Source organism: Triticum aestivum, chromosome 4B, assembly GCF_018294505.1.
Source record: "Triticum aestivum cultivar Chinese Spring chromosome 4B, IWGSC CS RefSeq v2.1, whole genome shotgun sequence".
In the NCBI taxonomy this organism is placed as follows: domain Eukaryota; kingdom Viridiplantae; phylum Streptophyta; class Magnoliopsida; order Poales; family Poaceae; genus Triticum; species Triticum aestivum.
The window spans coordinates 398,378,873-398,450,961 of record NC_057804.1 but is presented as its reverse complement, the minus strand read 5'-3'; the positions used below and the strand labels follow the sequence as shown (position 1 = coordinate 398,450,961).

Below are 72,089 nucleotides of genomic sequence, written 5' to 3'. Positions count from 1 at the left end.
TTATATCGTAGACTTGAATTGAATAAGTTGACACCTACTGAAATATCTTTGCAAATGGCCGATAAATCAACTGCTATACCTGTAGGTATTTGTGAGGATGTGCCTGTTGTGGTTGCAAATGTCACTATCTTAACGGACTTTATTATTCTTGATATTCCCGAGGACGATAGTATGTCTATTATCCTTGGTAGACCTTTTCTTAATACTGCAGGGGCTGCTATTGATTGCAACAAAGGCAATGTCACTTTTCATGTTAATGCTAATGAGCATATGGTACACTTTCCGAGGAAACAATCTCAAGTTCGTAGCATCAATTCTATTGAAAAGGTTCCAACTATCATTTTTGGAGGTTTTGAATTTCCTCTCCCTACTGTCAAGAAAAAGTATGATATTCTTATTGTTGGGGATTTTCATATCCCCGTTGGGGTAACTTAGTGTTATTCGAAATTTCTCCGGTTCCGTGTTATTCGGAATGAGTTTGTTAACAAGACTTGATCAACCTTGTTAGTGGATTCATTTTGATGATCATGAGATGGATGAAACTAGAAGGCACAACCTTCTGTACCCTCCTTTTACTTTCTATTATTTAGAATAAATAAAGCAAAAATAGTATTATCTATCTGTTTTCTGAATTATCCGTGCATTAAAAAATAGTCTGAAAATAAAAGTGCTCCAAATGCCCTGCATATTTAGTATGATTTTTTCTGGAATATTTGAGGATTTTTGGCACTGAAAACACTACAGGAGGGGCAAGCACCAGGCCACGAGAGAGGAGGGCGCGCCCCCTATCTCGTGGGCCCCTGGTGGCCCCCTCCACTTATGCCAACACCCACACATTTCATCTTCTACCCAAAAAATCCCCTTCCAGCTCAAGCATGAGTTCTAGCTCGTTTTGCTGCGATTTTCGATCTCTTAGCTCAAAGCTCCATTCGCAAAACTGCTTTGGGGGATTGTTGCTTAGTATGCGACTCCTCCATTGGTCCAATTAGTTTTTGTTCTAGTGCTTTATTCATTGCAAAATTTTGCTGCATAGGTGACCATGTTCTCGAGCTTGCATGTTAAATTTTTAAGGTCCCAAGCAATTCCAATGCATGATATAGGCTCTAGGCACTTGTAGGAGTAGTTGCTATCAATCTTGTTTAGTTTTATTCACTTTTATTTTGAAGTTACTAAAATTTCAGAAATTTTCAGAAAATGTTAAGGAGGCTTTTTAAAGGCTCTTCTAGCCAAAGCTCTCAGGAAAAACAAGCCATAGAGAAGGAAAAAGCCAAGTATAATCTTCCTCGCTTAGCGGAAGTACGGTCGTGCGAATGGCCATGTGAGAATTTCTTGAAAGAAGCCGGAATTCATGAAGACTTTTATGCTTTAATCGAGACTGCAGGCCTCACCGGTTTCATGAACGACCGAATCGATCAGTATCTCTTACTCACCAATACTTTCGTGCAAAACTTTTATTATTATCCTAAGAAATCACCGCTTGCAGTATCATTTCATTTATATGATGAATTCAAAAAAATGTCTTTACGTCATTTTTGCTCGGTATGTAGGATACCTTATGAGGGAGAATTAGATGAACCCCATCGTGAAGATGTGGGTGGCTTTGTTAATACTATTGCTGTAGAGGAGCCAAAGAAGGGCTCCGAGGCAAAGGTCTCTAGCATACACTTTCCTGTTTTACGCTACTTTGCCTTATTTTCTAGTAGATGCTTGATTGGTCGTGGAAATAGTGGAAATTTGAGCGTTCCCTATATTATTCTTCTTCAACATGCTTTGCTAGGAGACAATACTTTTAGTATGGGTGCCGTCGTTGCTAAACGGTTAGCCCTGAATCGTACAAAAGGCCCCATATTTGGAGGTATCTATGTTGCACGTCTTGCTAAACATTTTCAGATACCTATTAGGCACCATGAGGAGGAGACAAAATACCTCCTCACATTTTAGATTACAAGAGCATGGTAGCACACAAGTTTATTGTTGACAACGAAGAGAAGATGCTCTTGTATAGACTTAGATTCGATAAGAAACACTTTGAGTTTATTATTTTGCCCGCGCCTCTATTGTTTGATTTGCTTGCAGAAAACCGTCTTGTCACGCCGGAAGCGGTGAACAATCACCGAGCTCAAGCTTTTACTCTAGAACCTGAACCTGAGCTGGACCCTTATCGTGCATCATCTGTCCAGTGGGATCCGGAGATGACCAGCCAGTGGTATCCTGATTACACCTCCCATTATACCGGGGAGAGTAGCGGCGGTCCTTGGTACTAGACCAACTTAGGCCAAAAGCCTAAGCTTGGGGGAGTACGTATTTCTCACCGACTTTACATTCATGTTCACACACTAGTCGTCGGTGCTCATACTCTTTCATTGTATTATCCATGCTAGTTTAAATTTCTTTTTCTAGTTTTCTTCTTATGTGTTTGAAAAACCTTAAGAAAAACCAAAAAAAATTATTTAGTTTAATTTCCTTGCTTTTAGTAGGAATTAAAATGAAAACTCAAAAAGATTTCTCGTTCTTCTTTTACTTGTTGGGAGCCTTCCCGTGTAAATAGTTTTCTTTTCTTTTCTTTCCTTTGGGGGTCGAGAAGACTATATTGAAAATGCTTAGTGGCTCTTATATGCATGATTGTTTATTTTACTTAGAGCCTATATTACTTTGTCTTCTCTCTTGAGTTGAATGCTTGCAGATTCCAACTTAGTCCAATGCACGTACACTCTTATTATTATACACATCGTTCGGTCGTGCAAGTGAAGGGCAATAATGACGATATATGATGGACTTATTGGGATGAGAAAAGCTGGTATGAACTTGACCTCTCTTGTTTTTGTAAATATGATGAGTTCATCGTTCTCGAGTCAGCTATTATGAAGTAAACATATTTGCAATGACATTTAGAGATTATAGTTGCTTGTGCCATGCTTGATTAGCTATGAGTTATAATGGTTTACCTTGCGTGCCAACATGCTATTAGAGTGATTATGATGTGGTATGATGGGATGGTATCCTCCTTTGAATAAATTGAGTGACTCAACTTGGCACATGTTCACACATGTAGTTGAATCAAATCAACATAGCCTTCATGATATTTATGTTCATGGTGGATTATATCCTACTCATGCTTGTACTCGGTGTGAATTAATTTTAATGCATGTTTACGACTGTTGTCGCTCTCTCAGTTGGTCGCTTCCTAGTCTTTTGCTAGCCTTCACCTGTACTAAGTGGGAATACTGCTTGTGCATCCAAACTCCTTAAACCCCAAAGTTGTTCCATATGAGTCCACTATACCTTCCTATATGCGGTATTTACCTGCCATTCCAAGTAAATTTGTATTTGCCAAACTCCAAACCTTCAAATGAAACTCTGTTTTGTATGCTCGAGCAGCTCATGCTTCAACTAGGGCTGCCTATATCTTCCATGCTAGGTGGGTTATTCTCAAGAGGAGTGGACTCCGCTCCTCATTCACGAGAAAGGGCCGGTAAACGGGATGCCCAGTCCCATGATCCAAAAAGATCAAAGCAAATCAAAATAATTAAACAAAACTCCCCCAGGGCTGTCGTAAGTTGGAGGCACTCATTGTTTTGAGAAAGCCATGGATTGATGCTTGTTGGTGGTTGGAGGAGTATAAACCTTTACCATTCTATTTGGGAACTGCCTATAATGCATGAAGTATGGAAGATACAACCATCTCATAGTTGTTGCGTTGACAGCGAAAGTGCCGCTCAAAATATTATTCAATCTCTATTTTAAAATCGAGCTCTGGCACCTCTACAAATCCCTACTTCCCTTTGCGAAGGGCTTATCTATTTACTTTTATGTTGAGTCATCACCCTTCTTATTAAAAGCACCCGCTAGAGAGCACACTGTCATTTGCATTCATTATTATTGGTTTATATTGGGTATGACTTGACTGGATCTCTTTTACCATGAATTACAATGTTTAGTCAGTCCTTGATCTTTAAAGGTGCTCTGTATTTATGTTTTGCGGTCTCAGAAAGGGCTAGCGAGATACCATTTTGTTATATCATGTTATGATTATTTTGAGAAAGTGTTGTCATCCGAGTTTTATTATTATGGCTCGCTAGCTGATTATGTTATTGATATGAGTAATTGTGAGACCTGTGTGTTATTGTGAGTATGGTTAGTTCATAATATTTTCTGAAACTTGAATGTTGGCTTTTCATGTTACAACAACAAGAGCAAACAGAGTTTGTAAAAGTTTTTCTTTATCACTTTCAGTGTATCAACTGAATTGCTTGAGGACAAGCAAAGGTTTAAGCTTGGGGGAGTTGATACGTCTCCAACGTATCTACTTTTCCAAACACTTTTGCCCTTGTTTTGGACTCTAGCTTGCATGATTTGAATGAAACTAACCCGGACTGACACTGTTTTCAGCAGAACTACCATGATGTTGTTTTATGTGTAGAAAAGAAATGTTCTCGAAATGTCCTGGAAATCCATGGAGACACTTTTTGGAATTAATAAGAATTTTTGGGGAAAGAATTAATGCCAGGGGGCCCACAACCTGTCCACGAGAAAGGGGGGCGCGCCCCCCCTAGGGCGCGGCCTCCTATCTCGTGGCCCCCCTGGACCTCCTCCGACCTCAACTCCAACTCCATATATTTCGTCTCGGGGAGAAAAAATCAGAGAGAAAGTTTCATCGCGTTTTACGACACGGAGCCGCCGCCAAGCCCTAATCTCTCTCGGGAGGGCTGATCTGGAGTCCGTTCGGGGCTCCGGAGAGGGGGATTCATCGCTGTCGTCAACATCAACCATCCCCCATCACCAATTTCATGATGCTCACCGCCGTGCGTGAGTAATTCCATCGTAGGCTTGCTGGACGGTGATGGGTTGGATGAGATTTACCATGTAATCAAGTTAGTTTTATTAGGGTTTGATCCCTAGTATCCACTATGTTCTAAGATTGATGTTGCTATGACTTTGCTATGCTTAATGCTTGTCACTAGGGCCCGAGTGCCATGATTTCAGATCCGAACCTATTATTTTTTCATGAATATATGTGTGTTCTTGATCATATCTTGCAAGTCTATAGTCACCTATTATGTGTTATGATCCGACAACCCCGAAGTGACAATAATTGGGATACTTCTCGGTGATGACCGTAGTTTGAGGAGTTCATGTATTCACTATGTGCTAATGCTTTGTTCCAGTTCTCTATTAAAAGGAGGCCTTAATATCCCTTAGTTTCCGTAAGGACCCCGCTTCAACGGGAGGGTAGGACAAAAGATGTCATGCAAGTTCTTTTCCATAAGCACGTATGACTATTTACGGAATACATGCCTACATTACATTGATGAATTGGAGCTAGTTCTATATCACCCTATGTTATAACTATTGCATGAGGAATCGCATCCGGCATAATTATCCATCACTGATCCATTGCCTACGAGCTTTTCATATATTGTTCTTCGCTTATTTACTTTTCCGTTGCTATTGTTAAAACTATTACAAAAACCCAAAAACATTTATCTTTACTTTTGCTACCGTTACCTTTATTATCATACCACTTTTGCTACTAAACACTTTGCTGCAGATACTAAGTTATCCAGGTGTGGTTGAATTGACAACTCAACTGCTAATACTCAAGAATATTCTTTGGCTCCCCTTGTGTCGAATCAATAAATTTGGGTTGAATACTCTACCTTGAAAGTTGTTGCGATCCCCTATACTTGTGAGTTATCACGCCCCCTTCCCCAAGCACCCCCCGCCCCCTCGGGCCTTTAAATGACACCACCGCCGACCCCCACCACCACCACCCCGAGCCGCGCCGCCAGCCCCGCCGCTCACCGCTTGCCGTCGCCGCTACCGAGTTCCACCGCTGCCCGCAGCGCCCCGCCTCGCCGGAGACGCTGCCCGCCGGTCCCGATCCGATCCGCCGCCGTTTTTTTCGGTTTTTAGGTAAAAAAACCTCGGTTTTTTTAAAACCCTAGTTCATATTTTTAGATTAGAATGGTTCGGTTTTTCCGGTTTAGTTTAATAGCAGAAGTTCGTCCATACATTCGTTTTAACGAACAGTGTTCACTTGTTAGCCGCAGACAGCGAAAGTACGTTCGTTAGTCTGTTCGTCAGTTTTTCTTTTTCCAGGGTTTTTCCGCGATTATTTTCGGTCACGATTTCTGCCCTGATTTTCGTTTTAGTTTATCTTTTCGCTCATTTATCGGAATCAGGCGATTAAAGCGCCCAGATATTCGTCTCGAAGCCCTCTTTATGTTAAACAACTTGAACAAGGTTTTGGTAATGTAAAATTTGACTTTAGTCCAGATTAGTAAATGGATCTTGTTTCTTTCGCAGTTTGAGTTTCGTTGCTTCATTTGATTTGATTCTTTTTGCAAACCGGAGTTCTTAAGTTGAACTTTCTGGTTAGATCTTTTATTTGAAGTGTTACCCATGCTTCTAGTTGAGTTCTGATGTATGTATTTGTTTGTTTGCGATAGAGTACCCGGAGTGCGAAGCGTGCTACTACGAGTCTCTAGGTTTCACGGATCATCAACAAGGCAAGTAACACTCTGATCATACCTCTTTACTACCCAATTTTATTGCATTAGATCAACCCTCAAACAATTGCATGGTTATGATCTGATTAATATGCGGGTCTTTGGAAGTAGTTGATGAGGTAGAACCTATTGCCCTGTTTATTATCAAACCTTTGGGAGTTACTTCTACGTTATGCTTATATTGCTATGCTATGCTCGTAGACGTGGTTTGGGTGAGTGAATCCATGACAGATGTGAGTATTGCTAATTAATGGCTAACTTAAGGTGGCTACTTTAATACACATCTGGGTGGATTGCTTGAGGCACCCTGGAGTACCCAGTGGTTGTCAGGGCACCTGGAGAATCCAGTGTTGTCCTTGGATATCCCGGAGTACCCGTGTGATTATCCTATGGTCCGCCACCCAGGCTCAAAGGGATCATAAAATTATTCATGCTAGAAGCTTCCATGTGCAGCCACAAGCTATTATGGGCTCTAGCATAGTTGAGTATGTTGCATGACCTCTTTCAGTGGTGGGCTAGCAGATGTAGGGGAAAGTAGGTGTAACTGTCCACCCGGAGTAAAGAGTTATTGTTTCAGAAAGACAATGTCTCGAATCTCCAACCATGGATGTATTCGAGTCTTGTGGGGAAAAGTGAGCAAACCTCTGTAGAGTGTACAAACTAATCATGGTTAGCCGTGTCCCCGGTTATGGACGTTATGAGTATGTGGCTCTTGGATTATCATGTTGATCTCGTCACTCTAAATTTAATTTGTTGGGTTAATGATGATGATTAATTGGGATTGAGTTGGAGGAACCTTCTCAATGTTTAACAACCACCATGATAATTAAATAAAATTTATTCCTTTGTTGTAGGCAAAAATTGGCTTTATGCAAAACTGTAACCATAGAGCTTTCCACCAGCCATATATGCATGTAGTGATAGCAATTATTCTGTTCATTACTCTATGTGTTACATTGCCAGCATATTCCATGTGCTGACCCGTTTCGGGCTGCAATGTTTCATGTTGCAGACTTTCCAGACAACGAGTAAGGTGCCATAGGTCATTGTCTTTCACTCAGCTATGCCGTTGGAGTTGATGGACTCACTTTATCTTCCAAGCCTTCCGCTGTTATCAATTTTAGATGGACTTAAGCCATATTATTGTAATAAGTTATCTTTTGAGATATTCGATGTAATAAGTGTGTGATTGCTACTCTGTTATAAATCCTCGAGTACTGTGTGTGTCAGCATTACCGATCCGGGGATGACACTGATGCATAGAGATTAGACTGTTTGAAGTCTTGTCGCTACAAGATCAAAAGCACGAGATGATGATGGCCATATCATGTCACATATTTTTATTGCATGTGATGTTTATCTTTTATGCATCTTATTTTGCTTAGTACGGCGGTAGCATTATAAGATGAACCCTTCACTAAATTTCAAGGTAAAAGTGTTTTCCCTGAGTATGCATCATTGCTACAGTTCGTCATGTTGAGAAACCACATGATGATCGGGTGTGATAGACTCTATGTTCACATATAATGGGTGCAAGACAGTTTTTGAAAGGATCGATATGGTTGACTAGAGGGGGGGGGGTGAATAGGCAACTCACAATTTTTAAGCTTTTCTTTACCAAATTAAACTTTGCAACAAAATAGGTTGTCTAGATGTGCAACTAGGTGAGCAACCTATATGATGCAAAATACAACTAGCACACAAGGAAGCAAGGATGTAACAACAAGTAGGCTTGCAAAAGTAAAGGGGTAAGATAACCAAGAGTGGAGCCGGTGGAGACGAGGATGTGTTACCGAAGTTCCTTCCTTTTAAGGGGAAGTACGTCTCCGTTGGAGCGGTGTGGAGGCACAATGCTCCCCAAGAAGCCACTAGGGCCACCGTAATCTCCTCACGCCCTCACACAATGCGAGATGCCGTGATTCCACTATTGGAGCCCTTGAAGGCGGCAACCGGACCTTTACAAACAAGGTTGGCAATCTCCACAACAATCGGAGGCTCGCAACGAAACCACGAAGCTTCACATCAATGGAATATGGCCTCGAGGTGACCTCAACCGTCTAGGGTGCTCAAGCACCAAGAGTAACGAAATCCACACAAGAAAGTATGGGGGAAGTAAATATCCTTTGGTGGAAGTGTAGATCTAGGTCTCCTCCTTCAAACCCTAGCACATCAACAAGTTTGAGTGGCTAGAGAGAGAGATCGGGCAAGAGAGCTTGAGAGCATCAATGGTGGAGTGAGAGAGGTAAGAGGTAGGGCGTGGTAGGTGGAGGAACCACCTTATATAGCAACCCACTAAAATCCAACCGTTACTGTGTTTTCAGTACTGCAGCGGTACAACCGCTCCTTGTCCCAGTACAACCGGGACTCACGATGCAACTGCAGAACCCTACCAGGCGGTACAACCGGGCCATCGGGCGGTAGTACCGGTCATTAGCAAATAACCAGACCAACTGCTCAGCTACCGCACAACTACCGCACCTAAACAGAACGGAGTCACCCTTGAGGGCGGTAGTTGGGCGGTGCAGGGCCGGTGCAACCGCCTGGTCTTGATCGCTTGAGCGGCTAAGGAACGAGCGGAAGAACCGCTCGAACCTCCGGTTGTACCGGTTGAAAAGGATCAACCGGACCAACCGGGCCACCACCACCCAGCCACCGCATCAGGATAGAACCCTGACCGATACATGGGCGGTACATGGCCAGAACAACTGCTGCTGGACTATGCAGAGTCAGATGGCGGTACCACCGCCCGGAGGCAGCGGTACCACTGCTCGACATCAGCAGAGTAGCGTCAAGATCCAGCGGTACAACCGCTGGGAACACATAGCAAGGATTAGATGAGGAGGGAGGCACTCTCTCGACTAGAAAAGGAGGAAAGGAAGAGAACGAGAATGGACTCCCCTATTCTATCCACAGATGATACCCTCTAGAGAGTACGGGATCCCTACGACCAAAGAGATAAAAGCGTAGAGGATCCCTTCTTCAAATGATTCCTTCGAGAGAGAACCACTAACCGATGAACGCCTAATCATTGAGAACCTGAAATAATTAGCACAGGATTAGACCAACAAATGGTTGTCATCATCATCCAAAACATAAGATAGGGAAATGCCCTTACAATCTCCCCCTTTTTGGTGGATGATGACAACAACACGATATAAGATAGAAGACTATAGAATCTAGACGGAGCTCCCCCTAGATGTGAGCCCCAGGTAGAGACTCCCCCTATATTCTATAGGCTAGACATATAACAAGAAGGTAGCCAACACAAAGAAACAGAGCAATACTACCACAGAAGACCAACAAGCATAAAACCACACGAAACAAACGATAACGACCAAAGTTCAACTGGAGACAACAGACAAGTTCGAAACGAGACACACACTACGCAACCACCCATGCAACTCCCGAGTCCTATCACACTCTCTCCCCCTTTGGCATTAGGACACCAAAAAGGAAGAGAGCGAAGCTATCGCCCTGGGCTCAGTCGTCCTCCTCTGACTCCTCGGTAGCATCAAGGTCTTCATCATTGTCAGAATCTTCACCATCATCAGAAACTTCATCATCGTCCCGATCTGAGTCCTCCATGATATCATCAGCAGCAGTAACGGTGGTGGAGGGCTGAGGAGGGGCTTCATCATCAGTCTAGGTGCCGTGGGAGGATATCCAACGCTCCTCCGGTGTGATGCACTTCTCAGAGCCACTCTGAAATGTCATGCTTAGGTGCCTCATCAAAGCAATCTGGCAACGCCGCGCAAGCTTCTCATTGACATGTGCCTCATACATCCTCTTTTGGATGTCAGACTGGAGGCAGAAGGTCTTCTTTACCTTGGCAACGAGCTTGTCCACCCACGAGGGCTTGGCCCCTGGTTCCAACTCAAAGTCCTCATCATCAGAAGTGGCATAGACATCCTCAGGAGCATTAGCCGGGAAACGTGGCTCAGCGTGCTTCTTCTTCTTAAGGAGCTTGACTTCATGATTGGTAAGATTGTCAGGAGAGGTGAGGGGCTCTCCAGGACGGCGAACCCCCCACACTGAGTTCAGAAAGCACATGACAAATGGAGCATAAATGGGGACCTTCCTGTAGATGACCATGTTGTACATCTCGTGCCACAGCCAGTTTGACACATCAAACGTCTCCCCAGATCCAACCTTGGTCTTCATAGCAACCATCAAGTCAACAAGATAGCCATGGATTTCATCTTGATTCCCCACTTTGGGCAGAAGCACATTGCAAAAAACACGATGCATGATGTCATAGACCTTCACCAAATCCTTAGATTCACCAATAATACCACGGCCCCGAATGTACAGAGGGGCAAGCTTCTCCTTGGGCATGGGGTCAGGATGATCATGGGGGCGAATGCCACCCCTTCCTTCCAGACCGGTATCATCGTACCCAATAGCATTGCAGAAGGTCCTCCAGGGAACTTGAAAGAGCTCATCACGACACATGAAAGTGAGGGTGCGCGCGTCATCTTCTCCAAAGTGAACGGTGGCATAGAACTGATGGATTAGTTGAACATCAAAGTCACAGTTGACGGACATGAGCTTGACAAGATCAAACTCCTCACAGAAAGCCAAAGCCTCACCAAAATACTCCAGGTTGTTCCGCCAATGATCAAGATCGATGGTCCACTGCTTGGCATATCTGTTCTTGTTGTGCTCAAAGAGTTCATGAACAATTCGTACTTGCATGTCATTCCGAAACTGAATAGTGGTCCAACGAGGATCTACGGGAACCACATAAGGATTCTCTGAGCGGAAGGCTTCCCAATCCTTGGCTTTCCAACGGTGGAGTGGCATTATCACACGTTGTTTGACAGCGGCAGACTTTTCACGGCGAGTGGGCTTGGTGGGGATCACAACTTCATCTTCAGAGTCAGCCGGGCGCGGAGCCCGTCGAACCCTCTTCTCGGTCTTGCGAGGAGCAGGGCGAGAACTGGAGCCACCTGAACACAAACACGAAGGGGACACACGAAACCAACAGGAATGAGAGGAAAGCACACGAAAAATGCAACACAAAGAAACCAGAACAGTGCTGTGGTTCATATCTACCGGTTGAACTGGACCCCCCACCGGTAGTACCGCCCCATCGGTTGTACCGCCCGACTGGGCGGTAGAACCACTGACAGTGGCACTACCAGGGTAGTTAGATCTGTTCAAGACGTGCAAATCACTCAAGCAATATTCGGAGTTCTATGTACTGCACAGACACAAGAAGAACGACGGTCTCTCCCAACCAAAGAACAACCACAACACTAGGAGGATAAGGTAATGCCCTAGAACACGAAGAAAACCTAGAACAAAGAACGAAGAACAAGGACATTACCACCATCCATGGGAGAAGACCGGAAGACTTCCACGGAGAGAATCCACGGAGAATCCTCGGGACCGAAGCGCGGGGCGCACTCCGGGACGAGGCAGAGGTGACCGGCGGCTAGGGCAAGGAGGAGGCGACTGGGGACGAAGGAAAAAAAAGAAAACCCTTCGCCCCGTCGGAAATAAAAGGCCCGTAGCCGCGCGGCGGTAGAACCGCTCCTACGACCGGTTGTACCGCAAGTCAGGTGACCGGAAGTACCGCCCGAAATGGGCGGTACAACCTCCCAAGCACCGAAGGCAACCCAACTGGGGCAGCACAACCAGGTATGAGCGGTAGAACCGCCCGTGACACCGGTTGTACCGCCCGACCACCAAAGCCCAGACAAAAAGAAACAAGACAAACGGGACAACACAAAAGAAAGGGAAACACGAAGGGAAAACAAAAGCAACCACACACAAGCTGAGCGAGCTCAGTCCTCTCTCTTAAGAGAGGGCGATGGCCGAAGCCACCTATGTTTGAGTCAAGTGGTATGGCACCGCGAAGAATTATCCTTGGGCCCATGACCAACACTCGTCTTTGAAGCACAAATGCCATCAACAATGGCTAATGTGAAAGAGGTGATCGATTTATGCATGATGGGGGGAGGGAGAGTTCATTGATAGAACAACACTCCCCCTATGTCTATGCCTACACCTAAACTAGACAACACGTCGAGTGTGGTGAGGGTGTATGGGTTCAAGTCACATTGCTCAAATCAATGATATTTAGCTCATGCCTTAACTCGCGAAATCTTGCTTCATCCAAGGGCTTCGTGAAAATATCTGCAAGGTTATCATGAGTGTTGACATACTTGAGCTCGATCTCTCCTCGCCTAATGTGATCCCGGATGAAGTGATACCGAATCTCAATGTGCTTCGTCTTGAAGTGTTGTACCGGGTTGAGAGAAATCTTGATGGCACTTTCATTATCACACCAAAGAGGCACTTTGTCACAAATGACACCGTACTCCTTTAAAGTTTGCCTCATCCATAGGAGTTGAGCACAACAACTACCAGCCGCCACATACTCCGCTTCGGTGGACGAGAGGGACACACAACTTTGCTTCTTGGAAGACCAACTTACCAAAGAGCAACCAAGGAATTGGCACCCTCCGGAAGTGGACTTCCTATCCACTTTGTCCCCCTCCCAATCGGAATCCGTGAAACCTTCAAGCTTGAAATTTGCTCCTCTTGGGTACCATAAGCCAAAGTTTGGGGTATGAGCCAAATATCGAAAGATTCGCTTGACCGCCACATAGTGACTTTCCTTTGGTGCGGCTTGAAACCGAGCACACATCCCCACACTCAACATGATATCCGGTCTAGATGCACAAAGGTAAAGCAAGGAGCCAATCATGGAGCGATATACCTTTTGATCCACCGCTTTACCATTGGGATCAATGTCAAGTTGGCACTTGGTAGGCATTGGAGTAGAAGCCGGCTTGACATCACTTAGCTTGAATCTTTTAAGCATGTCTTGAGTGTATTTGGCTTGGTTGATGAAGGTTCCTTCTCTTCGTTGTTTGATGTCAAAACCAAGGAAGAACTTCAACTCTCCCATTGAAGACATCTTGAACTTGGAGGTCATGAGAGCGGCAAATTCCTCATTGAAAGCTTTGTTAGGAGAACCAAAGATAATATCATCAACATATAGTTGGCATACAAACAACTCCCCTTTGACCTTCTTAGTAAAAAGAGTGGGATCGATTTGTCCTACTTCAAAGCCACGATCTTGTAGTAACTCGGTAAGGTGGTCATACCACACACGTGGGGCTTGTTTAAGGCCATAGAGTGCCTTATCGAGTTGATACACATGATCCGGGAAGTAGGGGTCCTCGAACCCGGGGGGTTGCTTGACATAGACCAACTCATTAATGGGACCATTAATAAAAGCACTTTTCACATCCATTTGTTGCAACTTAAAGTTGTGATGGGAAGCATATGCAATCAACAAATGAATGGATTCAAGACGAGCAACGGGAGCAAAGGTTTCACCGTAGTCGATACCCTCGACTTGGGAGTAGCCTTGTGCTACCAATCTTGCCTTGTTGCGAATGATGTTCCCATGAGCATCTTGCTTGTTCTTGAAGATCCACTTTGTTCCAATGACATTGTGGTTCCCCGATGGCCTTGGCACCAATCTCCACAGTTTGTTGTACTCGAAGTTGTTGAGTTCTTCATGCATGGCATTGAGCCATTCCGAGTCTTTGAGCGCCTCATAGACCTTTTGGGGTTCAACACAAGAGACAAACGCGTGATGTTCACAATAGTTTGCTAATTGTCTACGAGTGCTTACCCCCTTTCTTAGGCTTCCAAAAACATTTTCCATGAGATGGCCTTGAGTGGTGAGCTTGGAAGCAATCTTCGCGGCACGACGCTCTAATTCCTCCTCGGATGTGGAGGGAGGGTTGACTTGATCATCTTGAGCGCCGTCTTGAGCTTGTTCTTGATCTTGAGCTTGCTCGAGGGGGAGAACTTGACCTTGGGCATCATTTAGAGGTTCACCACCATCTTGAGGTTGATCTTGCCCTTGGTCTTGTTCACAAGATTGAGGGCCTTCACTTTGTTCTTCGGAAGCGTGTGGGTCTTGATGAGGTGATGGCTCTACTTGAGTAGAGCATTGTCCTTCTCCTTCGGCCACAAGGGGTTCCTCAATGGGTAGGATTTGACCAATACCCATTCTTCTTATGGCTTGGGGAGGAATTTCATCACCTACATCACAAGTACCACGTTGCTCCACTTGGGAGCCGTTATTTTCGTCAAACTCCATGTTACACGTTTCCTCAATGAGTCCGTTGGACTTGTTGAGAACACGGTAAGCATGAGAGTTTGTAGCATAACCAACAAATATGCCCTCATGAGCTCTAGCTTCAAATTTAGACAAACGAACACCTTTCTTGAGAATGAAACACTTACACCCGAACACCCGGAAGTACTTGAGATTGGGCTTGTTCCCGGTGAGTATCTCATACGGAGTCTTGTTCAAGCCTTTGTGGAGATAGAGCCGATTGGATGCATGACAGGCTGTGTTGATGGCTTCGGCCCAAAAGTTGTATGGAGACTTGAAATCCGCCATCATGGTCCTTGCCGCATCCATCAACGTCCGGTTCTTCCTCTCCGCAACACCATTTTGTTGAGGGGTATATGGTGCGGAATATTGGTGCTTGATCCCTTCATCACTAAGAAACTCATCCAAGGTGTAGTTCTTGAACTCGGTGCCGTTGTCACTTCTTATTGTCAAGATCTTTGCATTATGTTGACATTGAGCTTCATTTGCAAAGTCGATGATGGTTTGTTGAGTCTCACTCTTCCTCTTGAAGAAGTATACCCAAGTGTATCTTGAATAATCGTCCACCATCACCAAGCAATACTTTCTCCCTCCAAGACTATCAAAAGATGGAGGCCCGAAGAGATCCATGTGAAGGAGCTCCAAGGGTCTCTTCGAGTAGATGATGGTTGAAGGAGGGTGAGCCTTTTCATGAAGCTTTCCTTCGATACAAGCACTGCAAGCATGATCTTTGGCAAAACTAACATTTGTTAGTCCATGAACATGGTCCCCCTTGAGAAGACTTTGCAAAGATCTCATATTGACGTGGGCTAAACGGCGATGCCAAAGCCATCCCACATCAACTTTAGCCATTAGGCATGTCGCGGTCTTAGTGGGTTGCTCCGAGAAGTTAACCACCTAGAGACCGTTCTCGACATGCCCAACAAAGGCTACTTTAAGAGTCTTGCTCCACAAGAGGGCCACGGTATCAATATCAAAGAAGGTGGCAAAACCCAAGAGTGCGAGTTGACGAATGGAAAGTAAATTGAATGCAAGGGACTCAACAAGCATGACTTTCTCGATCGTTAGATCATGAGAAATGACAACCTTGCCAAGACCCAATACCTTAGAATGTGAGGCATCACCCCATTCGACATTGGTGGGCATAGATGGGATATTGTGCACGTCCACCACCAAGTCCTTGCTCCCGGTCATATGATTTGTTGCTCCACTGTCGAGCAACCATGATCCTCCACCGGAAGCAAACACCTTGTTGGTGGCCTTAGCCATGAGGCACTCAGTGATGTTCTCGTTAGGTGCATCGAATAGAGACACCCGAGGAGTTGAGACAATGGCAACGGATGCCATGTCCATTGTTTCACCATCTTCATCATCATCGTCATCCTCACGGTATTCTTCTTGAACCACCAACCCGCGAGAAGGAGTCTTCTTGGTGAAGTTGTTCTTGTTGGGGAAGGACTTGGCTTTGTCTTTTCAAATGAACTTGCCACCATTGTCTTCCCGCTTCTTGTATGGACAGTCCGCAATGAAATGACTGACATTGCCACAGTTGAAACAAGTTCTAACTCGTTGCTTCCCTTTGAGGCCACTTGAGTTGTTCTTGTTGAAGTTGGGTCTTGTAGTCTTCTTACTCCAAAACTGTCTTGAGGCAAGAGCCATGTGCTCATGATAATCATACTTTGTGTCCTCAGGGTTGCTCTCCTCATCTTCCTCTTCTTCTTCTTCTTCCACACTCACCTTGGCCTTCAAGGCGAGATTGGGCTTCTTTGCCCTTTGGGAACGGAGCACCGCATTGTCGGCGGTCTTATCCAAGATGTTCATTGCAATGAACTCATCCAACACTTCACCAGAGGTCATGGAGTGGAAGTCCGGTCTTTGGCGGATGACGGAGGACATGACCTTGTTGTAGGGCATCATGGCCTTGAGGAACTTGCGCTTGATCCAATTGTCATCCGTGTCTTTACTCCCATGATCTCGGAGTGCGACCGCAAGTTTGGTCACTCTTCGAAAGAGCTCACGAGGTTCTTCATCCTCTTTCATTGCAAACTCATCGGCTTCATCTTGCACCACTTCATAGTTGGAGCGTTGAATGCTAGCACTTCCTCTATACATACGCTCGACACACTTCCATGCTTCTTTAGCCATGACATGAGGTCGAAGATGAGGGAGATCTTCGGGAAGGATAGCATCTTGGATGATGAAGAGAGCACTCTCATTGAATTGGTTGTCCACTTCTTCTCGAGGGGTGAAGTTGCTTGGATCATGAGGATAGAAACCTTCTTCAATAATTCTCCAAAGGTTAGTATTCACATGTTTTAAATGACGCTTGAAGCGATAGACCCAAGAATCAAAATCTTCATTTTTCACATATTTAGGAGGAGGACCGGCATGATTCAAATGCGTAGAGGGGATCGGTCCTTTATACACCGGGGGTTCCACATGGGCAAAGATGCCGGTGCCATTTCTACCACTAGTAGACGGACTCTTTTCACTATTAGCTTCCCCCTTGTCGGGGTTAGCATCCATCACCTTGTTAGTTGGATCACCCACTTTCATCGACAAGGTAGATAGTTTGAGTCCCTCTAGGAATTCAGTAAACATGCTTTTAACCTCGGCCGTCATGGAGGTTTTCAATGTGTCTAAAGCCACATTGAATTCCTCACGAGAGACCGAGGTTCCCCCTTCGGCCGACGACGAGATGGGATTCACACCGGAGTGTTCCTCCGCACCGTCGTTGACATTAACCATACTCTTCGGACGGCAAAGTCCTTAATAAAGAGACGAGGCTCTGATACCAATTGAAAGGATCGATATGGTTGACTAGAGGGGGGGGGGGGTGAATAGGCAACTCACAATTTTTAAGCTTTTCTTTACCAAATTAAACTTTGCAACAAAATAGGTTGTCTAGATGTGCAACTAGGTGAGCAACCTATATGATGCAAAATACAACTAGCACACAAGCAAGCAAGGATGTAACAACAAGTAGGCTTGCAAAAGTAAAGGGGTAAGATAACCAAGAGTGGAGCCGGTGGAGACGAGGATGTGTTACCGAAGTTCCTTCCTTTTAAGGGGAAGTACGTCTCCGTTGGAGCGGTGTGGAGGCACAATGCTCCCCAAGAAGCCACTAGGGCCACCGTAATCTCCTCACGCCCTCACACAATGCGAGATGCCGTGATTCCACTATTGGAGCCCTTGAAGGCGGCAACCGGACCTTTACAAACAAGGTTGGGGCAATCTCCACAACAATCAGAGGCTCCCAACGAAACCACGAAGCTTCACCACAATGGAATATGGCCTCGAGGTGACCTCAACCGTCTAGGGTGCTCAAGCACCAAGAGTAACGAAATCCACACAAGAAAGTATGGGGGAAGTAAATATCCTTTGGTGGAAGTGTAGATCTAGGTCTCCTCCTTCAAACCCTAGCACATCAACAAGATTGAGTGGCTAGAGAGAGAGATCGGGCAAGAGAGCTTGAGAGCATTAATGGTGGAGTGAGAGAGGTAAGAGGTAGGGCGTGGTAGGTGGAGGAACCACCTTATATAGCAACCCACTAAAGTCCAACCGTTACTATGTTTTCAGTACTGCAGCGGTACAACCGCTCCTTGTCCCGGTACAACCGGGACTCACGATGCAACTGCAAAACCCTACCAGGCGGTACAACCGGGCCATTGGGCGGTAGTACCGGTCATTAGCAAATAACCGGACCAACCGCTCAGCTACCGCACAACTACCGCACCTAAACAGAACGGAGTCACCCTTGAGGGCGGTAGTTGGGCGGTGCAGGGCCGGTGCAACCGCCTGGTCTTGATCGCTTGAGCGGCTAAGGAACGAGCGGAAGAACCGCTCGAACCTCCGGTTGTACCGGTTGAAAAGGATCAACCGGACCAACCGGGCCACCACCGCCCAGCCACCGCATCAGGACAGAACCCTGACCGGTACATGGGCGGTACATGGCCGAAACAACCGCTACTGGACTATGCAGAGTCAGATGGCGGTACCACCGCCCGGAGGCAGCGGTACCACCGCTCGACATCAGCAGAGTAGCGTCAAGATCCAGCGGTACAACCGCTCGGACGAGCGGTACAACCGCTGGGAACACACAGCAAGGATTAGATGAGGAGGGAGGCACTCTCTCGACTAGAAAAGGAGGAAAGGAAGAGAACGAGAATGGACTCCCCTATTCTATCCACAGATGATACCCTCTAGAGAGTACGGGATCCCTACGACCAAAGAGATAAAAGCGTAGAGGATCCCTTCTTCAAATGATTCCTTCGAGAGAGAACCACTAACCGATGAACGCCTAATCATTGAGAACCTGAAATAATTAGCACAGGATTAGACCAACAAATGGTTGTCATCATCATCCAAAACATAAGATAGGGAAATGCCCTTACAGTTTTGCATATGCGGAATACTTGGGTTAAACTTGACGAGCACTAGCATGTACATACATGGCCTTGGAACACCGGAGACCGAAAGGTTGAAGGTGAATCATATAATAGATATGATCGACATAGAGATGTTCACCATTGATGACTACCCCGTCTCACGCGATGATCGAACATGAGTTAGTTGATTTGGATCGCGTATCACTTAGATGACTTGAGGGATGTCTATTTAAGTTGGAGTTCTTAAGTAATTTGATTAATTGAACTTAATTTATCATGAACTTAATTAGTCCTGATAGTATTTGCATATCTATGTTGTAGATCAATGGCCCATGCTACCGTTCCCCTAAATTTTAATGCATTCCTAGAGAAAGCTATGTTCAAAGATGATGGTAGCAACTACACGGACTGGGTCTGCAACTTGAGGATTATCCTCATTGTTGCACAGAAGAATTATGTGCTCGATGCACCGCTAGGTGAAAGGCCTGCTGCAGGAGCAGATGCTGATGTTTTGAACGTTTGGCAAGCTCGATCTGATGACTACTCGATAGTTCAGTGTGCCATGCTTTACGACTTAGAACTGGGACTTCAAAGACGTTTTGAGCATCATGGAGCATATGAGATGTTCCAGGAGTTGAAGTTCATATTTCAAGCAAATGCCCGGGTTGAGAGATATGAAGTTTGCAACAAGTTCTATATCTGCAAGATGGAGGAGAACAGTTCTATCAGTGAACACATATTCAAAATATCTCGGTATTACAATCACTTGACTCAGCTGGGAGTTGATCTTCCAGTTGATTATGTTATTGACAGAGTTCTTCAATAACTTCCACCAAGCTACAAAGGCTTCGTGATGAACTATAATATGCAAGGGATGAACAAAACAATTTCCGAGCTCTTTGCGATGCTAAAATTGGCGAAGGTAGAAATCAAGAAAGAGCATCAAGTGTTGATGATTAAAAAGACCGCTAGTTTCAAGAAAAAGGGCAAGGGAAAGAAAGGGGACTTTAAGAAGAATGGCAAGCAAGTTACCGCTCCCATGAAGAAGCCCAAAGCTGGACCCAAGCCTGAACCTGAGTGCCTCTACTGCAAAGGAAATGGTCACTGGAAGCGGAACTGCCCAAAATACTTGGCGGATAAGAAGGATGGCAAAGTGAACAAATGTATATATGATATACATGTTAGTAGCCCCTAGGTATTTGATACCAGTTCAGTTGGTAAGATTACTAACTCGAAACAGGAGTTGCAGAATAAACATAGACTAGTTAAGGGCGAGGTGATGATGTGTGTTGGAAGTGATTCAAAGGTTGATACGATCACCATCACACACTCCCTCTACCTTCGGGATTAGTGTTGAACCTAAATAAATGTTATTTGGTGTTCGCATTGAGCATGAATATGATTTGATCATGTTTATTGCAATATGGTTATTCATTTAAGTCAGAGAATAATTGTTGTTCTGTTTACATGAATAAAACCTTATATGGTCATACACCCAATGTGAATGGTTTATTGAATCTCGATCGTAGTGATAGACATATTCATAAAATTGATGCCAAAAGATGCAAAGTTCATAATGATAGTGCAACATACTTGTGACACTGTCGTTTAGGTCATATTGGTGTAAAACGCATGAAGAAACTCCATGCAGATGGAATTTTGGAATCACTTGATCATGAATCATTTGATGCTTTCGAACCATGCCTCATAGGCAAGATGACTAAAACTCCGTTCTCCAGAACAATGGAGCGAGCTAATGACTTATTGGAAATAATACATACCGATGTATGAAGTCTGATGAGTGTTGAGGCACGCGATGGGTACCGTTATTTTTTGACCTTCACAGAAGATTTGAGTAGGTATGGGTATATCTACATTATGAAACACAAATCTGAAACATTTGAAAAGTTCAAAGAATTTCAAAGTGAAGTGGAGAATCATCGTAAGAAGAAAATAAAGTTTCTATGATATGATCGCGGAGGCGAATATTTGAGTTACGAGTTTGGCCTTCATTTAAAACAACGTGGAATTGTTTCACAACTCACGCCACCTGGAACACCACAACGTAATGGTGTGTCCGAACGTCGTAACCGTACTTTGTTAGAAATGGTGTGATCTATGATGTCTCTTACCAATTTACCACTATCGTTTTGGGGTTATGCATTAGAGACAGCCGCATTCACATTAAATAGGGCACCATATAAATCCATTGAGACGACACCGTATGAACAGTGGTTTGGCAAGAAACCTAAGCTGTTGTTTCTTAAAGATTGGGGACGCGGTGCTTATGTCAAAAGGCTTCAGCCTGATAAGATCGAACCTAAATCGGAGAAGTGCATCTACATAGGATACCCTAAAGAAACTATTGGGTACACCTTCTACCACAAATCCAAAGGCAAGATCTTTGTTGCTAAGAATGGGTCCTTTCTAGAGAAGGAGTTTCTCTCGAAAGAAGTGAGTGGGAGGAAAGTAGAACTTGATGAGGTAATTGTACCTTCCCTCGAATTGGAGAGTAGCACAGAGAAATCCGTTCCCGTGATGCCTACACCAACTAGAGAGGAAGCTAATGATGATGATCATGAAACTTTAGATCAAGTTACTACTTGATACATCTCCAACGTATCTATAATTTTTGATTGTTCCATGCTATTATATTATCTGTTTTGGATGTTTTATATGCATTAATATGCTATTTTATATTATTTTTTGGACTAACCTATTAACCTAGAGCCTAGTGCCAGTTCCTCTTTCCCCCCTGTTTTTGAGTTTCGTAGAAAAGGTATAACAAACGGAGTCCAAACGGAATGAAACCTTGCGATGATTTTTCTTGGACCATAAGACAACTAGGAGACTTGGAGATGAAGTCAGAGGAGCCACGAGGCGGCCACAAGGACGGAGAGCGCGCCCCCTACCCTTGTGGCCCCCCTGTGACCCTCCTGACCTAATTCTTTCGCATATATATTCCCATATATCCCCAAACCAATAGAGGCATCCACGAAAACACTTTTCTGCCACCGCAACCTTCTGTACCCGTGAGATCCCATCTAGGGACCTTTTCCGGTGTCCTGTCGGAGGGGGATTCGATCGCGGAGGGCTTCTACATTAACTCTATTGCCCTTCCAATGAAGCGTGAGTAGTTTACCACAGACCTATGGGTCCACAGCTAGTAGCTAGATGGCCTTTTCTCTCTCTTTGATTCTCAATACCATGTTCTCCTCGATGTTCTTGGGGATCTATTTGATGTAATACTTTTTTGCGGTGTGTTTGCCGAGATCCGATGAATTGTGGATTTATGATCAACTTATCTATGCATATTATTTGAACATCTCTGAATTCTTATATGCATGATTTGATATCTTTGTGCCAACTAGATTGGTTTATCTTGCAATGGGAGAAGTGCTTAGCTTTCGGTTCAGTCTTGCGGTGTCCTTTCGCAGTGACAGTAGGGGCAGCAAGGCACGTATTGTATTGTTGCCATCGAGGATAATAAGATGGGGTTTTCATCATATTGCTTGATTTAATTCCTCTACATCATGTCATCTTACTTAATGCATTACTCCATTCTTTATGAACTTAATACTCTAGATGAACTTAATACTCTAGATGCATGCTGGATAGCAGTTGATGTGTGGAGTAATAGGAGTAGATGCATAATCGTTTTGGTCTACTTGACAGGGACGTGATGCCTATATTCATGATCATTGAGTTAGATATCATCATAACTTTGCGCTTTTATATCAATTGCTCGGCAGTAATTTGTTCACCCACCATATTATTTGCTATCTTTAGAGAAGCCTCTAGTGAAACTATGGCCCCCGGGACTATTTTCCATCATATAAGTTTTCGATCTACCATATTAGTTTCCAATCTACTATTCTTGCAATCTTTTAATTTTCGATCTATAAACCAAAAATATTTACTTTATCGTCTATCTATCTCTATCAGATCTCACTTTTGCAAGTAACCGTGAAGGGATTGACAACCCCTTTATCGTGTTGGGTGCAAGTTTGTTTGATTGTTTGTGCAGGTATTCGGTGATTTGTGCGTTATCTCCTACTGGGTTGATACCTTGGTTCTCAAACTGAGGGAAATACTTATCTCTACTTTGCTGCATCACCCTTTTCTCTTCAAGGAAAAAACCAACACAAGCTCAAGAAGTAGCACTACTGGACTTTGTAGGTCAACCAGAACACGTTACACACCAGAGTGGTACGGTAATCATGTCCTGGAAGTCATGTGATTAGACCATGGCGGACCTACAAACTATGAAGAAGGTGTGATGAGCCCAGATTCTGACAGATGGCTTGAGGCCATGAAATCTAAGATACGATCCATTTATAAGAACAAAGTGTGGACTTGCCCGATGACCGGCAAGACATAGAGACTAAATGGATCTTCAAGAAGAAGACTGACGTTGATGGTAATGTTACTGTCTACAAAGATCGACTTGTCGCAAAAGGTTTTCGACAAGTTCAAGGAGTTGACTATGATGAGACTTTCTCACCCATAGTGATGCTTAAGTCCGTGCAAATCATGTTAGCAATTGCCACATTTTATGATTATGAAAGCTGGCAAATGGATGTCAAAACTGCATTCCTTAATGGATATCTCAAAGAAGAGTTGTATATGATGCAACCGGAAGGTTTTGTTGCTCCTAAAGGTGCTAACAAAGTGTGCAAGCTCCAGCGATCCATCTATGGACTGTTGCAAGCATCTTGGAGTTGGAATATACGCTTTGATGAGGTGATCAAAGCATATGGTTTTATACAAACTTACGGTGAAGCCTGTATTTACAATAAAGTGAGTGGGAGCTCTATAGCATTTCTGATGTTATATGTGGATGACATATTGTTGATTGGAAATGATATAGAATTTCTGAATAGCATAAAAGGATACTTGAAAAAGAGTTTTTTCAATGAAAGACCTTGGTGAAGCTACTTATATATTGAGCATCAAGATCTATATGGATAAATTGAAATGCTTAATAGGGCTTTCACAAAGCACATACCTCGACAAAGTTTTTGAAAAAGGTTCAAAAATGGGTCAGGCCAAGAAAGGGTTCTTGTCTGTGTTGCAAGGTGTGAAGTTGAGTAAGACCCAAAGCCCGACCACGGCAGAAGATAGAGAGAGAATGAAAGTCATTCCCTATGCCTCAGCCATAGGTTCTATAAAGTATTTCATGTTGTATACCAGACCTATTATGTGCCTTGCCAATGAGTTTGGCAAAGGGGTACAATAGTGATCCATGAGTAGATCACTAGATAGCGGCCAAAATTATCCTTAGAGGAATAAAGAAATATTTCTCGGTTATGGAGGTGATAAAGAGTTCATCATAAAGAGTTACATGGATGCAAGCTTTTACACCGATCCAGATGACTCTGTGTCTCAATCTAGATACGTATTGAAACTGGGAACAATTAGCTAGAGTAGCTCCATGCAGAACATTTTAGACATAGAAATTTGCGAAAAATATACAGATCTGAATGTGGCAGACCCGTTGACTAAACCTCTCTCGCAAGCAAAACATGATCACACATTAGTACTCTCTGGGTGTTAATCACATAGCGATATGAACTAGATTATTGACTCTAGTGAACTCTTTGGGTATTGGTCACATGGCGACGTGAACTATGGGTGTTAATCACATGACGATGTGAACTAGATTATTAACTCTAGTGCAAGTGGGAGACTGAAGGAAATATGTCCTGGAGGCAATAATAAAGTTGTTATTTTATATTTCCTTATTCACGATAAAGGTTTATTATTCATGCTAGAATTGTATTGATCAGAAACTTAAATACATGTGTGAATACATAAACAAATACCGTGTCCCTTGTGACTAGCTCGTTGATCGAAGATGGTTAAGGTTACCTAAGCATGGACATGTGTTGTCATTTGATAACGGGTTTACACCATTAGGAGAATGATGTGATGGACAAGACCCACTCGTTAGCTTAGCATAATGATCGTTCAGTTTTATTGCTATTGCTTTCTTCATGTCAAATACATATTCCTTCGACTATGAGATTATGCAACTCCCGGATACCGGAGGAGGCCTTGTGTGCTATCAAATGTCACAACGTAACTGGGTGATTATAAAGATGCTCTACAAGTATCTCCAAAGGTGTTTGTTGAGTTGGCATAGATCAAGATTAGGATTTGTCTCTCCGAGTATCGGAGAGGTATCTCTGGGCCCTCTCGGTAATATACATCATAAGCTTGCAAGCAAACGACTAAGGAGTTAGTCACGAGATGATGTATTATGGAACGAGTAAAGAGACTTGCCGGTAACGGGATTGAACTAGGTATGAAGATACCGACGGTCGAATCTCGGGCAAGTAACATACCGATGGACAAAGGGAATTACGTATGTTCTCAGAACGGTTTGACCAATAAAGATCTTCGTAGAATATGTAGGAGCCAATATGAGCATCCAGGTTCCGCTATTGGTTACTGACCGGAGAGGTGTCTCGGTGATGTCTACATAGTTCTCGAACCCGTAGGGTCCGCACGCTTAACGTTCGATGACGATATAATATTATATGAGTTATGTGATTTGGTGACCGAATGTTGTTTGGAGTCCTGGATGAGATCACGGATATGATGAGGAGTCTCGAAATGGTCGAGAGGTAAAGATTGATATATAGGACGATGGTATTCGGACACCGGAAGTGTTCCGGAGGGTACCGGGTACATATCGGGTCATCGGAAGGGATTCCCACTAGTGCAGAATCGGGCTTTAGCGCCTGTTCGTAAGGGCCTTTAGTGCCGGTTCTACAACCGGCACTAAAGAGTGGAGACTAAAGCCCCCCCCCTTTACTACCGGTTCGGCACGAACCGACGCTAAAGTGCCACCACGTGGCACGAGCCAGGCCCGGGTGCTGGTAGACCATTAGTACCGGTTGGTGTTGGGGGGGGGTTATTTTTTTATTTTCCATTAATTTTGGGTTTTCCATTTAATTCTTTTTTGTTTGCTGGTATTTTACGATACTACATATTGTACACGTTATGCATATATATAAATAGATTTTCTCGTAGAACCGCATATATATATATATATATATATATAAATAAATAAATATATATCATCGAATGTCTCACAACCAACACCATTAATTATTCACACATACACATGTATATATATATATATACAATTTCTCCTACATGTTGCCTTGGTGCCTTTGGAGCACGATGACAAGTGGTTCATGGGGGCGGTAGCGGGTAATAGTATTCTCCTTTGGGATCTATGACCTTGTCGAGCAAAAATCCCGCTATTTCCTCTTGAAGTGCTAGTATGCACTCCGTTGGTAGGAGTTGCTCCCGCACCTCTCTGAACTGTTAAGAAGGAGATCAATATGCATGTCTATTAGTTGTGTGACTAGATATCGATAATGGTGTAAAAATTTGTGAATAGTGTTCTGACAAACGTACCTAGTCCTGTCTTTGAGATCTGCTCCTTTCGGACGCCATCATGCGAATGTTCTCGCAAATGTAGTATGCACACAGATCATTCCCCGACACCTACTTTAGGGCCTTTACGAGAAAGGAATTGAATCAGATAATGATTAATCAAGCATGATAATTAATTAATGGTATTGAAACAAGAATTAAAGAGATGGTAGCTAGCTAGCTAGCTAGTACTACTTAATTAATTACTTACCTTTGGTTGATACCAAAACAACTTTTTTGCCCATTTGCCTGGAGTCACCTTGATGAACTTTGCCCAAACCCTGCCCGCCGGCAAAGAAAATTAATAAAAGGGTTATTAAATAGTTCATATCAGGAAATGACGAACTAAATAGGCCGAGATATAGTTAATAATGATTGAAATTACCTGTTGACTATCCCCTTCAAGATGGTGTAGTCACTTTCTTTTTTAAGTAGTGAGTCCAGTATTTCAACTTTTCCTTTGTCAACTTTAATGTCTAACAAGATCTAGTGGAAACTGCATGCGCACACGTTTGCATGTCTTAATTAAGCGGGCATGTGCATAACACTAATCAACTACCGTAAACCCTATACACTTAATTATTAACATCTAGCTAGCTAGTAAGCAAAAACAGAATTTGTAGTACAAGACAGTGTGACTCACAAGAAGTTGTAAGGAAGTAGTATATCTTCATTGGTATTGAGGCGCTTGAAGAACTCTAGCATGCTTTCCTCTAAACTTGCTTGGCAACTTGGAATATTCCATGTGTACTCATTAATGGTATGTGGGTCAATGAACCCAATGCCATAGCGTCCAGATTTTTTTCACTTCATACATCTTCATCCTGCATATAATACCACAAAAAAGAATATAGTGAGGATAATTACATGTAATGATTGATCGAAATGATCACTACAGCTAGCTTGAGACTTAAGTTACAGAAAGAAATCACTTACAGACAATAGCAACTGACGAGAGATTTGTCAAGTGCGTCTTGATTGTATAACTGAAATAGTTCTGAATATTCAACGGACACAACTTTCTCATGGAAGTAATGCTCCTCCTTGACATTCACCATGAGGGACTCTCGATTGGAAATCTTGGTAATGTTCATGTACCATTGATGCAATTCATACATTCTTGTTGGGAGGTTCTTGACCTTGTCTGGCTCGACCAAAGGTTGGCCCCGGACATATTTCCGTTTTATTGACTCCTCTCTAAGCGGAGACATGGGCTAGATTTCGAGGAGTTGTCCAACAGTGATCTTGAGCATTTTAGCCTGCATTATATGCTCCTCGGTTATTACCACATCGCCTAGCTGGGGAACATTAACGGTTTTCCCACAATAATATTGGGTGCGCGTACTCTCATGTGTTGTTGGCACAATAAGCGGGGGGATCAATTGCGCCGCCTGTTCTCCCAGCTAGGGAACGGTTTTCCCGCATTTTTTGATAGCTGCTTGTTGTCTCAAGCTCGAGCTCGCTTCCTTCTTTAGTCATGCTTGATGTAGCTTCCTGAGTTGGCGCTCATAGTCTGAGTCAACATGCTTGGGAGCTGGTTTTCTTGCCATATGAATAAAGTGGTCCATCACTTTCTCAGGCACTTTCTCCCTTGGCGGCGATGCCGGTTTCGGTCCAAAATGGGTGTCCACTTGGGCCCGCACTATGGCTGCGTTTCGCTCCTCGGTCATGTCGTAAGGCCTTTGAGGAAGAGGAGCGAGGCTTGGACCATATTTATATCGCTGGTCTCCGCCTGTACTTCCTGTACTACCTCGACTCGTACTGCTACGCACCATAGCTGCAGCGTGTCTCTTCTGTGATCGCTGAGACGGCTGACGTGGCTGAGTTGGAGCAGGAGGAGTGGCCTGACGCTGTGCCGGACTTGAAGCAGGAGGTGTGGCCTGACACTATGTCGGACTTGAAATAGGAGGAGTGGTCTGACGCTGTGCCGGACTTGAAGCAGGAGTCTGCTCACGCGTTCGTGGACTTGGAGGAGGTGGTGGACTTCGAGGAGGAGTCGGCTCACGCGTTCGTGGACTTGGAGGAGCGGGAGTCTGCTGACTCGGTGGCAGACTTCGAGGAGGAGTCGGCAGACGCGGTGTCTATGGACTTCGAAAGATGATGCAATCCTTTCTCCATAGGATGATACGATGTATGGCCTCTCCCAGTGTGCGCTCGTCGTCACCTCCAGGAATGTCAAGCTGTAGCCCCGAATATGAGTCCACCACTTCATCAACGAAGGCACGAGCATAGCCCACTGGAATCGGGGTGCAATGGAAGGTTGCTTCAGGGGTAATTGTAAAAGCAACGACACCTTAATGGATATGTTCTTCATTTTGGAGTGTAGCTCACAGTTAGTGTTCTATATGATGTCATCCACAGGGTATGTATCCAGCATGTGTCGCCCGGCGCGGAACCAACGCTGCTTCTCGGCATGGATGGGACGGTGCTATCCAATGCTGGACGATCATCCGCTTGCTGCTGCTGCTGCTGAGACCCCCTTTCCTGGTTAAGTGAGTCGATCTGCTGCTGCTGGAATTTGAGTGCCAAGTTTGCGTGCCTTGCTTCTAGGCCTTGAAGGAGTTCTGCGTCCTGCTTCCTCTGCTCCTCCTCCAGCTTCCTCTTCTTCTCCTCCTCCATCTTCTTTCTTGCACGGGTCCTGTAGTCGTCGTTCCATTCCGAAAAGCCCTCATACCAGGGAATAACGCCCTTGCCTTGTGTTCTACCCGGGTGTTCAGGATTTCCCAGGGCGCGCGTAAGCTCGTCGTTCTCTCTGTTGGGCGTGAACACCCCCTTTCGAGCATCTTCTATTGCGTCAAGTAACTTTTGTTTGGCTCCTTTTAGACTTGCCTTCTTCGAAACCAGGCCTGTCTTCGGGTCCAACGCCCCCCATGCGCATAGAACCAAGTTCTGCACCTGGGGGCCCAGCTCCTAGTAACCGGAGTGACCCCTGCATCCTCCATCTCTTGCTCAGACTTATCCCACTTAGGCATTGCCACCGCGTAGCCACCTGGACCCAGCCTATGGAACTGCGTCTTTTTTGCGGCATTGGCCTTGTTTTTTCTCGACCGTTCCTTAGATAATTCCGATTCCTTGAATTTCACGAAAGCGGGCCAGTGTTCTCTTTGCTTCTCCGGTGTTCCCTTGAATTCTGGTGTCTTCCTTTCTGCAGCGAGGTAGTTGACCCATACAGTTTTCTTGTGGGTGTTGAATGCAATTGCCATCTTCTTAAGAACAACGTCCTTGACTTTCTACACATCTGGATCAGTGAAATAATCTGGTAGGGTGAAATGTTCCATCAGAGATTCCCAAAGCTTTTGTTTTGCTCTGTCCTCGACCCAAGTAACATCTGGACGTTTAGTTTTTGGCTCTTTCCATTCTTGAATGGAGATCGGGAGTTGGTGCTTCACAAGAACTCCGCACTGACGAGTCCACTTGTTCGCAATGTTCTTAGGCGTGAGGGGTTCGCCATTAGCTTTGATGGAGTCTATGTTGTACTTTACATCCTCCTTCAACTTTTTTCCCGAGCCTCGCTTTGTCCCGTTGTCTGTAGAAGCAGATTTGCTTGATCCGGAGGGCTGAAAGAAGAAAGATTGATTCATTAATATATCTTCAAATAAAAAACATTTGATGATCACCAGATGCCTTCTTATATAAATATACCTCGCCAGTAGTCTTTGTTATTTCAAGATGAACATTGTCTGTGTCATCATAAACATTGTCTGCGTCATCATAATCATAATCATAGTTCATGACTTCATCAGCTCGGTCATCGAGATCGAATATCTTATCATCACCCTCCCGGTATTGTTCATATATTGGGAGCCGTCATCTGCTTCATTCAGATCATCTAGCCTGCGAGGGCTGCGTATGATCTCGAACAATTCCTCTTCTCTCTCTCTGCCGGTATTGTCCACCATAGCTTTTACTTAACTAATACAGAAGAAATATAAAACAATTTAGTATTCAAATTACAATGCATGGATGCAATCAATAAGGAAAAACTGAATCATATAGTACATAATATGCATCGTCTCGATTAATATATAATCTCGAATATATCGTCTCGAATAATATATATAATCTCGAATACATCGTCTCGAATATTATATATCGAATACATCACTGGCTAGGTACCTAATAAAGATTGAATACTATAGAAGAATCTAGGCCACTCGCGGTTCCTGGGGCGTGGGCGGTGGACACCCAAAGAGAAGGAACCATCACAGGATCATATCTCCAGTAATCTGCCCAAAGAACATGCCAAGTATTGGAGAACCTGACGTCCATAGCAGCCATGTAGCGATGGACGTGCTCGTCCTCCTCCCTAACACGGCGATGCACCACCTCCGGCGGGGCCGGTTCCCTCTGCACCAAATGTGGCCCACGTGAACGCTACCAAAGGAGATCAGGGTCGACGATGGGACCCGAGGCCGGGTTCCTCACCAAGCGGCGCGCCCCTCCAGGTAGCACCTCCTTTGCCAGCCCGGCGAAGCCTAGTCCCGGACATGGGTCAGCCGGACTTCATCGTGAAAGGGTTGACAGCGAGTGATGACCCGCAAGTATACGGGATAGTTGTAGCCTCTTTCGATAAGTAAGAGTGTCGAACCCAACGAGGAGCTAAAGGTAGAACAAATACTCTCTCAAGTCCTATTGGCCACTGATACGACTCTACGCACGCTTGACGTTCGCTTTACCTAGAACAAGTATAAAACTAGAAGTACTTTGTAGGTGTTGTTGGATATGTTTGCAAGATAATAAAGAGCACGTAAATATAAACTAGGAGCTGTTTAGATAAAGATGCAATAAAATAAGTATTAGTAGAGAGTTTTTTGTTACGAGAAAGTTATTTGTCCAAGGCAATCGATAACTAGACCGGTAATCACTATTGCAATTCTATTTGAGGGAGAGGCATAAGCTAACATACTTTCTCTTCTTGGATCATATGCACTTATGATTGGAACTCTAGCAAGCATCCTCAACTACTAAAGATTCATTAAGGTAAAACCCAACCATAGCATTAAAGGATCAAGTCCCCTTTATCCCATACGCAACAATCCCCTTACTCGGGTTTGTGTTTCAGTCACTCACGCAACCCACTATAAGCGAATCATGAACGCATTGCAACACCCTACAGCGGGAATCCCTCACGCTTGCGCGACATGGAGAGCACCATAGGACATCACCAATAATAAAATATGCAACTCAAACCAATCACGATCATCAATTAACCCATAGGACAAAACGGATATACTCAAACATCATAAGGTAGCCATACATCATTGGGAAATAATATATAGCGTTAAGCACCATGTTTAAGTAGAGATTACAGCGGGTAAGAGAGGGGTTACACCGCTGCATAGAGGGGGGAAGAGTTGGTGATGAAGGCGGTGAAGTTGTTGGTGAAGATCGCGGTGATGATGATGGCCCCCGGTGGAGTTCCGGCGCCACCGGAAGCAAGGGGGAGAGGCCCCCCCTTCTTATTCTTCTTCCTTGACCTTCTCCCTAGATGGGAGAAGGGTTTCCCCTCTGGTCCTTGGCTCCCATGGCGTGGGAGGGGCGAGAGCCCCTCCGAGATTGGATCTATCTCTCTGTCTCTCTCTGTTTATGCGTTCTAGAATTCTGCCCTGGCACCGTTTCTTTTATATCCGGAGATCCGTAACTCCGATTGGATTGAAACCTTCGCCCAGATCTTTTTCCAAAAATTAGCTTTCTTGCGGCCAAAGAAGGGCATCAACCGCCTTACGAGGGGCCCAGGAGGGTGGGGGGCGCGCCCACCTGGAGTGGGCGTGGGCCCCTGTCTCGTGGCCACCTCGTGCACCGTCTCGCGTTGATTTTACTTCCCAAAAATCACAAATATTCCAAAATAATTCTTCGTCCGTTTTTATCCCGTTTGGACTCCGTTTGATATGGGGTTTTTGCGAAACATAAAACATGCAACATACAGGAACTGACACTGGGCACTGGATCAATATGTTAGTCCTAAAAAATAGTATAAAAAGTTGCCAAAAGTATATGAAAGTTGTAGAATATTGGCATGGAACAATAAAAAATTATAGATATGACGGAGACGTATCAGCGAGGATGTGGGCCGGGCATCGTCGAGAACAAATACTATATGCCCGCAAAAAGTAACATTTTTTAACTGATTGGATTGTGATAACTAAAATTCTATACGCAAATTCTAATAATTTGACATTAATCTAATTCATCTAACTAAAACTAATTCTAAAATTTCTAACATTTCTATATATATAACTAACATTTCTATAACATTTCTAATATTTCTATAACTAAAAAACTGAAAAATTGCTAGCATTTCTATAAATATTTCTATAACTAAAAAACAGAAAAAATTTATAACATTTCTATATAACTAACATTTTTATAAAATTTTTAATATTTCTATAACTAAAAAACAGAAAAATTTCTATAAATAAAATTTATAACTAAAAAACTACTGTGTGTGTGTGTGGACATGGCGGCCGGGACAGGAGCTCACCGGGTAGGTGTGGCGACGGGGGACGGCGACGGGGACGGAGACGGGCGGTGACGATGGGGAAGGGGACGGGGCGGCAACGACGGGACGACGGGGCGGGGCGCGGTGACGGGGACGACGGGGACGGGGACGGCGACGGGGATGGTGACAAGGGGTGGCGGCGACGGGGCAGAGGAGAAAGAAGCAGAGGGAGAGATGAGAAACTGAATTTATTTGAAGTGCTTTCTTATATAAAACACCCCTTTAGTACCGGTTGGAGCCATCAACCGGTACTAAAGGTCTATTTTGGCCAGGCCAAGCGGCGGGAAGCGCCCCCCCCTTTAGTACCGGGTGGTGGCACCAACCAGTACTAAAGACCCACCCTTTAGTACCGGTTGGAGCCACGACCTGGTACTAAAGGGTGTGCGTTGCCAGGCGAGGGGCGCAGAAGTTTAGTCCCACCTCGCTAGTTGAGGAGCGCCAAGACCAGTTTATAAACCCCAGCGCGGGCACTGCATTGAGCTCCTCTCAAAAGCAGACCTTCTGGGCCTACCTCTCCTACTCTGCCTGTGGGCCTACTGGGCTTGCCGGCCTGCATCCTGGCCCAACTACAGGTTGGGTTTCTAGTCGTATGCAGGCCGCTCTGGCCTTGTAGGTGGGCTTTTTTATTTTCTTATTTTTTTTGCTTTATTTTTTTTTTGCTTTATTTATTTTTGAGTTGTTTTTTTGCTGTATTTAGAGTTTCTTTGTGAATATTTTTGCTTTAGGTACAAAAAATTACAAACTTTATGTTAGTGCTGGTAGTTTTCAAATTTGAATAGTTTAAATTTTGAATTATTTGAAATTTGTGTGAATCACTAGTTCGTGAATAACTTAACTTTGAAAATAGATGTTTTAGTGATTCCTTTTTCTTATGTTTAATATTAGTGTGATTCCTTTGTAACAGATGAGTTTTCGTCCGAAACCCTGATACTTCGAAAGAGATTGTCCATTTTGTACACGAAGTGCATCCAGTTTTTGCGGTAACCCTCTCTACTTTTTTGCACATGCTATGTGGGTGAAATTATGATACCATGCAAACTTTCAACCTTTTCTGAGTTCATTTGAAATGCTTTTCAATTTCAGGGTCATTTAGCTGAAAAAATCAGTAAATGCATGAAAGAATTTGTTTGCACATAAAATTTCTCCGCGTTTCAAATGCCAAAACACATAACTACCCTAACTATTACAGAGATTCCCTCCTGGGTGTGAAACAGAGAAGAAAGTGATGATAGTGAAGCCGATCACATCCCAGATCTTTGGGTGTGAAACTTTTTCTTCGCGTGTGTCCCTTTGCGCCGTAGCCATGGAAAATCTTCATCATTTAACTGGATGATCGGGTCAATATTCACTGTGAATGGAGCAATTTCATCAAACTTTTCATAATCTTCTGACATGTCTGTCTTGTCATCCACTCCCATGATGTTTCTTTTCCCTGAAAGAACTATGTGGCGCTTTGGCTCATCGTATGATCCATTCGCTTCCTTATCTTTTCTTTTTCTCTGCCTGGTAGACATGTCTTTCACATAAAAAACCTACGCCACATCATTGGCTAGGACGAATGGTTCGTCTGCATACGCAAGATTGTTGAGATCCACTGTTGTCATTCTGTATTGCGGGTCTTCCGTTACCCCGCCTCGTGTCATATTGACCCATTTGCATCGAAACAAAGGGACCTTCAAACCACCTCCATAGTTAAGTTCCCATATGTCTTCTATGTAACCGTAATATGTTTCCTTTCCCGTGTTGGTTGTGCATCAAAGTGGACACCACTGTTTTGGTTGGTGCTCTTCTTATCTTGGGAAATCATGTAAAATGTATTCCCATTTATCTCGTACCCTTTGAAAGTCATTATATTCGAAGATGGTAACTGGGACAGCGAGTACATGTCATCTTCAATATCGCTATCATGCATGGCACGTTTCTGCAACCAACTGGAGAAAGTCCTCGTTTGTTCACGTGTAATCCAGTTGTCAGACTGCTCTGGGTGTTTGGAGTGTAGAAAATTCTTGTGTTCCTCCATATACAGAGCCACCAAGGCATAATTTTGTAGAAATGTGTAGTGTGCTTCAGTGAGAGAATGCTCGTCCATACATATTATTTGATCCCCTCCTAGCATGCATTTTCTCATCCAGTCTGCCCTTATGCCGCGATTCAGGAACAGCAATCGGCTTAAGGTCAGGAATAAAGTCAATACAAAACTCAATGACCTCCTCATTTTCATGGCCCTTCGAGATGCTTCCTTCTGGCCTAGCACGGTTATGAACATATTTCTTAAAGACTCCCATGAACCTCTCATAGGGGAACATATTGTATAGAAATACAGGACCCAAAACATTAATCTCTTTGCAAAGGTGAACTAGGACGTGCGTCATGATGTTGAAGAAGGATGGTGGGAACACCAACTCGAAACTGACAAGACATTGCACCAAATCATTCTGTAACCTTGGTATGATTTCTAGATCGATTACCTTCTGAGAGATTGCATTGAGGAATGCACATAGCTTCACAATGGCTAATCGAACGTTTTTCGGTAGAAGCCCCCTCAATGCAACCGGAAGCAGTTGCGTCATAATCACGTGGCAGTCATGAGACTTTAGGTTCTGGAACTTTTTCTCTGCCATATTTATTATTCCCTTTATATTTGATGAGAAGCCAGACGGTACCTTCATACTGAGCAGACATTCAAAGAAGATTTCCTTCTCTTCTTTGGTAAGAGCTTAGCTGGCCTGACCCTGATGTATGCCGTCTTTTCCGTGCATACGTTGCTGGTCCTCCTGTGCCTCTGGTGTATCTTTTGTCTTCCCATACACTCCCAAGAAGCCAATCAGGGTCACGCAAAGATTCTTCGTCACGTGCATCACGTCGATTGCGGAGCGGACCTATAGGTCTTTCCAATATGGCAGGTCCCAAAATATAGATTTCTTCTTCCACATGGGTGCGCGTCTGTCAGCGTCCTTCGGAACAGGTTGTCCGCCAGGACCCTTTCCAAAGATTACCTTCAAATCCTTGACCATATCATGTACATCAGCACCAGTACGGTGGCGAGGCTTCGTCCGGTGATCCACCTCACCTTTGAAATGCTTGCCTTTCTTTCTTACGGGATGCCTGCTCAGAAGAAATCGATGATGTCCCAGGCACACATTCTTCCTACAACTATCCAAATATATACTGTCAGTATCATCCAAATAGTGCGTGCATCCGCGGTATCCCTTGTTTGTCTGTCATGAAAGGTTACTGAGAGCAGGCCAATCATTGATGGTCACGAACGGCAACGCCTTTAGGTCAAATTCTTCCTGTTTGTGCTCATCCCACGCACGTACACCTTTTCCATTCCACAACTGTAATAGTTCTTCAACTAATGGCCTTAGGTACACATCAATGTCGTTGCCGGGTTTCTTAGGGCCTTGGATGATTACTGGCATCATAATGAACTTCCGCTTCATGCACAACCAAGGAGGAAGGTTATACAAACATAGTCACAGGCCAGGTGCTATGGTTGCTGCTCTGCTCCCCAAAAGGATTAATGCCATCTGCGCTTAGACCAAACCATACGTTCCTTGGGTCATGTGCAAACTCCTCCCTGTACTTTCTCTCGATTTTTCTCCACTACGACCCGTCAGCGGGTACTCTCAACTTTCTATCTTTCTTACGGTCTTCTCCGTGCCATCGCATCGCCTTCGCATGCTCTTTGTTTTGGAACAAACGTTTCAACTGTGGTATTATAGGAGCATACCACATCACCTTGGCAGGAATCTTCTTCCTGGGGTGCTCGCCGTCAACATCACCAGGGTCATCGCGACTGATCTTATAACGCAATGCACCGCATACCGGGCAAGCGTTCAAATCCTTGTACTCAGCGTGGTAGAGGATGCAGTCATTAGGGCATGCATGTATCTTTTCTGCACCTCTAACCCTAGAGGGCAGACAACCTTCTTTGCTTCATACGTACTCTCGGGCAATTCATTGTCCTTTGGAAGCATATTCTTTATCATTACCAGCAACTTTCCAAATCCCTTGTCAGATACACCATTCTCTGCCTTTCATTGCAGCAATTCCAGTGTGGTGCCCAACTTTTTTTTGTCAGCTTCGCAATTCGGGTAGAACAATTTCTTGTGATCCTCTAACATGCGCTGCAACTTCTTCTTCTCCAAATCACTTGCGCAGTTTCTCTTTGCATTGGCAATGGCCCGACCTAGATCATCAGTGGGATCATCTGATGCCTCTTCTTCAGCTTCTTCCCCCATTGTTGTATCATCGTATTCAGGGAACCCATGGACAGGATAGCTGTCGTTGTCCTCTTCTTCTTCATTGTCTTCCATCATAACCCCTCTTTCTTCGTGCTTGGTCCAAACATTATAGTGGGGCATGAAACCGGACTCAAATAGGTGGACGTGAATGGTTCGTGACGTAGAGTAATTGTGACCATTCTTACAGCCAGCACATGGACAAGGCATAAAACCGTCCACCCGCTTGTTTGCCTCAGCGGCAAGCAGAAAAGTATGCACACCATTAATGAACTCGGGAGAGCATCGGTCATCATACATCCATTGTCGGCTCATCTTCATTACACAACACCGAAAATACCAAATTAATACAAGTTCATACATAAAGTTCATACATATATATAGTTCATACAACACTTAAATGCAACAAACAAATAACTCTCTAGCTAAAGCATTTAAATGCAACAACAAATGCGATCAAGATTGCAACTAAGGTAACAATTGATCCAACAGCATAATGATACCAAGCCTCACTATCAATGGCATATTTTCTAATCTTTCTAATCTTCAAGCGCATTTTCTCCATCTTGATCTTGTGATCATCGACGACATCAGCAACATGCAACTCCAATTCCATCTTCTCCCCCTCAATTCTTTTCAATTTTTCTTTCAAATACTCATTTTCTCTTTCAACTAAATTTAACCTCTCGACGATAGGGTCGGTTGGAATTTCCGGTTCACATACCTCCTAGATAAAAATATCTATGTCAACCTGATGGGCATAATTTATCATAAACACGAAATGCAACAACTAGTTTTAAAAGAGAATATACCACATCCGAATCATAACAAGGACGAGGGCCGACGGGGACGGATATCAAAACCATGACACTATGTATAACAAACAACATACGGGTAAGATAATTATACGAGTAACTATATATCCAAATCACACAAACATCAATTTGGTAATGTAAAACATTCATGAACAAGAGCCTCACCACAAGGTGGTGCCGGCGACGGGACGGTGCGGGCGATCGACGGTGGTTACGACAGAGATTTAGAAGGCACTAAGTAAACTACACGTACATATGCAAACTAAGTGTTATTTTTTACCTCAAATTGCATATAAATCAAATACTAGCATATATAATTCCTCCCAAATTACTAAACTCACAAATTAATTACTATACAAAGCATTGCAAGAGCTAATCTAGCAATGAGAGTTGAAATAACAAAGTTGCTAACCTTTGTGATCATTTGAATGGATGGGGGCCTTCGAATCTTGACAAATTTTGGGAAAAATGTGTGATGAGCTCGAGGAAGAGGGGAAGAACAGAGGAGGAGAGGGGAAAGGGGAAGAACAGAGCGAGCTCGGGTGGACGAAGGGTTTATGTAGGACGACCTTTAGTACCGGTTGGTAACACAAACATGTACTAAAGGTGTTGGAGGGGCCCCAGACTGACAACATCCTACCACCACTCACTTTACTACCGGTTCGTGGCACGAAACGGTGCTAAAGGTTCGCCATGAACCGGTACTAATGAGAGCGGCCGGCTAGCCGTTGGAACCGGCACTAATGGACACTTTAGTGCCGGCTCAAAATCAAACCGGCACTAATGTGCTTCACATTTGACCCTTTTTCTACTAGTGTCTGGGCACCCCCAGCAAAAGATATGGGCCTTATGGCCCAGGAGGGGAAACGCACCAGCCACAAGGGGCTGGTGCGCCCCCCATATGGGACGAACCAGGAGGAGAAGGAAAGAGGGGAAGAGAAAGGAAAGGGGGGGGGGATTCGGCCTACCCCTTCCCTTTCTCCCCCCTCCTCTTTCCTTCCCCCTCCGGCATATATGTCAGGGGGCGCGGCTTGGGAGGAGCCCAAGTAGGATTCAGTCCTACTTGGGGCGCCTCCTAGCCTCTCCCCTCCCCCTCCCACACACACATATATATGGGGGGGGGGCGCCTAGCACACCCAAGACAATTGCCTAGCCGTGTGTGGCGCCCCCTCCACCGTTTACTTCCCCAGTCATATTTTCGTAGTGCTTGGGCGAAGCCTTACGGAGATCACTTCACCATCACCGTCACCACGCCGTCATGCTGACGGAACTCATCTACTACCTCGACGTCTTGCTGGATTAAGAAGGCGAGGGACGTCACCGAGCTAAACATGTGCAGAACTCAAATGTGTCGTACGTTTGGTACTCGATCGGTGGATCACGAAGAAAGTTCGACTACATCAACCGCGTTGCGAAACACTTTCGCTTACGGTCTACGAGGGTACGTAGACACACTCTCCCCCTCATTACTATGCATCTTCATGGATAGATCATTGCATGTGTGTAGATTTTTTTGTTTTTCCATGCAACGATTTCCAACACATAGACAATGTTAGAGATGGATAGCACAGAAAATAATTACGCACTACTCTACCTAAATAATTGAAACAATTTTTCAGTTCGGATTCATGTACCTAACTCAGTCCTTCAAAAGGTCTAACTAAGTATGAAGTATGCCCTAACTAAATCTAAAATGGTGTGATTAATCCTTCAAATGCTATGACTAATCACGTCCTGATACGTCCACCCTCATATATCAAATCTCCTAACTAAATCCAAAATAGATCCAAACTCAATTCAAAAATATCTCCTAACTAAATTCAAAATAACTCCAAACTCAATTCAAAATATCTCCTAACTAAATCCAAAATAACTCCAAACTCAATACAAAATATCTTCTAACTAAATCCAAAATATGTCATAACTAATTCCGAACTACACTTTCTTTGAATCCAAATCTGCAGACAGCTTTATCATGCCACATAACCCTAACTAAGTCCAAAATATGTCCTAATTAAATCTGAATTACACTTCCTTTCAATCTAATTTTAGTCACAATTTTCTCATATCACATATCCTAAACACTAATCAAATCCGACCATATCTGTACTATGCAAAAGGGACTAGACAAGAATAGAGATGCCTAGGCACTTACATCTCAGAGGTTGTTGCGAAAGATCCGGCATGATAAAGTTGATGCACGGAGACGACGATGATTTGGCCTCGCGTCGGGGAAGGGGGCGTCCAATCAGGGAAAGAGGGGATTAGGTGGCTCCTCGGAAGATCTGGCGTCGCATAACCCGAGGGGGATCACGCGCGAGGGAGGGAGAGGAGGAGGAGGAGGAGGAGGGAGTGGCACGACGAGTGTGCGCGGCGCTGATCGGCGGTGATCGAGGGCCGCGATGTGTTTGCTGGAGACTAGGGTTCAAAAGGAGCTGAGAAACTGCTCTAACGCAAATTCAAATGTCCAAGCACGATGATGTTTAGTTATAATTAAGTGATATGTTAATGCAATTAACTTAATTTGAAATTTTAGGACAATAATACCCCTGAACTTAATTGTGCCAACTAAATTTAATAATCTTTTAGGTTGAAAATACCATTGGGTTTTAATAAGGCCTAGTTAGTCTCATTTGTTGCATCACCCATATAATAAACCTGCTCCCGGGCATTGCAATGCACCGTACATTTTTCCTTTTTTCGGCTTTAATTAAAGGACTGTGCTAACTTCCTAACATACTGAATTTAAGTAACATATCCGAACACATCCTAGTATAATTAATCACGTGCATGCAGCCCACTCCGCTAAGCAAAAAACGAGAGCAAAAGCATGCAGCGTCTTGCCATATGCATGCAAACTAATATAAAATATGATGATGTCAACAAAAGATTCTCTTTTATTTCAAAACTACAAAACGTTTTGTAGTTCAAACCGTTGGTCCGATTGAAAAACCGTTTTCACATAAAAGATTCGTCGCGACGAGACCTTCGGAACTAGATCCCATGTTGGTATGTTTCGACGATTTTTTTTTGCGTGTCAAAAGTTATCAGACCTAGCCTAAGTAAGTTATCACGTCTTTGGTATGTGAGTTATCATCCAATTTACATAGAAATTACCAGAGCATAAAAATGGCTCCTCCAACATTCTCTCCACATGTAAATGCACTGGAGCACGGGAAAACTTATGTCATTGTAGATTATCACTATTTCAGAACTGGAAAATGTTTTATAGCTCAAATATGTCGTTTCTGATTGAAAAAACGTTTTCACATAAAAAGTCTGTTGCGGCGAGAACTTCAAAACTAGATCTCATGTTGGCATGCGTTGATCACTTTTTGGTCGAATGTTATGGTGAATTATCAGTTATGTTATATGTATATTAACATATTATTTATGTAGAAGTGACTGGGGTGTGTTTTCAACGAATTTTTCCCCCGGGTCAAAGTTACCATGGTATTTGTACCTAAGTTATCAGGTCCGTGATGCAAATATTATATTGTTATTTGCATAGAAGTAACCGGGGTATGTTTCAACAACTTTTTATTCGGGTATAAAGTTACCGTGGTGTTTGTACCTAAGTTATCAGGTCTGCGGTGCTTATATTACCATGATACTTATATAGGAACTATCGGGGTGTGTATTCAACTATTTTTTTCATGGGTAAAAGTTATCGGTGTTTGTACTGAAGTTATCATATTTGTGGTGCTTTCATTACCATTTATACAGGAATTATCGGGTGTATGTTTTCTAACAATTTTTTTATCGGGTCAAAATGTTATCATGGTGTTTGTACGTGAGTTATCAACTCTGTTGTGCGTATATTCCCATGTTATTTCCACAAAAATTAGGGGGGGGGTATGTTTTCAACAACAAAAATCGCCCGGTCAAAGTTACCCGGTGTTCCGAGTAATTGTATATTATCATGCTATTTCTACAGAAGTTACCGGGTATGTTTTCAACAACATTTTCCCTTGCCAGATATTATCGCAGTGTTTGTGTGTAAGGTATCATGTTTGTGGTGGGGATCGGGGGTATGTTATCAAGTCGAAGTTACCACCTTATTTCCACAGAAGTTATTGGAGGGTATGTTATCAGGTCGTAGTTAGTTATTGCGGTGTTTGTATCTAAGTTATCAAGTGTATGATACGTGTATTATTATGCTATGACAAAGAAGTTATCAGAGACCACGTAAAAGTGTAGGTAAAGAAATAGTGTGAGCTGATGGAGGACATGGAGAAAAAACAATAGAACTATGTGAACTAGTGTACAACATGCAGAAGAAACGGTGTAATTGGCAGTTTTATTCAAACTGGTAATATCCAACGTACAAGTATAATGTAACTTGATTGTAAACAAATTGATTGAGCTGACCTGGTGGTTAGTGAAGTAAGTAATATTTACCTGAGATCATGGGTTTGACTCCTAGTCAGCTCAATGTTTTTTTAGCATTTTTAACTTTTTAAAAAACAGAGAAAACATGCCTCTATTTTCCTGGCTGGGAACATGAGCCTAATGATGGAAACATGAAAAAAAAACTATCACTACATGGGCTTCATCGAGACAAACTGTCGCAACGTGGCTTGGTCGAGGGCGGCAAAGCTGGGGTCGAGCGGAGAGATCGAGCGATAAACGGGGATCGAGCGGGAATTGTGGATCACGGGAAAAAGAGATGCAGCTAGAGCGGATCGTCTGAGCCGTCAGATTCAAAATGAACGACATCACCAAAGAGGAGGTGCTTGGGGCATTAAACGACATGCCCAATGATAAGGCGCCAGGCCCGGACGGCTTCACGGGCATTTTCTTCAAGAAGTGCTGGGGCATAATCAAGCATGATGTGATGAGGGTGATTCTCCAGTTTGACTCCTTACACACGTCCGATCTACACTGGCTCAACTCTGCCAACGTCGTGCTTCTGCCCAAGAAGGAGGGAGCTGAGGGTATTGGCGATTATAGACCCATTAGCCTTATCCATGCTATCGCCAAAATCCTCGTGAAGGTGCTATCCCTCCGCCTTGCTCCGCACATGAACAAACTTGTCTCCAACGCCCAAAGCGCCTTCATCAAGACGAGAAGCATACACGATAACTTCATGTGCGTGCGCAACTTTGCCCGCCGGCTCCATAAGTGCAAGACTCCGTCGCTCCTGTTCAAGCTTGACATCCGAAAGGCATTTGATTAGGTCAGATGGGAGTATGTGCTGGACCTCCTCCGACGCCGTGGGTTCCCATGCAAATTTCGTAACTGGATTGCGGCGCTTCTTTGCTCCTCTTCCTCGAGGATCATCCTAAATGGTGTGCCCGGCCCGCCAATCTTTCACGGTCAGGGCCTTCGCTAGGGGGACCCAATTTCACCGTTGCTATTCGTCATCGCCATTGATCCGCTACAACGGCTCCTTGACTTGGCTGCCCGCAAGAAATTGCTCCACCAGATCCGTGGAAGAGGTGTCATGGTGTGTACCTCGCTTTTATGCGGATGATGCCGCGGTGTTCATGGCCCCTATAAAAAAGACATTGACATCTTCTCGGCAATTTTACGTGGTTTTGGGGACGTCACCGGGCTATGCACCAACTTTCACAAGAGCTCCGTTGTGCCTATCCGGTGCAATAACCTCAACTTGGGACACATTCTGCAAAAGCATGCTGGCCACTGTGGCTTCCTTCCCTCTACGGTACTTAGGCCTCCCGCTATCCGTCTGGCAGCTGAAAAAGGCGGATTTCCAATTTCTTGAAGACAAGGTGGCGAGCAAATTGGTTACGTATGAGGGGCAAAACATTACTACCATTGGGCGCACGACATTAGTAAAATCGGTCATCTCCTCACTTGCGGTCTACTTCATCACCTCCTTAATTGTCCCTCCGTCCATCTTGCAAAATGTGAACAAGCTAGAGTGTGCTTTCCTGTGGTCCGTGTCGGATAAGACCACGGGAGCAAAGTGCAAGGTTAATTGGAATATTGTCTGCCGCCCATCGGAGTACGGTGGCCTTGGAGTCCTTAACACCGCCAAGTTTGCTCGCGCCCTGCGACTGAGATGGCCTTGGTTCGAATGGACGGAGCCAAATAAGATCTGGGTCGGTTTGGGCAACCCTTGTGATGAGGCGGACATGTCTTTCTTCTATGCCTCAACCACCATTTCTGTGGGGAATGGGGCCAAAACGCCCTTGTGTGAATCCCCTTGGCTACAGGGAGCCAAACCAAAAGATGTTGCTCCCCTAATTTTTGAGGCCTCCATGAGGAAAAATTGGAAGGTGCGCGAGGCCCTCAAAAACAATGATTGGATTCTCAAGATCAACCCCTCCACGACCGTCTCCATCGAGCACATCCGGCAATTCTTCACCCTTTGGATGCTCTTGCACAACTTCCATCTTGATGAGCTTTCCGAGGATTCCATTATATGGAAGCACACGGCCGATGGGTGCTACACGCCGCCTCCGCATATCAAGCGCAATTCCTCGGGCTAGTTCTCTCCCCCATGGAGCACATGATTTGGAAGGCTTGGGCGCCTCCAAAGGCAAAGTTCTGCGCTTGGTTGGCAACCCAAGATAGAATCTGGACGGCGGATAGGCTCGCCGAGCGGGGTTGGCCGAACTGTGGTCTTTACCCTCTTTGCAAAAGGGAGCAAGAGAGCGGTCCTCATCTTTTTTTCAAGTGTCGTTACACCATCCGCCTTTGGAAGATGGTCATTGAGAAATTTCAGCTTACGCATTTGGACACCGCTTCATGGCATTTGGAGGCTTCAGTCAAGAGTTGGTGGGAAAATTTGACCGGCACAGGAGTACCCGACAGAAAGGCGATGGCCTCGATGACTATGCTCGTGTCGTGGACCGTCTGGAACGAAAGGAATGCACGGGTCTTCCGGCATAAGTGTGCTCCACCGCCTATTTTACTAGCTTCCATTGCCAATGAGGCAAAGCTTTGGGTCACCGTCGGGGCAAAGAAATTAGGGGCCATTATTTTGCGCGAGTAATCACTCATGCCGTGTAAGGGTGCCTATTGTAACAAAACCTCTTCTCTGCTTAATTAATATATGAGGCAAATCTTTTGCCTCGGTTTCAAAAAAAAAAAGAAAAATGAACGACATCCAGGTCGTTCGTGCCTGTGGCTAAATTCCTGCCGACAGGAAATTAGCTTTTCCGTTAATTAAATATAATCTTCTCTTTTCATATGTCTCGTTTTGCATTCATCTCTGCCATTTTCTATTGTTAAAAAAACATCACAATGCAACTTAAGAAAAACACCACGATGACTGAAGAAATACATGAGCTTTTTATTTGATCAGAGAAACTATGCATCTCCAAGCGCTGCAAGAGGCCAGCATACACCAGAGGATGCTCTACACGAGTACACCACTCCAGTTTCTCCAATCATGCTGCATCGATGATCAGATGAGACGAGCCCACACCTTCCTTTCTACTCCCTCCGTTCGAAATTACTTATCTCAAAAATGGATGTATCTAGAACTAAAATACGTCTAGATACATCCATTTTCAACACAAGTAATTTCGAACAGAGGAAGTACGTACGTATACCAGTAGTTCAATACTAATTAACTACTACTAGTAATTAACCAACAACATACGATCGGATTGGCACGAACTTATACATAACGAACTGAACACATAGACGTACGCATGCATGCATGCATGGTGCCGCGCCCGCAATTGATAAACATACGGCAGATATATAGTTAGGTCAGTCTGCTCCATCACGTAGATCAGACCACCTCGACGGCCATTCTCATGGGCGGCAGTGGCGCAGGGTGGTCGACTGGCGGCAGTGTGGGGTGCTCCTCGGGGGGCGGCAGCACGATGTCCACCACGGACACGCTTTGCTGCTTGTCGCCGCCGTCGTCCTCCCTGCCGTTCACGACCTCCTCGTCGGCTTCGATGATGGGCGCAACGACGTGTGCCGTTGTGCCGGCCTGCTGCTGCTGAAGTGGCAGCTGGTTCTTCTCGTCGTCCGCCGGGACCTGTACCTCCGACACGGCGCCCTTCTTCTTGGGGTTCTTGTACACCAGGTGCAACGACATCTGGGCCAGCCCGAACAGCAGCCCCAGCACGTTGGGTGTCTACACACACAGATACACGTTTTGGTCAGTTCAAAATGCGTGCAACGTCTTGGGGTAGTACTTTGACTGATCGTCCTTTACGCCTGTAAGTACGATCACTTTGCTTTTGGTGCCCAAGATAAATATATACTAGTCCTTGTAGCTTAATTACGTGTTGGGGAGTAGTATCTTTTTGTTAGGTTCTACTCCTGTTCTGGTCATGCATGCAACAACCGGGGGCACCTGGCGCATGACGCAGCCGCAGCGCACTAGCTAGCTTGTTTGCGCTAGTATGTATGCATGATCGCCCAAAAGTTGGTGTATAAACAGTTTTGCTAGAACTCATCTAGATGAGATATAGTTTGGTCTCATTCATCTTTTATAGCCATTGGATGTGATGCTATAAGATGCGTGTGTGCTGACGTGGATTGTATATGTATAATATGTTCTTGTTTTCAAAGTGAATGAGACCAAACTATATCTCATTTAGATGAGTTCTAGGTATTCCCGTGTATAAAACCAATTAACCACACCCTAAGCTGGCAAGGCTAGATATCTTAGCTTAGCTCGCGTGCCTGCCTGCTTGCTGCTTGAAAATATTATGCAATTCTTAATTTTGTAGGCCGGGGAAACAAACGTACCGCCACGAAGAAATCTTTCATGAGTAGGCCGTAGAAGAACCAGACGACGGCGCTGATGGTGAGGAAGAAGGATAGCCAGAAGGGCAGGAACTCCACGCTCTTGGTCCCGATCACTTGCCTCTGCAAATTTGACAGCGTGCCGTCAGAGATGAAGAAGGTACAGAGGACAAGGTATTACTCTACTTACGATGATGGCGAGAGGGGCGACGAAGACGGCGAGCGCGAAGGCGGAGCCGATGCCACCGGCGATGGTGACGCGGCTCTCGCCGTCCTTGACCAACAGCTGCAGGACGCAGACCATGGCCCCGTAGAGCGCCACGTTCATGATGCCCACGAGCTTGGCGGTGAAGGCCCTGGCCTGCTTGGGCGCGTAGGCGAGGTAGATGGCGAGGTAGGCGGACTCGACGACGCACCCCACCGTGTTGATGGTGAGGAGGAGGAGGTCTTTGGTGAGCAGCGCGTAGTAGAGCCACAGCATTGCGCTCAGCAGCGCCATCGCGTAGGGAACTGACTGGAACGACTCCGTCGACTTCCTCGTGTACACACGGTAGAACGTCGGCACCGGCGCCAGGATAACCAGGAACGACAGGATGTTGCCTGCGTGCAAAAAACACCAAAGGAAAACAAAAACTCATCAAACCTAGCTACATCTTCTCTCTTGCAAAAACAAAACAATCTAGGAGTAATTAACAAGGGAAATTCATGCATAATGCATGCATAGTGGTACTGTGGCATAGTGGTAGGTTATGGTGTAATTTCATGGAAGTAGCTAGGTATAAAATACTTGATCTATGAAATTGTGACCATGATGTGCATGCATGCATACCTAGGATGCCCATAGCAAAGACCAAAGGGCTCCCAACGGCACCCATCTTGGCGGGTACTTGCTCTGATACTGATCTCCTGCTCTATAAACAAAGACCAGCTAACTACAGCAAAGCGGTCGATTGACCCCTCTTGCTCTTGGGAGACTACTACTGCATGTAGTGCTGCGTACCACTTGACACTGGTTGCCTCCTGGCCACCCCATGGTATTTATAGAGCTGGGAAAGAAGCTGAGGAGCTTAAAAATTATTATTGTTCAGATCAATGGAAGGACAAGGATGATATAGACTATACAGTTCATTGCTTAACGAGCTTCGCCTTCCACAGTGCATGTATACGTGTGGCACGGCGCACCATGAGCCATAGTCCTACTCATATTTTTTGCCCGGTGTATGTGTCGCCCATCGGAGGCATCTCACCTGACACATCGATAATCAGCTGTTTACATGTGTCGATTGATGGATGATCTTAAGTAAGGCCTTGGGCAACTAATAGCCGTGAAAATCTTGTACGGAAGCCGGCCGTGTAATTAACGCCTCTGTTGAAGCTTCTCCTTAATGAAGCCGACCCACTAGTGACCCCCCCCCCCCCCCCCCCCCCCCAAAAAAAAACCCATCTCTGGACATGACTAACTGAAAACCCTCGGCCGCCACTGATGCAAGCACAAATGTTTTCCCACTCATCTATACAGATGAAGTCACTGCATTCAAATACACACAAATGACGTTTAGTTTTTTGGGACACTGCAAGGCAAACGCACACAACTCAAACACACTCATACGGCCACACTCGCACACTTTTCCTACACCCACGTACTAGAAAAGGACTCGACCCCCATCCTGGCACACCTAGAGCACCTCTAGCGGATGTGGCGCCGTAGGGGCGATCGCCATCCGTTATATGGAGTGCGTTCCATATAGACATGGAGACTGCACATGCGATGCGCAGACTCAAAGTTGCCATATATCTCAACCCCCATAATACAAACACTTCGGTTCTCTTCAAATTTAAACGTTGACCACATTAAGCAAATATGCACATAGTTTCTCAAAAGTTTCACGAGCAAAAGCACACCGGCATGTACAAATCACATGTTTCCGCCGTGTGCATCCTCCCATCCTTCTCCGGCTTGTCCATTATTCCCTCCTTCGAGTTTCCTGAAATGAATGATCAAATCTCGCTACTACGCCCAAAAATCTCGTGCCATTAGATCCATTTGGTTTGGATCCAATACTTTTTCGTAAAGGAGGATGACCCCCAGCCTCTGCATCGAGCAATGCACACAACCATATATTATAAATAATATGAAATCCAACAGCCGAACAATATCGACCTGGAAAAAGGCAGAAATAAAACCTGAGGTCGCATGCCTCGCGACAGTAACTTTACTTGGCTATGCGTTCAACTCTCGCCCGATCCTCCATATTTTGGAGCCTACACGCCTCCGCTCCCTGTTGATTTTGGAGCCTACGCACCTCCATCCCTTCTTCTAGGCTCCTTTGTCCTTTCATCTCCATCAACATGATCGTCCATTCCCTGGGAGGAAATGGCGCACTTCCCAGCTTTTGGACTACCATCATCATTCCTTCGTCTTCCACTTCTCGTGCTCTTCAACCAAATCCTAATAATATTGGAGACAAAACGATTTGCCATTCAACTTTGGCATTTGTTTGTACCTATCTTGGACTATCTCATCCTAAAACAAACAAATGCACAAAGGATTGCTACATATTGATCAATGGTGACACTGCTAGGAGGAGCATCCTTCGTTTGCTACTTACAATCCATCCAATGGTCACACATCTACTGAATCGTACCCTAGTGGTTTGTGAGAGAATTGAGGGTACAATTTGTTTTCTGCCCAAGATGAAATCTGAAACGTTCCTCAATGCGCTTTCAATACTTTGTTGTTAATTGATCTTTCCCTGCGATCGGATCAAAAGTGATATATTGCCATGCAAGGACAAGCGCAACATCCTTATCGGGCTTAAATTTGCTTCCATGGGTCTTCTTTGACTATTCGGTGGCCTCAAATTGATCAAATTTTGTATCTTGACTAGACTGATGATCCAAAAGCGACAACAATGTGCCATCAAGATCGACACCATTTCTCCCGATTGATGCATCATTGCATTGAGAAATGATTCGTCGTTGCTGGTCGATCACTCCAATTTCGGAAAATCGTCTTTAAATCGCAAGCGTTGCACATTTGCCCCCAAAAATCCACGGTCACCTCACATTCAATTAAACAAAACCCAAATACAAGGCAAACAATTGCTTATTATACATCATTGTTATATCTGATTTAGCATACGACTGGGAAGGCACCCCAGTTTCCCCTGCCTCGGGATGAAGAGAGGTGGTGGAGGGTTGTGGGCACCTAGTTTCTCCGTTTTTTTCTTCTATCCCTTCAACACCTGCAAGGGAGTCTATAATTTTTTGTATGTTCATGCTACATTGCTATCAATTCTATACACTTTGGCATAGCTTTTATTAAATTTTTATTGGACTAACATAGTAACCAATGCCAATTTCTATTTTTGCTATTTTTGGAATTTCAAGGAATTGCCGTAAAAAGCCTGTGGAAAAATAAAACATAATTTGTGGGGAAATTTTGTGTCGAAAGAAGACCAGGGGCTAAGGTCCATCCCCTGGTGGGGTTGAAGGAAATATGCCCTAGAGGCAATAATAAAGTTGTTATTTGTATTTCCTTATATCATGATAAATGTTTATTATTCATGCTAGAGTTGTATTAACCGGAAACTTATTACATGTATGAATACATAGACAAAACAGAGTGTCCCTAGTATGCCTCTACTTGACTAGCTCGTTAATCAAAGATGGTTATGTTTCCTGACCATAAACATGTGTTGTCATTTGATGAATAGATCACAACATTAGGAGAATGATGTGATGAACATGACCCATCCATTAGCTTAGCATCATGATCGTTACAGTTTCATTGCTACTGCTTTCTTCATGACTTATACATGTTCCTCAGACTATGAGATTATGCAACTCCCGAATACTGGAGGAACACCTTGTGTGCTATCAAACGTCACAACGTAAATGAGTGATGATAAATATGCTCTACAGGTATCTCTGAAAGGTGTTTGTTGGGTTGGCATAGATCGAGATTAGGATTTGTCACTCCGTGTTTCCGAGAGGTATCTCTAGGCCCTCTCGATAATGCTCGTCACTAAGCCTTGCAAGCAATGTGACTAATGAGTTAGTTGCGGGATGAAGCATTACGGAACGAGTAAAGAGACTTGCCGGTAATGAGATTGAATTAGGTATGATGATACTGTTGGGGAACGTTGCAGAAAATTAAATTTTTTCCTACGGTTTCACCAAGATCCATCTATGAGTTCATCTAAGCAACGAGTCAAGGGAGAGAGTTTGCATCTACATACCACTTGTAGATCGTGTGCGGAAGCTTGCAAGGTGATGATGTAGTCGTACTCGACGTGATTCGAATCACCGATGACCAAGTGCTGAACGGACAGCACCTCCGCGTTCAACACACGTACGGGACGGGAGACGTCTCCTCCTTCTTGATCCAGCAAGGGGGAAGGAGAGGTTGAGGAAGACAGCTCCACCGGCAGCACGACGGCGTGGTGATGGTGGAGAGGCAGTACTCCGACAGGGCTTCGCCAAGCACACAACAGAGGAGGAGAGGTGTTGGGGAGGGGAGGGCTGCGCCTTGGAGGGTGGGTGGTGGCTGCCCTCCCCTCACCCCTCTATTTATAGGGGGAAGGGAGAAGGGGTCCGGCCCCCTAGAACCCATCTAGGGGGGGTGCGGCGGCCTAGGGGAGAGGGGAGAGGGTGGCTTGCCCCCCAAGCCAAGGGGGGCGCCCCCTCTAGGGTTCCCCCCCTCAACCCTAGGCGCATGGGCCCAAGGGAGGGGGTGTGGCTAGCCCACCAGGGGCTGGCTCCCTGCCCCACGCAGCCCATGTGGCCCCCCGGGAGGGGTGGCCCCTCCCGGTGGACCCCCGGAACCCTTCCGGTGGCCCCGGTACAATACCGGTATGACCCCGAAACTTCCCGGTGTCTGTTTGACAACTTCCCATATATAAATCTTTACCTCCGGACCCTTCCGGATCTCCTCGTGACGTCCAGGATCCCATCCGGGACTCCGAGCAACATTCAGTAGTCACATACTAGTCTTCCTAATAACCCTAGCGTCACCGAACCTTAAGTGTGTAGACCCTACGGGTTCGGGAGACATGCAGACATGACCGAGACGCTCTCAGTCAATAACCAACAGCGGGATCTGGATACCCATGATGGCTCCCACATGCTCCTCGATGTTGTCATCGGATGAACCACGATGTCGAGGATTCGATCAAACCCTGTATGCAATTCCCTTTGTCAATCGGTACGTTACTTGCCCGAGACTCGATCGTCGGTATCCCAATACCTTGTTCAGTCTCGTTACCGGCAAGTCACTTTACTCGTACCGTAATGCATGATCCCGTGTCCAACACCTTGGTCACATTGAGCTCATTATGATGATGCATTACCGAGTGGGCCCAGAGATACCTCTCCGTCATACGGAGTGACAAATCCCAGTCTCGATCCGTGTCAACCCAACAGCTACTTTCGGAGATACCTGTAATGCACCTTTATAGTCACCCAGTTACGTTGTGACGTTTGATACACCCAAGGCACTCTTACGGTATCCGGGAGTTACACGATCTCATGGTCGAAGGAAGAGATACTTGACACTGGCAAAGCTCTAGCAAAACGAACTATACGATCTTTTATGCTATGCTTAGGATTGGGTCTTGTCCATCACATCATTCTCCTAATGATGTGATCCCGTTATCAACGACATCCAATGTCCATAGTCAGGAAACCATGACTATCTGTTGATCACAACGAGCTGGTCAACTAGAGGCTCACCAGGGACATATTGTGGTCTAAGTATTCACACGTGTATTACGATTTCCGGATAATACAGTTATAGCATGAATAAAAGACATTTATCATGAACATTGAAATATAATAATACTTTTATTATTGCCTCTAGGGCATATTTCCAACAGTCTCCCACTTGCACTAGAGTCACCAATCTAGTTACATTGTGATGAATCGAACACCCATAGAGTTCTGGTGTTGATCATGTTTTGCACGCGAGAGAGGTTTAGTCAGCGGATCTGCGACATTCAGATCCGTGTGCACTTTGCAAATCTCTATGTCTCCATCTTGAACATTTTCACGGATGGAGTTGAAACGACGCTTGATGTGCCTGGTCTTCTTGTGAAACCTGGGCTCCTTGGCGAGGGCAATAGCTCCAGTGTTGTCACAGAAGAGTTTGATCGGCCCCGACGCATTGGGTATGACTCCTAGGTCGGTGATGAACTCCTTCACCCAAATCGCTTCATGCGCTGCCTCCGAGGCTGCCATGTACTCCGCTTCACACGTAGATCCCGCCACGACGCTCTGCTTGCAGCTGCACCAGCTTACTGCTCCACCATTCAACATATACACGTATCCGGTTTGTGACTTAGAGTCATCCAGATCTGAGTCGAAGCTAGCGTCGACGTAACCCTTTACGACGAGCTCTTCGTCTCTTCCATAAACGAGAAACATGTCCTTCGTCCTTTTCAGGTACTTCAGGATATTCTTGACCGCTGTCCAGTGTTCCTTGCCGGGATTACTTTGGTATCTTGCTACCAAACTTACGGCAAGGTTTACATCGGGTCTGGTACACAGCATGGCATACATAATAGATCCTATGGCTGAAGCATAGGGGATGACACTCATCTCTTCTTTATCTTTTGCCGTGGTCGGTGACTGAGCCGAGCTCAATCTCACACCTTGTAACATAGGCAAGAACCCCTTCTTGGACTGATCCATTTTGAACCTCTTCAAAATCTTATCAAGGTATGTGCTTTGTGAAAGACCTATGAGGCGTCTCGATCTATCTCTATAGATCTTGATGCCTAATATATAAGCAGCTTCTCCAAGGTCCTTCATTGAAAAACACTTATTCAAGTAGGCCTTAATGCTGTCCAGAAATTCTATATTATTTCCCATCAAGAGTATGTCATCTACATATAATATGAGAAATGCTACAGAGCTCCCACTCACTTTCTTGTAAACGCAGGCTTCTCCATAAGTCTGCATAAACCCAAACGCTTTGATCATCTCATCAAAGCGAATGTTCCAACTCCGAGATGCTTGCACCAGTCCATAAATGGATCGCTGGAGCTTGCATACTTTGTTAGCGTTCCGAGGATCGACAAAACCTTCCGGCTGCATCATATACAGTTCTTCCTTAAGATGCCCGTTAAGGAATGCCGTTTTGACGTCCATTTGCCATATCTCATAATCATAGTATGCGGCAATTGCTAACATGATTCGGACGGACTTCAGCTTCGCTACGGGAGAGAAAGTCTCGTCGTAGTCAATCCCTTGAACTTGTCGATAACCCTTAGCGACAAGTCGAGCCTTATAGATTGTAACATTACCATCCGCGTCCGTCTTCTTCTTAAAGATCCATTTGTTTTCTATCGCTCGCCGATCATCGGGCAAGTCTGTCAAAGTCCATACTTTGTTTTCATACATGGATTCTATCTCGGATTTCATGGCTTCAAGCCATTTGTTGGAATCCGGGCCCGCCATCGCTTCTTCATAGTTCGAAGGTTCATTGTTGTCTAACAACATGATTTCCAGGACAGGGTTGCCGTACCACTCTGGTGCGGAACGTGTCCTTGTGGACCTACGAAGTTCAGCAGTAACTTGATCCGAAGTACCTTGATCATCATCATTGTTTTCCTCTTCAGTTGGTGTGGGCATCACAGGAACGGTTTCCTGCGCTGCGCCACTTTCCCGCTCAAGAGGTAGTACTTCATCGAGTTCTACTTTCCTCCCACTTACTTCTTTCGAGAGAAACTCTTTTTCCAGAAAGCATCCGTTCTTGGCAACAAAGATCTTGCCTTCGGATCTTAAGTAGAAGGTATACCCGACAGTTTCCTTAGGGTATCCTATGAATACGCATTTTTCCGACTTGGGTTCGAGCTTTTCAGGTTGAAGTTTCTTGACATAAGCATCGCATCCCCAAACTTTTAGAAACGACAGCTTAGGTTTCTTTCCAAACCATAATTCATACGGTGTCGTCTCAACGGATTTAGACGGTGCCCTATTTAAAGTGAATGTAGCTGTCTCTAGAGCGTATCCCCAAAATGATAGCGGTAAATCGGTAAGAGACATCATAGACCGCACCATATCCAATAGGGTGCGATTACGACGTTCGGACACACCGTTTCGCTGAGGTGTTCCAGGCGGCGTGAGCTGTGAAACGATTCCACATTTCCTTAAGTGTGTACCAAATTCGTGACTTAAGTATTCTCCTCCACGATCTGATCGTAAGAATTTTATCTTTCGGTCACGTTGATTCTCTACCTCATTCTGAAATTCCTTGAACTTTTCAAAGGTCTCAGACTTGTGTTTCATTAAGTAGACATACCCATATCTACTCAAGTCATCTGTGAGAGTGAGAACATAACGATATCCTCCGCGAGCCTCAACGCTCATTGGACCGCACACATCGGTATGTATGATTTCCAACAAGTTGGTTGCTCGCTCCATTGTTCCGGAGAACGGAGTCTTGGTCATTTTGCCCAAAAGGCATGGTTCGCACGTGTCAAACGATTCATAATCAAGAGACTCTAAAAGTCCATCGGCATGGAGCTTCTTCATGCGCTTGACACCAATGTGACCAAGGCGGCAGTGCCACAAGTATGTGGGACTATCGTTATCAACTTTAAATCTTTTGGCATCTACACTATGAACATGTGTAATATTACGCTCGAGATTCATTAAGAATAAACCATTGACCATCGGAGCATGACCATAAAACATATCTCTCATATAAATCGAACAACCATTATTCTCAGACTTAAATGAGTAGCCATCTCGTATTAAACGAGATCCAGATACAATGTTCATGCTCAAACTTGGCACTAAATAACAATTATTAAGGTTCAAAACTAATCCCGTAGGTAAATGTAGAGGCAGCGTGCCGACGGCGATCACATCGACTCTGGAACCATTCCCGACGCGCATCGTCACCTCGTCCTTCGCCAGTCTCCGTTTATTCCGCAGCTCCTGCTGTGAGTTACAAATATGAGCAACGGCACCGGTATCAAATACCCAGGAGTTACTACGAGTACTGGTAAGGTACACATCAATCACATGTATATCAAATATACCTTTGGTGTTGCCGGCCTTCTTATCCGCTAAGTATTTGGGGCAGTTCCGCTTCCAGTGACCCTTCCCCTTGCAATAAAAGCACTCAGTCTCAGGCTTGGGTCCATTCTTTGACTTCTTCCCGGTAACTGGCTTACCAGGCGCGGCAACATCTTTGCCGTCCTTCTTGAAGTTCTTCTTACCCTTGCCCTTCTTGAACTTAGTGGTCTTATTGACCATCAACACTTGATGTTCTTTCTTGATTTCAGCCTCTGCTGACTTCAGCATCGAGAACACTTCAGGAATGGTCTTTTCCATCCCCTGCATGTTGTAGTTCATCACAAAGCTCTTGTAGCTTGGTGGGAGCGACTGGAGGATTCTGTCAATGACCGCCTCATCTGGGAGGTTAATGTTCAGCTGGGTCATACGGTTGTGCAACCCAGACATCTTCAGGATGTGCTCACTGACAGAACTGTTTTCCTCCATCTTACAACTGTAGAACTTGTCGGAGACATCATATCTCTCGACCCGGGCATGAGCTTGAAAAACTAGTTTCAGCTCTTCGAACATCTCATATGCTCCGTGGTGCTCAAAACGCTTTTGGAGCCCCGGTTCTAAGCTGTAAAGCATGCCGCACTGAACGAGGGAGTAATCATCAGCACGAGACTGCCAAGCATTCATAATGTCTTGGTTCTCTGGGACGGGAGCGTCACCTAGCGGTCCTTCTAGGACATATTGTTTCCTGGCAGCTATGAGGATGATCCTCAGGTTCCGGACCCAGTCCGTATAGTTGCTGCCATCATCTTTCAGCTTGGTTTTCTCTAGGAACGCGTTGAAGTTCATGTTGACATTAGCGTTGGCCATTGATCTACAAGACATATTTGCAAAGGTTTTAGACTAAGTTCATGATAATAAAGTTCTAATCAAATTATGAACTCCCACTTAGATTAGACATCCCTCTAGTCATCTAAGTGTTACACGATCCGAGTCGACTAGCCCGTGTCCGATCATCACGTGAGACGGACTAGTCATCGTCGGTGAACATTCTCATGTTGATCGTATCTTCCATACGATTCGTGTTCGACCTTTCGGTCTCCGTGTTCCGAGGCCATGTCTGCACATGCTAGGCTCGTCAAGTTAACCCTAAGTGTTTTCGCTGTGTAAAACTGTCTTACACCCGTTGTATGTGAACGTAAGAATCCATCACACCCGATCATCACGTGGTGCTTAGAAGCGACGAACTGTAGCAACGGTGCACAGTTAGGGGAGAACACTTCTTGAAATTTTATAAGGGATCATCTTATTTACTACCGTCGTCCTAAGTAAACAAGATGCATAATACATAATAAACATCACATGCAATTATATAGTTGTGACATGATATGGCCAATATCATATAGCTCCATTGATCTTCATCTTCGGGGCTCCATGATCATCTTGTCACCGGCTTGACACCATGATCTCCATCATCATGATCTCCATCATCGTGTCTTCATGAAGTTGTCACGCCAACGACTACTTCTACTTCTATGACTAACGTTTAGCAATAAAGTAAAGTAGTTTACATGGCGTTATTCAATGACACGCAGGTCATACAAAAAATAAAGACAACTCCTATGGCTCCTGCCGGTTGTCATACTCATCGACATGCAAGTCGTGAATCCTATTACAAAGAACATGATCTCATACATCACAATTCATCATTCATCACAACTTCTGGCCATATCACATCACATGATCAATCGCTGCAAAAACAAGTTAGACGTCCTCTAATTGTTGTTGCATCTTTTACGTGGCTGCAATTGGGTTCTAGCAAGAACGTTTTCTTACCTACGAATCACCACAACGTGATTTTGTCAACTTCTATTTACCCTTCATAAGGGCCCTGTTCATCGATTCCGCTCCAACTAAAGTGGGAGAGACAGACACCCGCCAGCCACCTTATGCAACTAGTGCATGTCAGTCGGTGGAACCGGTCTCACGTAAGCGTACGTGTAAGGTTGGTCCGGGCCGCTTCATCCCACAATACCGTTGAGCAAGAAAAGACTAGTAGAGGCAAGTAAGATGACAAAATCCACGCCCACAACAAAATTGTGTTCTACTCGTGCAAAGAGAACTACGCATAGACCTAGCTCATGATGCCACTGTTGGGGAACGTTGCAGAAAATTAAAATTTTTCCTACGGTTTCACCAAGATCCATCTATGAGTTCATCTAAGCAACGAGTCAAGGGAGAGAGTTTGCATCTACATACCACTTGTAGATCGCGTGCGGAAGCTTGCAAGGTGATGATGTAGTCGTACTCGACGTGATTCGAATCACCGATGACCAAGTGCTGAACGGACAGCACCTCCGCGTTCAACACACGTACGGGACGGGAGACGTCTCCTCCTTCTTGATCCAGCAAGGGGGAAGGAGAGGTTGAGGAAGACAGCTCCACCGGCAGCACGACGGCGTGGTGATGGTGGAGAGGCAGTACTCCGACAGGGCTTCGCCAAGCACACAACGGAGGAGGAGAGGTGTTGGGGAGGGGAGGGCTGCGCCTTGGAGGGTGGTGCGGCTGCCCTCCCCTCACCCCTCTATTTATAGGGGGAAGGGAGAAGGGGGCCGGCCCCCTAGAACCCATCTAGGGGGGGGGTGCGGCGGCCTAGGGGAGAGGGGAGAGGGTGGCTTGCCCCCCAAGCCAAGGGGGGCGCCCCCTCTAGGGTTCCCCCCTCAACCCTAGGCGCATGGGCCCAAGGGAGGGGGTGCGGCCAGCCCACCAGGGGCTGGCTCCCTGCCCCACGCAGCCCATGTGGCCCCCCGGGAGGGGTGGCCCCTCCCGGTGGACCCCCGGAACCCTTCCGGTGGCCCCGGTACAATACCGGTATGACCCCGAAACTTCCCGGTGTCTGTTTGACAACTTCCCATATATAAATCTTTACCTCCGGACCCTTCCGGATCTCCTCGTGACGTCCAGGATCCCATCCGGGACTCCGAACAACATTCGGTAGTCACATACTAGTCTTCCTAATAACCCTAGCGTCACCGAACCTTAAGTGTGTAGACCCTACGGGTTCGGGAGACATGCAGACATGACCGAGACGCTCTCAGTCAATAACCAACAGCGGGATCTGGATACCCATGATGGCTCCCACATGCTCCTCGATGTTGTCATCGGATGAACCACGATGTCGAGGATTCGATCAAACCCTGTATGCAATTCCCTTTGTCAATCGGTACGTTACTTGCCCGAGACTCGATCGTCGGTATCCCAATACCTTGTTCAGTCTCGTTACCGGCAAGTCACTTTACTCGTACCGTAATGCATGATCCCGTGTCCAACACCTTGGTCACATTGAGCTCATTATGATGATGCATTACCGAGTGGGCCCAGAGATACCTCTCCGTCATACGGAGTGACAAATCCCAGTCTCGATCCGTGTCAACCCAACAGCTACTTTCGGAGATACCTGTAATGCACCTTTATAGTCACCCAGTTACGTTGTGACGTTTGATACACCCAAGGCACTCTTACGGTATCCGGGAGTTACACGATCTCATGGTCGAAGGAAGAGATACTTGACACTGGCAAAGCTCTAGCAAAACGAACTATACGATCTTTTATGCTATGCTTAGGATTGGGTCTTGTCCATCACATCATTCTCCTAATGATGTGATCCCGTTATCAACGACATCCAATGTCCATAGTCAGGAAACCATGACTATCTGTTGATCACAACGAGCTGGTCAACTAGAGGCTCACCAGGGACATATTGTGGTCTAAGTATTCACACGTGTATTACGATTTCCGGATAATACAGTTATAGCATGAATAAAAGACATTTATCATGAACATTGAAATATAATAATACTTTTATTATTGCCTCTAGGGCATATTTCCAACAAATACCGGCGATCAAACCTCGGGCAAGTAACATACCGATGACAAAGGGAACAACGTATGTTGTCATGCGGTTTGACCGATAAAGATCTTCGTAGAATATGTAGGAGCCAATATGAGCGTCCAGGTTCCGCTATTGGTTATTGACCGGAGATGTGTCTCGGTCATGTCTACATAGTTCTCGAACCTGTAGGGTCCGCACGCTTAACGTTCGATGACGATTTGTATTATGAGTTATGTGATTTGATGACCGAAGTTTGTTCGGAGTCCTGGATGAGACCACAGACGTGACGAGGAGTCTCGAAATGGTCGAGAAGTAAAGATCGATATATTGTATGGCTATATTCGGACATCGAAAAGGTTCCGAGTGATTCAGGTATTTTTCGGAGTACTGGAGAGTTACGGGAATTCGCCGGGGGAAGTAATGGGCCTTAATGGGCCATATGGGAAAGGAGAGAATGAAGGAAATATGCCCTAGAGGCAATAATAAAGTTATTATTTATTTCCTTAATTCATGATAAATATTTATTATTAATGCTAGAATTATATTAACCGGAAACTTAGTACATGTGTGAATACATAGACAAAACATATAGTCCCTAGTATGCCTCTACTTGACTAGCTCGTTAATCAAAGATGGTTATGTTTCCTAACCATAAACATGTGTTGTTATTTGATGAATGAGATCACATCATTGGGAGAATGATGTGATGGACATGACCCTTCCGTCAGCTTTGCATTATGATCGTGTTAGTTTCATTGCTACTTCTTTCTTCATGACTTATATAAGTTTCTCGGACTATGAGATTATGCAACTCCCGAATACCGGAGGAACACTTTGTGTGCTACCAAACGTCACAACGTAAATGGGTGATTATAAAGGTGCTCTACAGGTGTCTCCGAAGGTGTTTGTTGGGTTGGCATAGATCGAAATTAGGATTTGTCACTCCGTGTTTCGGAGAGGTATCTCTGGGCCCTGTCGGTAATACTCATCACTATAAGCCTTGCAAGCATTGTGACTGATGATTTAGTTGCAGGATGAAGTATTACAGAACAAGTAAAGAGACTCACCGGTAACAAGATTGAACTAGGTATTGATATACCGATGATCGAATCTCGCGCAAGTAACATACCGATGAGAAAGGGAACAACGTATGTTGTTATGCGGTTTGACCGATAATGGTCTTCGTAGAATAGGTAGGAACCAATATGAGCATCCAGGTTCCGCTATTGGTTATTGACCGGAGACGTGTCTCGGTCATGTCTACATAGTTCTCGAACCCGTGGGGTCCGCACACTTAACATTTGATGAAGATTGGTATTATGAGTTTATGTGATATGATGTACCAAAGATTGTTCGGAGTCCCGGATATGATCACGGACATGATGAGGAGTCTCGAAATGATCAAGACATAAAGATTGATATATTGGACGACTATATTCAGACACCAGAAGTGTTCCGGAGAAGTTTCGGATAAAACTGGAGTACCGGAGGGTTAATCGAACCCCCCGGGGAACAAATGGGCCTCGATGGGCCCTAGTGGAGAGAGAGAGAGAGGGGCCGGCTAGGGCAGGCCGCGTGCCCCCTCCCCCTGAGTCCGAATAGGACAAGGAAGGGGGGGGCGCCCCCCTTGCCTTTCCTCTCTCCCTCTCCTTCCTTCCCCCTCTCTTCCCCTTGTTGGAAACCTACTAGGAATAGGATTCCTAGTAGGAATCCTAGTTGGGGTGCGCCCTACAGGGACCGGCCGGCCTCCCCCCTTGCTCCTTTATATACAGGGGCAGGGGGGCACCCTAGAAAGCACAAGTTGACAATTGTCTTAGCCGTGTGCGGCGCCCCCCTCCACAGTTACACACCTCAGTCATATCGTCTTAGTGCTTAGGCGAAGCCCTGCGCCGGTAAGTTCATCATCACCGTCACCACGCCGTCGTGCGGACGAAACTCTCCCTCGGCCTCAACTAGATCAAGAGTACGAGGGACGTCATCGAGATGAACGTGTGCTGAACACGAGGTGCCATACATTCAGTGCTTGGATCGATTGGATCGCGAAGACGTTCGACTACATCAATCGCGTTAACTACACGCTTCCGCTTTCGGTCTACGAGGGTACGTGGACACACTCTCCCCTCTTGTTGCTGTGCATCACCTAGATAGATCTTGCATGATCATAGGAAAAATTTGAAATTACCGCGTTCCCCAACAGTGGTATCAGAGCCAAGTCTATGCGTAGATGTTATATGCACGAGTAGAACACAAATATTTGTGGGCGATAATAGTCATATACTGCTTACCAGCATGTCATACTTTGATTCGGCGGTATTTTTGGATGAAGCGGCTCAGACCAACATTACGCGTACGCTTACGCGAGACTGGTTCTACCGACGTGCTTTGCACATAGGTGTCCCTTGCCTTCCCTCTCTCCCTCTCCTTCCTTCCCCCTCTCTTCCCCTTGTTGGAAACCTACTAGGAATAGGATTCCTAGTAGGAATCCTACTTGGGGCGTGCCCTACAGGGGCCGGCCGGCCTCCCCCCTTGCTCCTTTATATACGGGGGCAGGGGGTGATGTCTACTACACAACCTTCTTCTTATAGACGTTGTTGGGCCTGCAAGTGCACAGGTTTGTAGAACAGTAGCAAATTTCCCTCAAGTGGATGACCTAAGGTTTATCAATCCGTAGGAGGCGTAGGATGAAGATGGTCTCTCTCAAACAACCCTGTAACCAAATAACAAAAAGTCTCTTGTGTCCCAAACACACCCAATACAATGGTAAATTGTATAGGTGCACTAGTTCGGCGAAGGGATGGTGATACAAGTGCAAAATAGATAGTAGATATGGGTTTTTGTAATCTGAAATAATAAAAACAGCAAGGTAACTAATGATAAAAGTGAGCATAAACGGTATTGCAATGATAGGAAACAAGGCCTAGGGTTCATACTTTCAGTAGTGCAAGTTCTCTCAACAATAATAACATAGATAGATCATATAACAAGCCCTCAACATTCAACAAAGAGTCACTCCGAAGCCACTAATAGCGGAGAACAAACGTAGAGATTATGGTAGGGTATGAAACCACCTCAAAGTTATTCTTTCGGATCAATCTATAAAAGAGTTCGTACTAGAATAACACCTTAAGACACAAATCAACCAAAACCCTAATGTCACCTAGATACTCCATTGTCATCTCAAGTATCCGTGGGCATGATTATACGATATGCATCACACAATCTCAGATTCATCCAACCAACACAAAGTACTTCAAAGAGTGCCCCAAAGTTTCTACCGGAGAGTCAAGAATGTGTGCCAACCCCTATGCATAGGTTCCCAATGTCACAAAACCCGCAAGTTGATCACCAAAACATACATCAAGTGGCACATGATATCCCATTGTCACCACAGATAACCACGACAAGACATACATCAAGTGTTCTCATAAAATACTCAATCCGATAAGATAACTTCAAAAGGGGAAACTCAATTCATCACAAGAAAGTAGAGGGGGAGAAACATCATAAGATACAACTACAATAGCAAAGCTCGGGATACATCAAGATCGTGCCATAGAGGAACACGAGAGAGAACATGAGAGAGAGAGAGAGAGATCAAACACATAGCTACTGGTACATACCCTCAGCCCCGAGGGTGAACTACTCCCTCCTCGTCATGGATAGCGCCGGGATGATGAAGATGGCCACCGATGATGGGATCCCCCTCCAGCAGGGTGCCGGAACAAGGTCCTGATTGGTTTTTGGTGGCTACAAAGGCTTGCGGCGGCGGAACTTCCGATCTATCTTCTGTTCTGGAAGTTTTAGGGTACGTAGGTATATATGGGTGCAGGGGGTACGTCGGTGGACCTCCGGGGTGCTCACGAGGTAGGGGGCGCGCCCAGGGGGGCGCGCCCCCCACCCTCGTGGGCAGCCCGAGACTCCCCTGACGTGCACTCCAAGCCCATCAGGTTGGTTTCCTTCCAAAATTAACTTCTCCAATTGATTTCGTTCCGTTTTGACTCCGTCTGATATTCCTTTTCCTCGAAACACTAAAATAGGCATAAAACAACAAATCTGGGCTGGGCCTTCGGTTAATAGGTTAGTCCCAAAAATAATATAAAAGTGGATAATAAAGCCCAATATTGCCTAAAACAGTAGATAAAGTAGCATGGAGCAATCAAAAATTATAGATACGTTGGAGACGTATCAAGCATCCCCAAGCTTAATTCATGCTCGTCCTCGAGTAGGTAAATGATAAAAAAGAATTTTTGATGCGGAGTGATACTTTGGCATAATTTCAATGTAATTCTTCTTACTTATGATATGAATATTCAGATCCGAAAGATTCAAGACAAAAGTTCATATTGACATAAAAATAATAATACTTCAAGCATACTAATCAAAGCAATCATGTCTTCTCAAAATAACATGGCAAAAGAAAGTTCATCTCTACAAAATCATATAGTTAGGCTATGCTTCATTTTCTTCCCACAAAGATGTTTCCAACTTCTATACCCCCGATGACAAGCCAAGCAATTGTTTCATACTTAAATAATCTCAAACTTTTTCAACCTTCACGCAATACATGAGCGCGAGCCATGGATATAGCACTATGGGTGGAATAGAATATGATGACGGGGATTGTGTGGAGAAGACAAAAAAGGAGAAAGTCTCACATTGACGAGGCTAATCAACGGGCTATGGAGATGCCCATCAATTGATGTCAACATGAGGACTAGGGATTGCCATGCAACGGATGCACTAGAGCTATGAATGCTCAACAAAAGAAAACTAGTGGGTGTGCATCCAACTTGCTTGCTCATGAAGACCTAGGGCATTTGAGGAAGCCCATCGTAGGAATATACAAGCCAAGTTCTATAATGAAAAATTCCCACTAGTATAAAAAGACAACTTATAAGACTCACTACATGAAGAACAAGGTGCTACTTTGAAGCACAATATATGAGACTCACTACATGAAGAACAAGGTGCTACTTTGAAGCACAAGTGTGGAAAAAGAGATAGTAGCATTGCCCTTTTTATTTATTTCTTTTTTTGGGCCTTTCTTTTTTTTTGGCCTTTCTCTTTTTTTGGGCAATGCTCTAATAATGATGATCATCACACTTCTATTGATTACAACATAAGGATTACAACTCGAAACTTAGAACAAGATATGACTCTATATGAATGCCTCCGGCGGTGTACCGGGATGGTGCAATGAATCAAGAGTGACATGTATGAAAATAATGCATGGTGGCTTTGCCACAAATACGATGTCAACTACATGATCATGCAATGGCAATATGACAAAAGTAATGTATGTCATGAATATGATGATGGAAGTTGCATGGCAATATATCTCGGAATGGCTATGGAAATGCCATGATAGGTAGGTATGGTGGCTGTTTTGAGGAAGATATAAGGAGGTTTATGTGTGATAGAGCGTATCGTATCACGGGGTTTGGATGCACCGGCGAAGTTTGCACCAACTCTCAAGGTGGGAAAGGGCAATGCACGGTACCGAAGAGGCTAGCAATGGCGGAAAGGTAAAAGTGCGTATAATCCATGGACTCAACATTAGTCAAAAGAACTCATATACTTATTGCAAAATTTAGAAGTCATCAAAAATCAAGTACTACGCGCATGCTCCTAGGGGGATAGATTGGTAGGAAAAGACCATCGCTTGTCCCCGACCGCCACTCATAAGGATGCACAAGCCAGGTACACTTCATGTTTCAAATTTGTTACACAACTTTAACCATACGTGCATGCTACGGGACTTGCAAACTTCAACACAAGCATTTCTCAAATTCACAATTACCCAACTAGCACGACTTTGATATTATCACCTCCATATCTCAAAACAATTATCAAGCATCAAACTTTTCTTAGTATTCAACACACTAATAAGAAAGTTTCACATATCTTGAATACCAAGTATATTAACATTAAGCAAATTACCATGCTATTAATGACTCTCAAAATAATCTAAGTGAAGCATGAGAGATCAATAGTTTCTTTAAAACAAATCCACCACCGTGCTCTAAAAGATATAAGTGAAGCACTAGAGCAAAAATTATCACGCTCAAAAGATATAAGTGAAGCACATAGAGTATTCTAGCAATTTCAAATTCATGTATGGCTGTCTCAAAATAATTTCAGATCTTGATACTTTATTCAAACAGCAATCAAATCTAAAGAAAACTACATTGCAAGGATAGCACAACTCATGTGAAGAAGCAAAAACTTAGGCTCAACCGATACTAACCGATAGTTGTTGAAGAAGAAAGGTGGGATGCCTACCGGGGCATCCCCAAGCTTAGATGCTTGAGACTTCTTGAAATATTATCTTGGGGTGCCTTGGGCATCCCCAAGCTTGAGATTTTGTGTCTCCTTAATTCCTCTCATATCATGGTTTCTCTTTTTATCAAAAGCTTCATTCACAACAAACTCAACAAGAACTCGTGAGATAGGTTAGTATAAACCAATGCAAAACCTTATCATTTTCTACTGTAACAAATCACTAAAATTATTATTCAACATTGAATACTAAATGCCTCTGCATATTTAATACTCCTATGACCAAATATAATCATTAAACAAGCAAACATATGCAAACAATGCAACCATAACAGCAATCTACCAAAACAGTACAGTCTGTAAAGAATGCAAGAGTCATCATACTTCCCTAACTCCAAAAATTATGAACTAAAATTCCCACTGTAATAAATTTATCAGAGCTCAATATTCAGAAATATTCAACATTATACCACTTTCTGACTTTTCTAGAGAATTTTTGCACCAGCGGTAAACTTTCTGTTTTCAAACAGCAACATGTATACTAGCAAAATAAGCATGGCAAAGGCTATCCTTGACTTCTTTATTGAAACTAAAGATGCAAAACATTATTCTAACTAACAGCAAGCAAAAAAATAACAAAAGGAAATGATGCTCCAAGCAAAACACATATCATGTGGTGAATAAAAATATAGCTCCAAGTAAATTACCGATGGAAGTGGACGAAAGAGGGGATGCCTTCCGGGGCATCCCCAAGCTTAGGCTTTTGGCTATTCTTGAATATTACCTTGGGGTGCCTTGGGCATCCCCAAGCTTAGGCTCTTGCCACTCCTTATTCCATAGTCCATCGAATCTTTACCCAAAACTTGAAAACTCCACAACACAAAACTCAACAGAAAACTCGTAAGCTCCGTTAGTATAAGAAAATAAAACAACCACTTAGGTACTGTAATGAACTCATTATAAATTCATATTGGTGTAATATCTACTGTATTCCAACTTATCTATGGTTCATACCCTCCGATACTGCTCATAGATTCATCAAAATAAGGAAACAACACATAGAAAACAGAATCTGTCAAAAACAGAACAGGATGTAGTAATATGTATCAAACGTATACTTCTGGAACTCCAAAACTCCTACCAAATTAGGAAGTCGTCAGCAATTCGTGTACCAACCCAGAGCAAAAAGAATCAGATCAGAAGCACGTTTATGTGAATTAACAAAACTAATTTGCTGGGTGCAAAAGTTTCTGATTTTCAGCAGGATCAACACAACTATCACCGTAAGCCATCCTAAAGTTCTTACTTGGCACTCTATTGAAACAAAAGCTATAAAACATGATTACTATGGTAGCATAATCATGTGGACACAAAAAAATAGTAAGGATAAATATTGGGTTGTCTCCCAACAAGCGCTTTTCTTTAATGCCTTTCTAGCTAGGCATGATGATGACAATGATGCTCACATAAAAGATAAGAATTGAAACATAACGGGAGCATCATGAAGCATATGACTAGCACATTTAAGTCTAACCAACTTCCTATGCATAGGGATTTTGTGAGCAAACAACTTATGGGAACGATAATCAACTAGCATAGGAAGGTAAAACAAGCATAGCTTCAAAACTTGAAGCACATAGAGAGGAAACTTGACATTATTGCAATTCCTACAAGCATATGTTCCTCTCTCATAATAATTTTCAGTAGCATCATGAATGAATTCAACAATATAACCAGCACCTAAAGCATTCTTTTCATGATCTACAAGCATAGAAAGTTTACTACTCTCCACATAAGCAAAATTCTTCTCATTTGGAATAGTGGGAGTATCATAAGAGACTTGAACACTAAAAATTGTTTCCACATTAAAAGAGTAATGTTCAGAGAAAGGGTAATCATGACAAGATTTGTAAATATAATCATCACTACTTTTTGTAGCATAAGTTTCATCACAATAATCATCATAAGTAGCAACTTCGTTCTCATCATAATCGATTGAAACCTCTCCCAAGATAGTGGAATCACTAAATAAAGTTGACACTCTTCCAAATCCACTTTCATAAATATTATAAGATTCAACCTCCTCCAATATTGTGGGATCACTACTTCCTAAAGTTGACACTCCTCCAAACCCACTTTCATAAATATAATCATCATAGGTAGAAGGCATGCTATCATCATAACTACTTTGCATATCAAAACTTGAGAGGCTAAAAATATCATCATTATTAAACATAGCATCCCCAAGCTTGGGACAAACATTAATTGCAGCAAATATATTCTAAAATATGTCATCCTCATCAAACATAGCTTCCCCAAGCTTGGGCCTTTTCATATCATAAGCATAATCACTCTCATCATTAAAAATATTGATAGCACCAATAGTATAGCAATTATCATCATCACAATGAGTAGTAGGAGCAACATCATTTGGGAGGGATACCTTTTTACCTTTGTTACTCCTTCTTTTCTTTTTCTTCTTCACACTATGTGTAGGTTCAACCTTCCTCTTTGAGCTCCTTATTGATGAGATTGGTTGAATAGAAGGCTCCTCCTCGTTACCTGATTCATCATAAGAAATAATAGGAGGAGATTAGGAAGTCTCTTCCCTTTCATTAGTATTCTCATCATCCTCTATTTGTTTTCTTTTCTTTATGTAATTGGCAATATAAGGATTTTCAATGCAATTCACCGCACAATACATATAAATCTTCCCTAGATCAAAATCAAGAATTCTATCAAGATTAAATTTTGGAATACCCTCAGTTATACGTTTCATTTCTTCATACCCCAAAAGAAGGCTAAGCTCCTTATGATGCTCAAGGGTAATCAAATTATCACAATATTTGGACACGACTTGATCATGAAACAAATAGCATTGGAGCTTTAAATGACCATGTTCATTGCAAAGTTCACAAGGGGCGCGGAAAATATTGAATCTTTCAGCACATTCATCTAACTCTTCTTGCAACAATTTGGTTTCTAAGTACTTATGCCTCTTGCAATATCTATCTTCCCTATTTGGTGTGTTCATGCAAACATGCACTCCACAAAAGTTGACATGCTCATAAGAGATATTTTCATCATAGCTAGTGCAATCATCATTAGCATCATGGATATTCAAAGAATTCGTACTAATAACATTGCAATCATGCTCATCATTCTAATATTTAGTGCCAAACAATTTAGAGATTTCTTCTTCTAGCACTTGAGCACAATTATCCTTTCCATCATACTCATGAAAGATATTAAAAAGGTGAAGCGTATGAGACAAACTTAACTCCATTTTTTTTGTAATTTTCTTTTATAAATTAACTAGTGCTAAAACAAGAAACAAAAAGATTCGATTGCAAGATCTAAAGATATACCTTCAAGCGCTAACCTCCCCGGCAACGGCGCCAGAAAAGAGCTTGATGTCTACTACACAACCTTCTTCTTGTAGACGTTGTTGGGCCTGCAAGTGCACAGGTTTGTAGGACAGTAGCAAATTTCCCTCAAGTGGATGACCTAAGGTTTATCAATCCGTAGGAGGCGTAGGATGAAGATGGTCTCTCTCAAACAACCCTGCAACCAAAAAAAAAAAGTCTCTTGTATCCCCAACACACCCAATACAATGGTAAATTGAATAGGTGCACTAGTTCGGCGAAGAGATGGTGATACAAGTGCAAAATAGATAGTAGATATGGGTTTTCGTAATCTAAAATAATAAAAACAGCAAGGTAACTAATGATAAAAGTGAGCGTAGACGTATTGCAATGATAGGAAACAAGGCCTAGGGTTCATACTTTCACTAGTGCAAGTTCTCTCAACAATAATAACATAGCTAGATCATATAACAAGCCCTCAACATGCAACAAAGAGTCACTCCGAAGCCACTAATAGCGGAGAACAAACGTAGAGATTATGGTAGGGTACGAAACCACCTCAAAGTTATTCTTTCGGATCAATCTATAAAAGAGTTTGTACTAGAATAACACCTTAAGACACAAATCAACCAAAACCCTAATGTCACCTAGATACTCCATTGTCACCTCAAGTATCCGTGGGCATGATTATACGATATGCATCACACAATCTCAGATTCATCCAACCAACACAAAGTACTTCAAAGAGTGCCCCAAAGTTTCTACCGGAGAGTCAAGAACGTGTGCCAACCCCTATGCATAGGTTCCCAATGTCACGAAACCCGCAAGTTGATCACCAAAACATACATCAAGTGGCACATGATATCCCATTGTCACCACAGATAATCACAGCAAGACATACATCAAGTGTTCTCATAAAAGACTAAATCCGATAAGATAACTTCAAAAGGGGAAACTCAATTCATCACAAGAGAGTAGAGGGGGATAAACATCATAAGATCCAACTACAATAGCAAAGCTTGGGATACATCAAGATCGTGCCATAGAGGAACACGAGAGAGAACACAAGAGAGAGAGAGAGAGATCAAACACATAGCTACCGGTACATACCCTCAGCCCCGAGGGTGAACTACTCCCTCCTCGTCATGGATAGCGCCGGGATGATGAAGATGGCCACCGGTGATGGGATCCCCCTCCGGCACGGTGCCGGAACAGGGTCCCGATTGGTTTTTGGTGGCTACAGAGGCTTGCGGTGGCAGAACTCCCGATCTATCTTCTATTCTGGAAGTTTTAGGGTACATAGGTATATATGGGTGCAGGGGGTACGTCAGTGGACCTCCGGGGTGCTCACGAGGTAGGGGGGCATGCCCAGGGGGGCGCGCCCACCCTTGTGGGTAGCCCGGGACTCCCCTGACATGCACTGCAAGCCCATCAGGGTGGCTTCCTTCCAAAATTAACTTCTCCAGTTGATTTCGTTCCGTTTTGACTCCGTCTGATATTCCTTTTCCTCGAAACACTAAAAAAGGCATAAAACAACAAATCTGGGCTGGGCCTTCGGTTAATAGGTTAGTCCCAAAAATAATATCAAAGTGGATAATAAAGCCCAATATTGCCTAAAACAGTAGATAAAGTAGCATGGAGCAATCAAAAATTATAGATATGTTGGAGACGTATCAGGGGGCACCCTAGAACACACAAGTTGACAATTGTTTTAGCCGTGTGCGGTGCCCCCCTCCAAAGTTACACACCTCGGTCATATCGTCGTAGTGCTTAGGTGAAGCCCTGCGCCGGTAACTTCATCATCATTGTTACCACTCCGTCGTGCTGACGAAACTCTCCCTCGGCCTCAACTGGATCAAGAGTACGAGGGACATCATTGAGCTGAACGTGTGTGAATGCGGAGGTGCTGTACGTTCGGTGCTTGGATCGGTTGGGAAGACATTTGACTACATCAACCGCGTTAACTAAACGCTTCCGCTTTTGGTCTACAAGGGTACGTGGACACATCTCCCCTCTCATTGCTATGCATCACCTAGATAGATCTTGCGTGATCGTCAGAAAATTTTGAAATTACTGCGTCCCCAACAGAGAAGGGCCTCAAGGAGAGGCCACACGCCCCCAATGGGCTGGTCCGAATTAGACTAGGAGGGGGCGGCGCCCCCCCTCCTTCCTTCTCCCCTCTTCCTCCTTCACTCCTTCTCCTACTAGGAATAGGAAAGAGGAGGGGAATCCTACTTGGACTAGGGAGTCCTAGTAGGATTCCCCACACCTGGCGCCCCCTTGGGCCGGCCACCTCTTCCCTCCATTCCTTTATATACGTGGCCAGGGGCACCCCATAGACACACAAGTTGATCAAGTTGATCTTTTAGCCTTGTGTGATGCCCCCTCCATAGATTTCCACCTCGGTCATATTGTCATAGTGCTTAGGCGAAGCCCTGCGCCGGTAACTTCATCATCACCGTCATCATGCCATCGTGCCGACGAAACTCTCCCTCGACCTCAGCTAGATCTAGAGTTCGTGGGACGTCACCGAGCTGAACCTGTGCAGATCGCCGAGGTGTTGTACCTTATGTGCTAGGATTGGTCGGATTGTGAAGACGTACGACTACATCAACCGCGTTGTCATAACGCTTCCGTTTTCGGTCTACGAGGGTATGTAGACAACACTCTCCCCTCTCGTTGCTATGCATCACATAGATAGATCTTGCGTGATCGTAGGATTTTTTTTGAAATTACTACGTTCCCCAACAGTGGCATCCGAGCCAGGTCTATGCGTAGATGTTATATGCATGAGTAGAACACA

General features: G+C 44.4%; 1 protein-coding gene across 1 annotated transcript; it reads right to left on the bottom strand.

Annotated features, from left to right (window-relative positions):
• Positions 1–45,294: 45,294 nt before the first annotated feature.
• LOC123094877 (bidirectional sugar transporter SWEET12) lies at positions 45,295–47,732 on the bottom strand. The gene is made up of 4 exons (XM_044516750.1): positions 47,562–47,732; positions 46,923–47,332; positions 46,736–46,855; positions 45,295–46,115 (listed from the first exon to the last, which is right to left on the bottom strand). The coding sequence occupies exons 1-4, from the start codon at positions 47,605–47,607 to the stop codon at positions 45,762–45,764; spliced, it is 930 nt and encodes a 309-aa protein (XP_044372685.1). The 5' UTR covers positions 47,608–47,732; the 3' UTR covers positions 45,295–45,761.
• Positions 47,733–72,089: the final 24,357 nt, after the last annotated feature.

What these genes read in the sequence shown, in the direction of transcription:
- LOC123094877 (XM_044516750.1), bottom strand. Translation starts at nt 47,607, where the DNA reads ATGGGTGCCGTTGGGAGCCCTTTGGTCTTTGCTATGGGCATCCTAG. An exon ending in CTTTGCTATGGGCATCCTAG is followed by an intron (nt 47,333 to 47,561) that starts GTATGCATGCAT and finishes TTTTGCACGCAG; the next exon opens with GCAACATCCTGTCGTTCCTG. An exon ending in TGAAAGATTTCTTCGTGGCG is followed by an intron (nt 46,116 to 46,735) that starts GTACGTTTGTTT and finishes CTGTGTGTGTAG; the next exon opens with ACACCCAACGTGCTGGGGCT.